The 57,789-nt window shown below is 38.7% G+C and overlaps 2 protein-coding genes across 5 annotated transcripts; both read left to right on the plus strand.

Annotated features, from left to right (window-relative positions):
* Positions 1–1,387: 1,387 nt before the first annotated feature.
* On the plus strand, positions 1,388–27,296 carry PHF6 (PHD finger protein 6). 4 transcript variants are annotated; one of them, XM_032196144.1, is made up of 11 exons: positions 1,388–1,518; positions 6,307–6,486; positions 6,712–6,813; positions 9,934–10,067; positions 10,388–10,431; positions 19,789–19,955; positions 20,134–20,277; positions 21,500–21,604; positions 22,037–22,170; positions 22,785–22,914; positions 23,207–27,296. In XM_032196144.1, the coding sequence occupies exons 2-10, from the start codon at positions 6,349–6,351 to the stop codon at positions 22,912–22,914; spliced, it is 1,098 nt and encodes a 365-aa protein (XP_032052035.1). In that variant the 5' UTR covers positions 1,388–1,518; positions 6,307–6,348; the 3' UTR covers positions 23,207–27,296. The 4 variants fall into 4 exon arrangements, with proteins under 4 accessions (XP_032052035.1, XP_032052034.1, XP_032052036.1 ...); XM_032196143.1 differs by lacking the exon at positions 1,388–1,518 and adding an exon at positions 3,009–3,161; XM_032196145.1 differs by lacking the exon at positions 1,388–1,518 and adding an exon at positions 3,009–3,161 and having other exon boundaries at positions 26,186–27,296.
* An 8,802-nt stretch (positions 27,297–36,098) lies between these two features.
* Positions 36,099–56,473, plus strand: HPRT1 (hypoxanthine phosphoribosyltransferase 1). Its single transcript, XM_032196108.1, has 9 exons — positions 36,099–36,125; positions 38,052–38,158; positions 39,589–39,772; positions 45,091–45,156; positions 46,184–46,201; positions 48,132–48,214; positions 50,359–50,405; positions 52,455–52,531; positions 53,175–56,473. Exons 1-9 carry the CDS (start codon positions 36,099–36,101, stop codon positions 53,220–53,222), a joined length of 657 nt encoding a protein of 218 aa, XP_032051999.1. The 3' UTR covers positions 53,223–56,473.
* The last annotated feature ends 1,316 nt before the right edge of the window (positions 56,474–57,789 follow it).

The following is a 57,789-nucleotide window of genomic DNA, read 5'->3' on the forward strand; positions in this document are numbered from 1 at the left end:
TAGGAGTGTAAATAATCTATGTATAATGATGTAAAATGGCAGTACCTTGAATATTTAAATGTGTGTCAGTATTTGAGTCTCCCACCACAGTGTGATGCTCATTGGGTCAACACATTCAATATGACAATCGATGCATGGGGAAAAAAAGTGCCGTTTTTGTTACTTATATTTGGGAAAATGGGTAATCTGCAATCTGATTCCTGCCTCATATTTTTCTATTTAATTATTTTAACAACTATTAGCCTTTTAAAAACCAAAACTAAAAAACTTTTGATATTTTAGCATCAGTAAAAGTGCGTTACCAGTTTGATTTATTCTTACACAAGGATATTCTCGGGGCAGATGCAACTTTTCTACTGACACCCAGCACAACAACGGTGCTTTAAGACCACCACTCTGAAAGCACAACAAATCGTACCAGAGAGGCAGTTTTGCTGCTACAACCACCTCCAAGGTGTTTTTTTTCCACATCGAAGTTATCATTACCACAAATTACGGTTGTCTGTACTGTTGTGTAAGGTGTATATGTATACAGTGAGTGTTACTCTGTGGGATGCACTTACAGCTCAGATCTTTTGCGTGATTTTTTTTCACCTCACATCAGCTCAGAGCCAAGACACGCTTTCTACAAGCACATTCCACGACTGGCTACCGTGGAAAGCCGTGAGTTTATCCGAGGTGAGCGACTGGAGGCGCCCCCCCGATGCTTTCGGCCCAGCTCCTGTAGGCAGGCACAGACCCGGGCGTTCCCTCACGGCGTCCCTGCCGCGGGCTACGACTAAAAGGCGGTGCAGAGGGCGTTATGGGGCCGTTATGGGGCCGTTATGAGGCCGTTATGGGGCCACCACCCCCTGAGGGGCAGCCCCGCACCGCGCCGCCCGCCGCCTCACGGCCCCTCCGCCTCAGCCTCCTCAGAATCCCCCCCCCAACACACACACAGGCGGCTGTGCGCATGCGCAACCACCCGCGCGCGCTGCGGCACCGCCGCTCTGCGCACGCGCCGCCGGCTTGCCGCGCGCCCGCGGCGCCCTTCCGCCTGCCAACGGCCGCGGGTGAGCTCTGCGCAGGCGCGGAGCGCCCCGCCCCGCCCCCTGCCGCCCGCCGCCTCGCTCGGCCCCGGGCCTGGCGCGGGAACGGGAGGAAGCGGGAAAGGAAGGGAGGGGGGGGGGAGGGGGGAGGAAGAAGAGGGCGCGTGCGCAGAAGGCGCGGCGGAGCCGGCGTGCTCCCGCCTGGCGCGCCAATCGGGCGCCGCCCCGCAGCGTCGCGGCGTCGCAGCCCCAGCGCGCCGCGCGTGCGTGCGTGCGTGCGTGCGTGCGTCCTCCCGCTCGTGCGTGCGTGCGTGCGTGCGTGCTTGCGCTCGGCGGCGGCGGCAGCGGCGGCGGCGGCGGCAGCGGCGTCCCCTGCCCCGAATGAAAGGGCCGGTCCCGGCCAGGCAGCGGCCCTGAGCGACCGGCGGCCGCGGGGGGCGGGCCGCGCCCAGCCGCTGCTCTCAGCCCCGCCGCCACGCCCGCAGCACGGGTGAGTGACCGAGGGGGGCTGCCCGCCCGCCTTCCTGCCCGCGCTGCCGCCGCTTTGCCGCGTTCCCCCCCCCCCCCCCCCTCTCTCGGCCCTCCTCACGCTGCCCCGCCCGGCCGGGCCCCAGCCCCAGTTGTCCGCCCGCCGCTGCCCCTTCCCGGGAACCCCATCCCCATCCCGTTGGCAGCCCCCTCCTGCCCCAGCCCCGCGCCCTCCTTCCCCGGCATCCGCCCCCCGGGCCGCGAGTCCCGTTTACCTAAAGTTTGCCCCAAATTTTGGGGGAGGAAGGTTGGGGGGCGCCCCCCTCCCCGAGGGCTGGGGCCTGCCGGGACCCCCCCCGGCCGCAGGGCAGCACCCCCGGGGCAGCGGGCCCCCCCTGGGGGGAGCAGCCCGGTGGGAGCAGCGCCCGCTCCCTGCGCAAACTTTCCCGGAGCTCGCTCGGTGCTGGCTGCCCGATTTCCCTCACCCCAGGCTGTCCCGGTGGAACTTCAGGTTCCCTGTGCTGTTAGTGTGCAGGTTTTCCAGACCTGGGCCTTTCCCCCCCTCACCCCCCCTCCAACCCCTTGGGTACCCTTTTTGGAGGAAGTTTCAGAGATGAGTTTTTAGCCCGCTGCTGGTGGTGTCCGTAGGATGCTCTGGGAACGTAACTTTTGCCTAAAGATTTCCATGGGACTCGTGACTTTTGGTTCTCAACTACAGGATGGCTCCCTCCTCCCCGGTTTCATTCCTGGCCGCAAAATAATGCCCCCAGGGATGAGCGATTGACCCTAGAAAGTAGAAAGCACGTGAAAGTTTCTTCAATAGAGAGTCTGGTATCCAGTGAGCATCTTGCAAAACCCTATGCCAGTGTTTTCTGCAGATTTTCCTGGCAGACAAAATCGCTTTATCGTGCCTGGTGATTTTTTTTAAGCCTATGTGTTTCTCTTGTAGGTTTGCCTCGGATGTCTGATATTTTTTGGCATACAAATTCAAATCCTAAATATATATATTTTTTTGTTATTTTGTAGTCATACAGGTCATGCAGCAAAACAAAGTTTATATGAGAAAGTTTAGCATCTAGATCCCGTCCTCTGGTGGAAGTACAAGCAGGGGCTTGACTTCTGAAAATGTGTGATAGCTCTTGAAGCATATTCAGGCAATAAATAGAAATTAGAACCCAGGTTACTTTCTGCTCTTTGGTATTGAGCAATGTCTCGTACACCGAGAAGCCTCCTCCTTGAACTTGCACTTTCTTTTGTGTTCCAAAACCTGTTGTCTGAACTCAGTAAAACGGTACGCGAGCTGTAAGAGTTCGTGAAACTTGCTTCCTTAAAGATTAAATAAAGATGCTATCAGGAGAAGCATCGTGTTGAATACATTAAGAAACATGAATGCAAATGAAGCAAAATTTTCAAGTGAAAAAATCAGTGAATAGGTTTCTTTTTTTTGGTGATTTTAGAGTAGGTGTAACGTCTCCTTTTTAGACCGAGTCTGTGGACAGCGTGCCTCTATGTAATAATTGATGTTCTGTGGTACTTGTCCCATTTTGGTAGAGATAATGCGTGATCTTCCCAGTCAGTGATTCCATGGTGCGTGGCTTTCTGCGAGCCAGCCTACAAAACTTTCTCTGACAAAGCTGACAACCACGATTCCTGTCAGGAGTATACGTAAGCACCATTCTAAATCTTATTCACTACTTTGTTTTTTGTTTTTTAATATAGAAAATAGAAATATTGAGGTGTTTTAAACTTGCATTATTTTTCACTTTCCTATGAAATGCACTTTGATGGTTGACAAATTAGATCCAACAAATTGGATTAGTTGTTTTGGGGTGATTTTAGCTGATGAGATGAAAACAAAATTTTGGGTGCTTGCTTTTAGAATTCTTGGTCTATAGTATAGCTGTGTAATTTTTAATCTCTATCAGTTGTTTTTTTTAATGGACAAGATAAGTGCACTTTGGCACAAAGGAAGGTAACCCCAGAAGCAGTATTTTCTGATGTTTCTGAAAAAGTCCATAAATAAGCCCATAAATTAGGGAGAGATCTACAAATAAAATATTTCTGAAATATTTCTCATACTCATTTTTTCCTGCAGTCTTTCTGAAGATCATGTTCATGTGTAGTGATCCAGAAAATACAAGTGCAAATAATGCAGTATTGTGAAGAAAACTCGTAGATACCTTTGTGAAATGCTTTCAGGTTGCTGTCATCTAATAGTGAAAAGAATGCGTGTTTCCTTTCTGGCCTATCCTGGTGCTTGTTGGTCTGCTTGTGTTTTGAATATTTTTCAAGTGTTATTCGTAATTGAGTAATTATTTCAAACCGCAATATTCGTTGATGAACAAGTAAATCTTAGTATTATTTTTAACTTCATTGTGAGCCTTAAAAATCTAATTCTGTAGAAGTACTTGAAGAAGTTTGGCTGCGTCAGGTTGTAGAAGTGCTGTAAAGATGTGTCGCCCCACGCCTGTTACTCACTGCAAGGCGTGAGGCTGGGGGCAGTTGGTTGCAGTGAGCCCTGAGAAACTTCTTTATAATCTCATTTCATGGAAAATTTCTGTTATTATAAATTAAAGATGATGAGAGCGGCTTGGAATTTTTTGAATTTGTTTTATAAATGATTTCCATTTTCTAAAATGTGAATTAGTCAAGTGGAAGGATAGCTATTATTTATAGTAGTAATTCTTACTAGAAGAGAAAGTTTCTGTTAGTCAGTAGAACCCGTACACGTGTTCAAGGAAATTTCTCATCTTCTTGCTAAGAGCTACTGCTGTCGCTGTCAATGCAGCGATAATATAATCCAAATATAAAGTGAAACAGATACAGTCGTGTGGGTCTATCAGGTTATTTATATCAAAGCAGAACTTGCATTTTAAATTACTTTAATGTATTTCTAACTCATCACTGCATGATTTATGTTGAGCTATTGAATGTGATCGGAAAACAAACATTTTTGAGATATTGTTTCATCCTTGTCTTTTGCAAGTCTTTTTCCTGCTTCCAAGTATTTTAAGATTTAAAAAAAAAAAAAACGTAAAACGTTCTGAAGTCTGTGTTTCCTTCCTTCAGAAACCATTCCTCCTTTCTGCTCAAAAAGGGATTACAGAATTGTCTTGTCTTGTTTTTTTCTTTAGAAGAATACAGTATAGTAATTCTTTTGTGTTAACACTTGAGGACTCTCTATTGCCGCTGCAGAAGGGTGTGACTAGTTTATCCAGATTGGCACATTTTTTGTGCAAATCAGCAAGATCTGAAATCTATGCATTCTTCTTATGAGTATGCGTCACCAGCTAGTAAACTGCTTTCCAATTATAAAGAAAGCAAATGAAGCTGTTGATAAAGCAAAGGGATAGATCCACCACAGCCGCTACCTTTTGATGTTTGAATTTTGTAGTAAACATTGCTTGGCAAGCACTTAAAATTCAGTCTCTGAAAATCGATGAAAATGGAAGAATGAGACTCTAAAATGATAGTCCTTTACGAATAGTACGTGCCAACAGAAACTTAATAATATTCCTCTGCTTTCAGTTGTAAAAGTAGCGAGCGCTGCCTGTGTTACGAGTGTCTGACAGCACTGCGAAGCTGGCAGGTTTGGCTATGCAAATTTCAAAAAAAGAAGTCGCACATTTTCATGCAGATAGCCATTATAGCATTGTCCAGATGTATTGCAAATCTGCTGTTCTGGCTACTTTTTCTTTTTTTTTCCCCCCCAAAAAAATACCAAACTATGTGGTGGCTTTTCTTATTAAGATGAGAGGGATGTGGACAAAAGCTGAAGAGGAAACCTTTGCTGCAGTTGTGCCCATTCTGACAGTAAGGCTCCAATCTCCAAAATAAAAGGGTGTAAACGAGTCTATTTGAAGAGGACACAGTATTTTATTTCTTGAAAGATGTAAAAGCAAATGAACTAATTAATCCTGGGCCGAGAAGCATGTACATTTGTTAGGTGTTTTCACTTTTGAACTTGCAGTGCCTGCCTCGGGGGATTGGGACCGTAATGATATATTTCAAAGTATGTTGCTGGTAGCACTGTGAGAAGTTGAAATTCAACATGAACCTCAATCTTAAGTTGCTTTTCTTAGATGATGATAACAGCTCTCATGTGGTTACTGAGAACTAGTATGATGCAGCTAATTTAACTACGGGTCTTGAAAAGGTTTCCATTGCAGCCTGTTAGTCATAGATCCTCTAAAATTTTGTCCTTAATGCTGTTTGACTAGCCGCAATGTGATCTATGTAATACCTAAAATGGTAACGCTTTATCATCTCATCAGTACCCTTTGCTAAGGGTAGGTGCTACACTACTTTGTGAGCTTTTAAACTCAAAACCAGTTCCGGGTGCTGAGCTGGACTCAGAGTTTTATTTTGGTTCTGTGTTTGTTTTGTGGCATGAATTTTATTGCATGTGCAGGTAGTAAGTATGTTTTCTACAAATTGCTTTACTGTAACAAACAAGTAAAAGAATGGGATTAAAAAGTTGTGGTTACTCTTTCCCCCAGAGTCCTTATGATTGCTGTTGTTATATTTTCCATTTATCTCATCTTCCCCTAAGGTTTTTACATGTCCAGAATTTTATATTGATGTTCAAACTTTTTTGCTTAAAGGACTAATTCTGCTTCCTGATACAGTTCTGTAAAAAGTAGCCAACTACAGCATCTGCTGGGTGTATGCTTGTTTGATTATATTGTAGTAAACTGAGAGGTAAGGCAGGAAAGATCATTTTCAAACAACCAATACTGTATTTATGAAGCTGTAAGCTAAATTGCCCTTTGCTGACGTTAACATGATGATTGCACTTTTTTTTCTGTAGCATTGATAGGAGTGAAGTGGCATTCTAAGGACATTTAAAATCATGACAAGCTCGGTTGGACAGAAAAAAGTCTCTTCAAGACAAAGGAAGTGTGGTTTTTGTAGATCTAATAAAGATAATGAATGTGGACAATTATTGATGTCAGAAAACCAGAAGGTGGCAGCACATCACAAATGTATGGTAAGTAACCCATAGGAAAAGGGAAATGAATGTAGTGAACTAGTGGAAGGTGACAACCATATATATATATATATATATATATATAAAATAAATAAAATAAAAAAATAAGCTGTGGCATTGGTAAAATGATTAATTGTTCTAATTTGAAATTATAGTGGTTTTCAAATGGGTAAATGTTCTATAGTGTATATATTTTAAAATTAACGTTTGTTTTTATAATTTTAGCTGTTTTCATCTGCACTGGTATCTTCACACACTGATAATGAGAGTCTTGGTGGATTCTCTATTGAGGATATTCAGAAAGAAATAAAGAGAGGCACTAAATTGGTAAGTCTCTGTTTTTAGACCTTGAAAACGAAAGACAGTACTTTCTTATCTTCTAGAAAGTTTATATTGAAAGTGTTCAGTAATATATTTTTTGTTTTTAAAGTGTTAACGTTTGTGTGAGCTCTGAGGTAAAGGACAGAAGATGATGATGAAGAAAAGTCAGTCTTAGTTTTAGCAAAAAATATAATTGGATATGATTACACTAATTAAAATGAAATTTAAATGTCAGTTAACCAACCCTTGAAGCATCATGGAATTATTCAAAAATAAATCAAAAATTACTATTTTTACAATCACTTTTTTCTTATTGGCATATGTAGATGGTTGTAGCAGATGTGAGTTTTTTTCTAAGCTAATATGAAAACTTTCAGGGTATGCCTGTTTTTCCTTCTAATGGGCTGCATATAAAAATAGCACTTACTAAATTTATGCTTCTAATCCAGTAATTTCTATTTATATTTTCATTCTAGATTTCAGAATAAAAACCACGCTCTAGGGATCTGGCAAGGGTAATACTGTACCTTTACCAGTATTTGGCTTTGCTACCAAATTGCGATTTTAACTACCAAAGAGGCTATGGCTTCCTTTTACATTGATTTAAAAGTGGAGCTTGTGAATATTGATATCCTATGAGGTACATGGGTATAATAGTGATTATAGCACTACCAAATTGATGAGAATTGGGCAGAAATTACTCTTTTTATTCCCCAGAATCTAAGCTAATTCATTGCTTGTTTTTCATTTTCTATTTTCAATATGATGGAGGCCTTTTCAAAATATTTTTTATCAGATTATCAACTCACTCCTCACACTTACTATTTTCAGCTTAATTATTTGCCAGTCTTACATATTTTTATAGTCTTTTGACTGAGAGTAGTCGTGTGTTTTTGTGGAACTACAATTAAATAACAGCAGTCTGATATTTCATCCATTATATCATTTATATCTTTTCCAGCACCTACAACTTGATTTGCTCTAGTTAGATGAAGCATAAAGAAGTAACTGTTCACAGATAATTCACTTCATGATTAGGAACTTTAAAAGAATATGGTAATAAATGGAAGTACAGATCACAAAGAAACTTTTTGATTCTTGGGTCTCCTAAATGTTTTCTTTAAGGTTATTTATTTTTATGTCATTGGTGATTTCTTTCTATGTGTTTCTGAGTCTCTCTATGTACTTTCATTGATGCGACATCTGAATAAGTTCTTTGAGTTCACTTTAACCAGATCCAGATTTTCTGCAAAAAGCTGAAAAACTTAGATTCTCTATTTGGAGGGAATTAACAGGATTCTTTTGTATATTAACATGGGTGTTGAAGTAACTGTGCTTTATCTCTGTCTGTAGGCATCAGTAAACTACTGCTCTGTCACCCCCCCCCCCCCCCCCCCAAAAAAACAAAAAACAAAAAACAAAAAAACAACACTTTGACTTGTATAGGAAGTTGAAAAAGCTAATTGTTTATAGCTAGCCTAAATATGCTGCCACAGTCTGCTTTCTGTTCTAGACTTTTTTTGGGGGAGAGACTCATTGAGCAAAAATAGCTCAGTGTGGTGCACTGATTTACTAATTTAGTGCAAGTAGCTTGCACTAAACTTGTCTGCAGACAGATTTTATATAGTTGCCCTCCTTCAGTAGATGCTACTGCTGACCAGGTATGCACTGAAAATTGATGCCTGTTCATTATCGAAGTGATAATGACTGATACATAGAGTGTTTCTGTGGTAATAAATTTGTCTAAGAAAAGTTTGTAGGCTCAAACCTTAATAGGCCAGTCTTACAAACCCGTTAACATTGGGGAATACAATCCGCTGATGTTTTTATTATTTCTGCTAGCCATGCATGGACGGATTTTTTTTTAAAGAGATTGTTTTGCAGCTTGTCAGACTTCATATATACCTGATATAACTTGGGAATTAATTAATGTGTTGACGGTGACTGTTTGGACAGCTAGACTTGTACCAATGCAATAAATGTTTTATTACTCCCAGGAAATACAGACCAATAAATCAATATAAACATTCCTGTGGTCTGTTTTGTTCTTACAGATACATCTTGGCATTCTTGAAAAGAAAGCTCAAATTTTGTCAATTTTCTGTTCAAAAATACTGCACTACTGACTGGAATTGATTAGATCAGTGTAACTTGAACTTGAGCTTTTTTTTTTTTTTTTTTTTTTTTTTAAAAAAAAAAAAGCTTTGATCAACCATTATTATCTATTAAAATCTAATGGGAAGGAATGGGAGGACATGCAGGATACAAGCACAAAGCTCCACTTGTCTAGGGAGAGGAGTTAAATGGGAAATTCTGACATTTTGGAGCAATATTATGTCAGTAGGAAATAATATAGAGGAAAAAAATGCAATAATATCAACTATTCTTTTCATAACATAATATGAGAAAGTTAGTGAACAATTTAGATGGCATATTCTCAACAGTAAAAAGTCTAGTGTGAGATCTAATTACTGGGAAAGAGGAGTAAAGTATCAGGATTCCATTTAAGCCTTTTTGCAATAAAAATATAGCAAAAGTTAGTATAAATAAAAGTTTTGTTGTATTTAACATTTTACTAAATTTGGTGTTTTAGAAGTAATAAAAAGAAATAACTATGTAAAAACGAGGAAAAGTTAGCTGCTGCATCAGTATTTCATAGTCTGCAAAGTTCATTACCAAAGACGTTTCCTCCTTCTACCGTTTTTCTATGCTACCTTGAGAATGTAATTCAGAATTAAACAGCTAGAATTTGTGATTTTACGTTTTCTCAAATGGTTGGTACAAACATTGGGGTTGGAGGTTTAGGTGACTGTCACTTCTATGAAACAAGTCATATTCTACAAATCATTTGTTTTCCTCTTTGAATTGGTAATGAATGTATTTTGAATACTGTACTGTTGCATAATTGTAACAATTTTCTCCTTGATTTTAAAATAAATGAAGAAAAACACCAGGGAGGAGTGGCAAGAACAGTTCATTACTTAGCAGTTAGCATAACAATATTCCTGTCCGTAACTGCTTTTGTTTTGTCACTGGGAGTGACACTGCAAGCTTCTATATTATTTTTGAACTCAGAGATATCAAGTCAACAGTAACATGAATTGTGCTTTCTTTTTTTCTTTACAGATGTGTTCTTTATGCCATTGTCCTGGAGCAACCATTGGTTGTGATGTGAAAACATGTCACAAGACATATCACTACTACTGTGCTTTGCATGATAAAGCTCAGATAAGAGAGAAACCCTCACAAGGCATTTACATGTAACTATTATTTATTTACTAAGTTTACTTTTGTATTTATGTTTTATGTTCTTTGTTCTTTTTTTTTTTTTTTAAAGAAAAAAAAAACACAATACCCTTTGAATCTAACCAAAACTGTTACAAAAAAATCTAATGATTGTGGCAATCAAAATAGTGATGTGCTAAAAAAAAAAAAATAAGGCACATTCTTCACTGCAAGTTTTATGTATCAGTGAGTCTTACAAGTGGGAGAAAAATGTACTGGCATTTAAATTTAAAAGATGAGTAAATAATCTGTGAATCGTAACTGACTTGACAGTTTTCAACTACTTTGTTTATAGGATTTTATGTCGAAAACACAAGAAAACTACGCATAACTCTGAAGGTAAAATTATTCAATATAAATTTTTCCCATTGTAGAAAGATATTTTGGTTAAATTTATTTTTTCTGGAGAATATAAATGTTTTCAGTAAAAATTAGAACTATATATTTTTGAGAAATAGTGAGTTTGGAAGCCCATCTGATTTCTGTATTTTCTCTAAAAAAAAAAAAAATAGTGAGGTAGAGAAAAACCCTAAAACTAAATTTTAGTCTGTTCTAAAGATAGCATGTTCCGTCAAAACATAGTATGGGTAGAAGTAATGCATTCTTTTCTAGGAAGAAGCTGGCTTATATTTTTAGCTAAATATTCACAGTATTTACATCTAAAATTCATGAAATTCGTCAGGTAGCAGTTGATTTTTGCCACTTCTAGCATTCCTAAGCGTACACCATTTTGTTGAACAATTAAATACAGTTTAACTCCTCAAATAAGAAGGATCCAACATTAAATAAATGTGCTTATGATCAGATCGCTTAGATACATTGCTGAATAATTTTGATTAAAAAAAAAGCTGTATGCATACATTGATGAAAAGCTAAGCATCTCTGCAGAGGAGAGTAGTGAAATGCACAAGGGGTGATATGCCACAAAAGTTGGTAAATCGTGTGGTCTGACAAAATTCCAAACTAATTTTCAGTTTTGTATTTATGCATATTTTTCCTTGTTAACTACCGTATCTTTATCTGGGTAAGCAAGCATTTGTTAGTTTACTTTTGCATTACTTTCACTTCAAATGTTGCAGGTTTAGCTAGTGAGGACTGCATTTAGCGATAATAAAATTTCATAAATTGTCTCTTTCTGCAACTACATGCTTATGGTACTGCATTACTTATGCTATGGGTAGTGTTAATGGTAAGGTTTGGGTGTTACTTCAGTGTTCAAAAGGATATTGAAGGCAGTAGGAAATCCCAAAGTAAATCTTTTGGTTTAGTCTATTTAAATATTCTAGCATGCTTTGTATAAAACATTCTGTTCTGATTTTGCTGTTAGTAGATTGAAGCAAGGAAAGCAGTATGCATGTTAATATGGCCCTATCTCTTTGAAGAATTGTAGTTTGGGAATTTGTTTTAGGATTTGTTTTGCTTGTTACCAGAAACAAAAGACATTTGAGTCCAAAGACAGAGACACTGATCTCTTAAACTGATACTTAAATGTGATATTTTATACTTACTGAGAAATGGCTTATGCTGGCATCTATTGAAGAATGCCACCATTTCTACATGGAGTCCAGTGCCAACAGATTTATTTTTTTCCTGCTTGGAACTCCTTGCAGGATCTGAACTTGTGCTTTTCTTTAAGAGTTTTCAGAAATTCTCTAATTGTACAATGTTATTCTCTAAGAGTAGGGGCTTTTAAATTTTACATGGATGCTAATCTATCTTTACATGGATGCTGATCTATTTGTATGAGAAGACATGGGAAAAATTGCTACAGTAAGATACTGTTTTCTTACATATTGATGATTGTAGCTTTTTAAGCATTAAATAAGGTTCATCCAAAGAAACTCAGACTAAGATGAAGAGGAGGAAAAACCATCAATCAGATGAGGCCAGAGAACCCAATACATACTATCTTACATAGAATTTGACTTTGCATTCCACTTATTTTTTTGCTTAAAATACCTAGTTCTGGTATGTGTTATGCTTCTAGAAATATGGGTAGCTGTACATTACATTTTTATTTTCTGGTTTTGTTTAGTATTTGTCGGAGACTGTAGCCTGGCGCTCTTTTCTGAAGAGTCAGATCTCTTTTTAGATGATACAATTTCAGGAACTTACTATACTGTACCTGTAAAATGTTACTTATGATCTGCGAATTGATAGTGCCAGAATCAAGGGCTCTTTTATGCTGGACCTCCTATAAACCACAGGAAGTAAAGATACATATTGCATCTGTCTTAAGGAAATGACTTACAGAATAGTATAGCGATGATATTGTGCTGTGTTGAAAAATGATCAGCTTTTGAAGATAGAGAAATCTACAGGATAGCTTTCAGAGTTCAAGAAGAGACTTGAGAGACTTTGTTTCTCTATAATTAATTCTCTATAATTAAGTACTGAAGTTTGTTCAGAGAAGTGGTAACTGGAAGATGCAGGATGGTGAGGTTAGTCAGAGATGAGCTTTGTGTATGCATTTTGTTGGTTTGTTTCTTGAAGGAAATGCGTCTCAAAGAGGAATTTAAATGTGAAGGAATGGTGGTTTGTGAAACCAGAGAAGACTTGCAGAGAAAAAGAAACTAGCCAAGGATACTGGATGCTAACATAGCACCTTTGTTTCATTTTCATGAATCCTTGCTTACAGCAGTGTTTTCGTAACAGAATAGTTAAAGCAAATCACTGGTTATGTCACTCAGTGTAGATGCATGGGGCACTGGAATTGTAAGTCTCTTTTAATGGAAACTTATTGCTTCTGCTCAGGAACGTTTGTGTGTTTTTCCTTGTTCAGTGTAGAATGTCTGGATTTGTGTCCTCTGCTCTATATCTAGATTTAATTGTTGCAGTCCAAGTATTTTTTTCTTATGTCACTTGGGTTAGTGGATGTCGGTAGAGTTTTTAGGAGTGTTTGGTTTGATGTCCTCTAGAACAGTATTGGCTTTGGATTTATTTTTTTTTCCTGTAGGTAGTACTGCTATCTAATAGTGGGATTTCTTCCTTCCCTTCCTTCAAAAACAGGTGCTTTTTTAGCATCCTGGCTCAAGTCTGAGATGTGGTTGATGTAAGTTTTTGTTAGAAGCTCTAGTTCTTCTCAGTAAATTAATAAAAATCTGCTAACAATTTAATACCAGTTAAGGAAAAAATGGTTGAAGGACCCATGTAGGAATTAAGTTACCAACGTAAAACTTAAATTAAAAAAGACCTCTTAAATGTTGCTTCTTGCTGTCATGAAGTTCAAGTGGAGCAAGAATTCATCAGACTAAGTATCTCCTGACTCATCAAGACAAAATTAATGAGCAATGGGAGTTCATTTCCCTTTAATTGACAGGAGTTGAACTACCTTCTGTTTTGTTGGAATAGGAAAACAGGAAACACAACAACAAAGTAATCTGCTCTTAGATTCATCATCTGTCTTTACAGATTGTTGGTTTTGTCTAATTTATTTGAATGGCCTAGCCTTCAGATGACGTAGAACAGAAAAAATGCATTTCGCCTATTTTTTTTTGTTATATTTCAGTGTAATTCATTTGTGCTTTGTTCCCATTAGCTGGTAAAAAGAACAGTAAAGTCAAGGTACTCACACTTTTTTCTTGGCTTTGGCCATGATGCTAACAAATTTGAAGTAACCTGCTCAGAGGAGCAGACCAAGTTGTGGAAGTTTCACGTCTGCATTTTTGTCTTTCTGCGTATAAATGCAACTGTTTTGACCTGAACTTCAAGTAATAGTTTAAATCTTAATCTCAGCAAGCCCTCGTAAGTATTCAGTACCTTACAAGTTACAGAAATTGGTACCAGTGCTTTCAGACTAGCACAGCTAACTATTAGCTGAGTTACTGTTCAGTTTGATACAATTGCATTTATTCTTTTTGAAGAGTAAAGTATTGTTGAACTAAGGATTTGGGCCTGGTTATTGGAATTTATTTCTATGTACTAAAAATAATCATTGAAAACAAATTTGTTATCTTTTATTCAGTTCCCTACAAGTGGGCCTGCCCTGGCCCTTATATATTTAAAACAAATTCAGCTGATCCAGAACAGTTTACAATAAACTAAGATAAGAATATTTCATTCTGTTACGTAGTAATAATAAAATGAAGAATAAAGATAACTGCCATGTGACTACTTAATGTTTAAAACAAAAGATGCTTGGGACTGTTGGGTCTGAAAATAGTGTACATAATTCCTATTGTATCTGTACCCAAAGCCTTGGAGAATTATGTTTCCACAATAGAAATAAGGACACTTCGTGTCTCGGTATCCTTTTTATCTTATTCTACGGATCAAACTTGAAATCTGTGCTTTTCTCTTTGCTCAGTAAGTGGAGTCAGGATAAGATTCCTCTATGAGACCTAATTACGGACTGCAATCTGTAACAAACAGATCACTTTTTCAAAGCACTGTTTAAGCCAGAAGTTGATAGCAAAAACGTCGAAAACCTTTTGGCATTATGACTAGTTAAGATTCTGATTCATTTTAAGGTGCTTCAGTCAGTCTGTCTTCATAGTTACGTTTTCTTTAACAGTGTTCACAGCATAAGCTTGCCTACTGTTGTATCTGCTAATGCAGTCAGGTGTGAAAGTTTCTGTAGTGTTGCAGTTCAGTCATTTCAATTTTGCTGGTGGGTGGTTCCAAATTCCTTGTAAGCTCTGCTAACTCAGCCTTCTTGTTGTCTGTATTATGGAGAAAGCTGCTCTGAGTATGGCATCAAATGTATGTATAGTGTTACAACAAGAACGGGGGCTCCAGGTAAAAGGAGAAAATCTAAAAGTAATGTGGTGAGTGATACATACCATCTGAGAAGCTGTCCTGTGATGTTTACAGTTTGTTTTTGTTTCTTATCTTGGCAAGACCGTATTCAAATAGGAACTTGGTCAGTTAACTAATATTTAAAAGGTTTATCAGACCAGTTGTCATAAGCCTTCTCATAAGCCTTCTGATTATGCAGATAAGCTGAACATATTGTCTGTCTTTAGTGTCTGCCAACAATTGTTCACCTGAGAAAGTGTTTAGATTGTGTGGTTAAGGAGTATTTAATTCATTTTCTATGTTAAATGTACTTAATTGAAGAAACAATCTCAAGTATTTCATAACATAGTTAATATTTGGTCAAAAGTATTTTTTGGACAAGAAGCATCAGTTCCTTGAGGGTATCTGGTACTTTTGAAAACAAATTATTGGCTAGACTTAAGGGATAATTTGGCTTTTTCCCCTCCACTCTTATTTCCTCCAATTTAGATACATGTAATCTAGTCTTTTTCTATTTTCAAAAAGAAAATACATAAGAATTATATTCAGTATTTTGATGCTTTATTTCACATCATTTTCTGATGTAAGCTACAGCTATTTCACAACCTGTTCACTTGAACCTGTATTTGCTTGCAAATGTTTTTAAGCAAATCTGTTTTTTATTAATACTTAAAAATGCAATTACACTTCCATTATTAACTACTAGGACAATAAGGTTTTTGGATTTTGTGACATTTCTTTTTAAAATAATTATGTTGTCGCATGAGGTTCATTCTTTTGAGCCATATTTTTAAGGACATCTTACTTTAATATGCTACTTTACTTTTTCTGATATTCTGTTTCTCTTCTAAAATTCTTTAAAGTGATTTTTGTTCTTTGTAATTTTAAGAGCTTCTCTTTTGTTCTAAGTGCACTATGAAACTTAAGCATACGCTTGTTTTCAGATTTACATACCAGCATATCTAAGACACTTTGTATTCTACATTTTGGCTACTTTTTATGTACAGCCCTACTTACAAATGTGTATTTCCCATCAGTTTTGTTTATCTTTCTTGTACAGATGTATACCTTTTGCTTCTGGCTCGGTCATTGTTTAAGATAATGTAGCAAGTAGAGTAGTATTAGCTTTTACTGAACACATCCTCCTTTTATTTGTTGTTTCACAACCATTAAATCACTTAATTCTTTGCATTAGTTTGCTTTAACATAGCTTGTGGAAAAGGGTGGTTCCTGGTGTATTTCAAGCTCAAGTAATAAAGAATAGATCAGTGATATCTTAACTTCTGTGTCAAGCTTTGTTTTAAGCAGCAACATATCTTGATCCTTTTTCCGTCTAGTCATGATCAAAAGAGAATTCATAGAATTCTCTCTGAAGCTGTCTTTGTGTTAACAGTTTATAAAATACAGAATTTTGCTCGTCTTCTTTTTGTGGTACTTTGTACTGCTCATAGATTGCTAAAATGCAAATGTGGGGCTTGTTGCTCATCTTTCTGCTCATCCAAATTTACAATATCATTTTCTTAGGTGCTTTTGAAAATGTAGAATGTTTCCTCTTAATAACACTCCCCCCCTTCTGAGATCATATTGCATATTAAGCTTGTTGTTTTTAGATGTATTGTTTAGGGACTTCTGCAGAAAGCTCATAAGATAACTCCTTTGAAGAGTCCAGATAAAGTTGTGTTGAGAATATTGTGATGGTTTTAAAAATCAATGCAGTAGCGGGATACGGGATGGGGGCAGTTGAAAGTATATTCAGGGAATCTCAGGGGATTCAGAGTATGGGTGATATCCATGATAAAACTTCATCTGGTCAGGGAGGAGTTGAACAACTTTTTGTGTTTTCCTTAGTTCAAGCTGACATGAGAAGTTGGAAACACCCAACCATCAGATGCCAGGGAAACAGGGTAAGCTGGCAGTGGGCTTGAGGGGAGGGATAGGGCACGAACCAAACTGTATATTAAACAGTAAAGACCATCCAAGGCAGGTATATTTTAAAGCTGGTTACTATTCTTTCTCCTTGAACTGTTGCACTTGTTCATAGTGCTGTTAAAATAGATAGAAACCTTAATGTTTTGAGGTATTCATCTCGCAGGTAGATGTGGTAGTGTAGGTTCTCACATTTCGGGCGTGTTAATCCATAGGCTCATGTCTCTTGTAGTGTGGAGAAATAAATCTGTAAGGAATCTTATTTACTTTAACGGAGGGGTCATGTAGTGTCTAGATTTCAGTGAGCTCTGAACTTTTTTGGAAGTACAAGATTTGAGAGCAGGAAAGGGGTTCTCCTTTGAGGAAAGCTGTGCAATCTTGATGCTTTTTTATGTTATCCCAGAAACATCTTTCAGAAATGCAAGGTTTACGTTTCAAATCTTAAATATTCTGATTATAGATGAAAAATAGCACTTAATTTGCTCTATAAGGAAGCTGTAACAAAAAATTGGCTTTGGCATGTGCTTGGTTTTTACAGTTAAGCTCCATTTCCAGTTTTGAAAGTATGACTACAGAGGGTTTGGGATATGCTTTAATGCTTAGAAAATAAAGGTGGACAAAGGTGGAAAGCAGCATGGTTGACAGGATAGGTAATGAATTGGGGGAGAAAACAGAGGATGTTGGTGAATGGACTTCGTTCTGCTTTATGAAATACAGCAGGAAAATCCATGGAATGATTTTGGAGGGAGTATTTGTCTTTCAGACTTATTTAAAGGGTCACCATTTTAATAGTCACTTTTTTCTAAGACTTTTTTTCTTTTTAGTAGAAGTACCATCTATAGTTTCTTTAAATGTAGAAGTATTTATGAAGATTGACAGATTTTTTTTAATATATTAGGGGGAAGTTCACGTATATGATGAGGGACAAGATAAAATGTAATTTTCTTTGAAAGAGCTTTTCAGGTTGTAATAAAACTTTCTATATGCAGTCTGAGAGGTATGATATCTAAATTGCATAATCTTGCTTTGGGAATTTAACAATTTATGTTAAATGAGAAATAAATTTAGATAGTAAATTATGAAAAGGAAATGTAAAATGTGTTGTTTCATTAGATAATCCCTGTCATCATGTGTTTTATTATACTCTGTTTTGAGTAGAGTAAATTGTGGTACTCCTGTCATCTCATTAGAAAAGAGTAGGATGCATACTGAAGCATAAGAAAGTTGTGGTAGATATAGTTACGTAGATTTAGTTTAGTAGTGACTTTGAATATGTGTATATAGCTGATCTGTCAATTTAAGTGAAAATAATTTGCAGATTTGTATGAATTTCTTCTCAAATTTTTGCCTCCTTACCACACATCTGTGTAGAGCTTTGGGGGGAATTAAATTTCATTCAAATATGTTGTGATATGTTTGGATTAGTTTTTTCTTCTTTATTAATAAATGTGCAAGAAGCTGAAATTATTTCAGGGATTAGCAGCAGATGTGATAGACTAAGTTTCATAACACGCTTGTATGCAAGGCCCTCAGGCCTGTAGTTCACTTTGCTGCAACTAAAAGTTTGTGGCTGTGGAATATATTCAGGGCTTTGATTTCAAACTTCTGTGTAGTTGATTCATTGTTAATCGGGAGATAGAATGAGTGATCTGATTTGTATGCAATAATGGATAAGAAAGATGAACTCTGTGAAACAACTCTTAGTCTCAAAGTAAGATGTCCTGTCTGAATTTGGGACAAAGATATAATGGTGATAAGTGCCCTAGTGGTATTTCATAATAATAACACAACGGTGAAGTGTCCCATTAATGTATAAGCATAGTTGTTCTGGATCACCTATTAGGATTTTGTTCCATTTTGGGGGCTCATATTGATGTTTATTGCTTGGAATTTCAGATTTATGTAGCAGTATGCGTGCATGTTTCATTAAACAAGTCTGCTGAAATAACTTTGCAGTTTGAGCAGGGGTAGATTTTGCATATTAAAAGAAAAAAGACTGCTCCTGTGAGCTTTTGGTGATCAGGAAAGTTGTTAGCGATCGAGTAGAGCTGGTTATTAATTATTTATATTCATAGTGGAAATAAATTCTGCTAACTTCTTGAAGTTATCTTTATTAACTGTATGCTTTTGATTAATCGAAAGAACACTGCTATAATCACAGAATATTTAAGGTTAGAAGGGACCTCTGGAGATCATCTGGTCCAACCCCCCTGCTCAAGCAGGATCGTCTAGAACATGTTGCGCAGGATCACCTCCAGGCAGTTTTTGAGTATCTCCATAGAAGGGGCTCATACTGGACTACAGTTCTGCGTAGCAATTCAGCAGCTGGCCTGGCATTTTCAAAGGAATTTGTCAGACCTCTTCAGTATACTTGTATTAAAAATATGCTTTCTCATATTCCTAATGGTCTATAAACGCTCCATCTGGGATTTTGTCAGTGTGAATGATTTTCTGTAAACTGGCTCCCTGCTTTTAGCTGTAGATTTAAAAATAGGCTGTAAATAAAATGAAATTTTAGGTTTCTTTCATGGAAGCAAAATACATTTCAATTGTTGTAAAACTTCTTAATATTATAGCCAAAATAGGTGATTTATTTTTTTTAAAGTCAAAAGACATCAATAAAGCAAGGTGAGAGGAGTTATTTAGAAAACATTGGCATAATATCAAGTGCAATTTACACTGGATGCATGCATCTTAAAAAAAAGTTTGTGGTTGAAAACATCTGTTGGGTGTATTTCAAGTGAAGGTGAATATATTTATCTGAGGCCATATTTTGCTCCTGAAAGTAGCAGTTGTAAGAAAGGTTAAACCTTCATATATTACGTTATAAAGATGCAAAGCTGTGTGATGTCTATAAAGAAGTAAATGTTTTCAGGAACTTGCATGTTTGTAATAAATGTGAAAAAGCTATTTTCTAAAACTATTTTATTTCTGAGAAATACAGAAAATACAGGTTGTTTTTTCTTGTTTTTGGTTTTGTTTTGCGTAAAATTTTTGAGAATGTTATTTGATGATGTTTTCTAACTCCTAAAGCAGATTTAGAAGAAAGTATCAATGAACATGAGTTGGAGCCTTCACCTCCCAAAGGAAAAAGGAGGGGTCGTAAGGGAAAGCCAAGAAAAACAAATTTAAAAGGGCAATCAGAAGACACTAGATCTACGTCCTCACATGGCACAGACGAAATAGAAAGCAGTTCCTATGTAAGCAGTAAATATGCTAAACTTCTTAGAAGACAGAATTGCATATTTCTTCTCTGCAAATATATTTTTTATTAAAATCTGTGTTTGTCTGAGCCTCCAGCTGGTGGCCACAGGCTTTTAAAATTGCAACCTTATTTGTAACCCAGCAGTATATTTTAGTAAAATGTTTTTCTTTCAGAGAGACAGGTCTCCCCACAGAAGCAGCCCCAGTGATACAAAACCTAAATGTGGATTCTGTCATGCAGGTGAAGAAGAAAATGAAGCTAGAGGAAAGCTTCATATATTTAATGCCAAAAAGGCTGCAGCACACTATAAGTGCATGGTGAGTAACAGTATTGTTGTTAATCAGTTTATTATGAATTTTGACTGAACTGCTGTTTTAGGTTTTAATATGGTACCCTTATATGTAGTTATGCATGAATATTGTCTTCGAGTTGATGATCTCTTTAAGTGTTGAAGTGTTGTGAAGTGAGCAATTCATTGATTTTTTTTCACTGCAGGCAATATGTGCATAAAAGTTGGCTACGTGCTAAGAGATGTAGAATGTAGCATGTAGTTCAGGGAGACTCTTTACTGTTTAAAAAAAGTTCCCTTAGCATCTAAATGCATACACGGTATTTAAAAATGAGTGAGAAAATAATTTTAACTGAAAGAATCCACTCAAAAAAATAAAATACAAGTACCTTTACAGGCATTGAGACAGAATCCTGGAAGCATCAATGAACTTCATTAATTTTCTGACCAGTGGATTCAGGTTGTGACACAGTTAGAGTGTGGGACATGGGAGTTCTAGAAAACCCTTGCCAACTGTCAGATTGAAAAGAATCTGATAATTTCAATGACCTTGTGCAAATAGTACTGTCTTTCATGTAACCAATTCTATGAATGAAGTAGTGCTCTGAACAGCAACCACAGTATTTTCTATTGTACCTTGAAAGGAATAAGTAGTCCAGACAATCTATGCAATATTAATGGTCCTGCTACAACTGGCATAACTAAGCAAAGATCTGGTGTGTGCCAGCAGCCTTGAGCATTCTTCTTTGCTGTTTTGTGTACCTGAGCTTCAGATTTAAGACTGTTTAAGTTGACTATACAAGAATGGTGATAGTAGGGATGATGCTTATGTATTCCATTGTCATACCTCAGGGTTTTTTGGGTACGTTGACATTCTGTGCCATGAATGTGCTGATTTACCTAAACGGCACAGAGAAGAAACTGGAATATTCCTGAGAAGTTCACTGGTATAATTAATAATATCGGTAATTTATTACTTTGTATTTTCAGCATTGTAGTCATTTTTTGTCTACTCCTTTTTCATTTAAAATACCTCTCTCCAAGATAGCAAACGTAATTAAAGCAGTCAGGTGGGTATCAGAAAGAACACTCATCATACTAATCTCTACGCAGCATGGTATTTCATCCTCATTTGTTGGTAGAGCACAGTCTGAGACAACTGAATACAGAACATTCCTTTCTGCGATTCCTGCACATAACTTCTTTAATGTTGGTGATCTGAAATTATTTTGTATTTGCTTGGTTTACAGTTATTCTCTTCTGGCACTGTCCAGCTAACAACAACATCAAGGGCAGAGTTTGGTGATTTTGATATCAAAACTGTTCTTCAAGAAATCAAGAGAGGAAAAAGAATGGTATGTATCTGCAGAATGTAATGAATGTGCCACTGAGTCTACTAAGGAGTATATAGGTCTGTCTGTTTGCTTTTGTGAAACAATCGTTTCCATCTACTTATGACAAAATTTAAATGTATTGGTACTTTGGGGATAGCTAGGCAGATAGGAGTCGCCTTTAAAATACCACGTGCCCAAACAAATATGTGCAATAATATGTGCTATTTTACAGCAGATTTCAGTACAAAGGATAGGAACCTGGGAGTTCATGTTTTTAATAGGTTTGTGTTAAATGGTTTCTGGTTTTACAGTATTGTTGATTAACTTTTTATTGGAAGGATGATGTGCCAGAGAAATTACTGTATTTCAAAAAGAGAGACATAAACATGAGGAACACTAAACTGAACAGAGACTGAAAGGCTGAACAGTGCCCCTCTTCTTTCTCTTTAACAGAAATGCACGCTTTGCAGCCAGCCTGGTGCTACTATTGGGTGTGAAATTAAAGCCTGCATAAAAACATACCATTACCACTGTGGAGTAGAAGACAAAGCTAAATACATTGAGAATATGTCACGAGGAATTTATAAGTAAGAACCTATGTACATCTTGAGTCTATAATGCAAGGGAAGATATTTCATAACATCTTTTCTGCCAAGCTTGACAAATCAAGTTAACAAATATTCCATTTAAAACTAATTTTTTAAGCAGTAATTGCAAAATATTTTGGTTATTCTAACTCTTCAAATTTCTGTACAACAATATGTGAGTGGAGAAAAACAATTATAACTCGCTATGTTTTCCTCTTTTGATTAATCTATATTTTCTGTTGCAAAAGCCCTGGATAATTTGTTATGATTGCTCCATATGGATAAGTTTTGTAGCTTATTTTGGTTCTTTTGGACCCCGTAACTTTTTCCTTGCTTGCTGAACTGCAGCTGTTGTTGAGCTGCCAGTGTTGTTGTGCCCACAAGAGGGCATTCTGTGAGCAGTGTATTTTCAGCAGTTTTTGAAAACTAGAATTGATCAAATCTTGTTGGTTCGTCTTTACCTCAGCCTTGTTTTCTTTGTTTAACTGCTGCTTAACTGAAAAACATGAATAAGTTACTACCAATTTTCCTGTAGCACTCTACCAAAACTAATTGAGAAGAGATTCTTTTATTCTTTCAGTAAAAAATCTTACCTGTTTCTTTTATTGTGTTAGACTCTATTGTAAAAACCATAGTGGAAATGATGAAAGAGATGAAGAGGATGAAGAAAGAGAAAGCAAAAGCCGTGGGAAATCAGGCACTGACCATAATGACATTCCTCAGCAGCAGCTCAATGGAAACTAGGTATGGAAGTTACTCCTGACAGATCTGTTACCAAGACTGAAACGCAATATACATTTAATGTAGTTTATTGCAGTGAAGTATTTAAATCTAGTGTATGCGGATAAGTAGTTTCTATTGGCATACTGTAGAAAAACGGGGAGGATGCGTTGGTTTTTAAATCTGGCTGACTTCGTAACAGTATGAGAAGGGAGGCCCTCATTTCTATCGCTAAATATAGATGTGATGTCAGAGCTGCAAAATGCTTTTCTGTATGACTTTAAATTTACCATTGTTTTCATCATTTTTTAAACAGGTTCAAGGGACAGAGTTATAGAACTGGGAATGGCTAAGACATCATAACTACTAATTCTTTTAAATTGTTTTCTAAATTCAAAAAAGGGTTAGTAATTTTTTTACTACCCAACTCTGTTAGAAATTTCATTGAACTGCCTGAAACGTTCATGTGTGTGAGCCTTCAGTAAGTGGCAGAGTTTTACATGTCAATATTAATGTAGTTTGTAGTCTGCAGTGTCTGGAAAAAAAAATGAAACACTATATAAATGATATGTAATATGTACAGTGTCAAAAGTTAAGGCAGACATTGAAATGAAGCAAGATCTATATTTCTGGACTGAATAAAAACCTTAAGATTTGGAACGTGTAAGTTGTTTAGTGGATTCATGCAAAGAAGGAAGGTCTTAGCTAGTTTAATTAACAACGTGGACAAATTCATGGTGGCAACAAGCTGGTACTTTGTGAATTTTGCATTTTCTTCATATACAAGTTATGGAGGCCATACATGGGAAAGCCGCTCTCTGTTTTTGCTTGCAAAGCACACAGTGAAAAAGGACTCAGTGTACACCGAAGCACGCTTGAACATTTCAGGTTGTTCCTGTTGTGATTGCTCATTCCGCCCAGCATTGTTTGCAGGAGATTTACTTGAGCAGCTGTTGGTTCTGAGCTGTGAGCTTTAGAACTCATGCCAAAGGGCTGTAGTTCATTCTTTCCCCCAACAACCCACTTTCAGTGTCCCTGATTTACAAAGAACACTTTACTAAGTGTGATTTAAACCTTGCTATATAAATGCTTGGACTCTGCAGCCCGATCTTTCTCTTCAGAGAGTTACAACTCTTAACTCACTATGGAATTTAGCCACCATATCTGACGTCCATACCTCAAGTGTTCTATGTTGTGTGGAACACTTCATGTTTTGTCCAGAATATGCATAGAGGTCCCATATTCTGTAAGAAGAATGAGGAAACAACTTTTTTTTTTTGCTAGATTGGTATTTATTTTTTAATCTTATGACCACTATATGAGAAACTTTGCTTATCATCCTTATTGCTTTAGTGATTTTTTTTTTTTCCTCCTCTTTCTGTCAAGTCAACAAATCACATCATGGAATTCTACTTGCTGGAGCTTTTGATGTTCCTTTAGGGAATAATCAGATCTAAGTTATACCAAACCTAACAGATCAGTCCTCTGACTGCTTTCAAAACACCTTGTAATTTCTAATGGCTACAAGTTTCTTCAATTGGTCTGTTAAAGCACATTCTCAGACTTAAATAAAACCAAAAAGCTGAATCTAGTCCACATGTTTGTCTGTTGCTATCACATCACTGTATTGTTTGTTTAGGGTTTTGACTTGTTTCGCTCTGAACTCCCAACAAAACTTCCAGATTTGAAGGAAGGAAACAAGCAAAATACACTGATTTGACTATAAACTGCTACAGTTCTGTGATTGGTATTGCAAAAACAGTTCAGTTGTAACATGAGTTTCTGTAGCATTTTTTTACTTGTATTTTTAAAAGATTTAATGTGTGTCATTGTCTTCTTATGCATTCCCTTAATGTCTTGAGGGACTCAATTACTGTATATTAGAGTTTCTAACATTTTACCTGTTAGAATTCAATCAATTCTGTTTGCTTTCCTGGAGAATAATGCAGTTTTGGAAAGAAATATTGCTGTGTACAGAAAATATTCAGTTACTGCTCTAAACATGATGCCATTGATCATTTTTATTTTGTATTTGTAACTTTCAAAATTAAAAGCGTGACTTGAATTGCAATGACAGATCGATTATTGAAATTGTCTATCAAGGTGTTTTGTTTCTTCTAGAACATGAACATTTTTCAGCCACTCAGAACAGTTTTAGAATGCGAAATAACATCCTTCAGTGTCTAAATTACTTCTAGATTTGTGCCTCAGACATGGCCCTCCCATGGAATAAAGGCACTTTGTTTGCAGCTACTGTATTTTTAACCAAGGCTGGATGACAGGTGCATGGGGTGGATCTGCCAGCATACTGACTGTACTTGAGACTAAGCGCTATATCGCGTCAGTTGCTTAGTATAAAGTATAATATTCAGTCCAGTAATCCATCTGTTGTGAAATAAATTACCCCATTCCATGCTTCTGAGAACCAGAACAGCACTTTACCTTTGGGTAGCAGAAAAGTAAGTGGCTGGTTACCTGTTACCTCCTTGTGCTGAGATGGCCTGACTAAACTGTCGTTAATTCAGAATTCATGGAAACAATGTCAAAAGCAAAAATCTCTTTTCTTATGAGCCTCAAATTTGTCATAACTTGACTTCAATTTATGTATGCTGGGTAAAAGTGCCTTACAATGTAAAAATTGTATTTATATGTTCCCAAGTAGCATTACCTGCTGGGGAGTAATTCTGTCGTGGTGTTAATATTTAGAAGAAATGTACCTCAGCAGTGTATTTACTGTACATCTCTTATGTCCTTAATTGTAGTTTTAAAAAGCATGACAATGTATGATAGTATACAACATTTACATATTTTTTTTAAAGACAAAATACTGCCATTACTGTCTTTTTATGTGTATTTTAGCTTGGAATTTCAGACAGTCTGTCTGAGGGGGGTTTTTGTTTGTTTGTTTGTTTTGGTAAAGCAATGTAATCTTTGCAAGCATATATTGGAAGATTATTCTGGAGCATCTACTGCCTTCCCAGAAACGTTAGAAGTAATACAAGTGCTCTGTAGGTGGGATAGGTATGTTTAAATTAGCTAGGTAAATTAATGCAGTCTATTTTTTACTGAGATGATTTTTTTTTTTTGGATAGGCACCTTCTGTTTTCATCTCACAATCAGAGAACTCTTAATTTAACAAAACTTGTCTTATGAAACTGGTGTCACTATTTTATTATTTTTTTTTGGCCTTTGGGTATTTCTTTTGCTCACAAGTGTAATGTCTGCTGTTTAAAGTCTCCTGGAACCCTCTGGGATGGAGGTTTCTCCCCAACTCACTGTATCTCTGTATTAACAGATCTGCGATCGTGCTATACCAAGAAAGGACTGTACCAAGGAAGGACAGGCATCAGAAGGGTATTGTTCAAATTACTTGAGGATACAGCTGGTGTAATGCCAGAGTCCCAAGGCATGATCAAACACCATAGCAGTAAGCTGTGCTATCACTCCATTTCAAGGAAGGGCAAAAGGCCGGTTCAATACCAACATCTGTGTAGCTAAGTAGGATGAAATAGATTAGGTGACCAAAATATCTGCTTATTCAGCAGGTGTTGATCCACAGGAGGTTCTATGATAAAGCTCCAGTAGGAGTTGTACCAGCGTAATTCCTGGAGGGCAGCAATAAGTCCACCATCTACACTCCACAAAGTCTGATCTTTAGGTACAAAGAGCTGTGCTGATCTAGAATGATGTGGTTAGACTGAATCTGGCTCTAAATTTCTGTTATTAGTGTACAATAAATGTATTATTAAGTAAGAGGCCTTGCTTCTTACTGCTGCCTAAATGAAGAGTAACTTTACAGTGAAGCAGAGTGAGAGATGAAGGGGTGATAATGTATTTGAAATATCAGACTTATCTGGCAGGTGATAATCAGTTCATTCCAAAAACGTTAATGTGCTGAATCAGATTGACAAGAAAATGAATCCTAATTAGTTGAAATTAATCTGAAGAGAACTGAAAGTACATCATAGCAAATAGTAACTCTTCTTCCACATCACAAGGAACAGATTCCACTGTATTAGTGATGGAGGTTTATATATAAAAAAAAGAAAAAACAGAACAGCTCTTAATTTATATACTTATTGAAGCAGATTCTATATATGCATATGTATGCACATTCATTAATCAGCAGTACATCTCAACCCTTAAAAGATCCTGGAGAACTGTTGCTTGTCAAAAAGCACTCAGGTTAGGCTAACATTTGCAGCTTTTGCTCTAGCATACATTTACATTAGGTGTAAAGACAAGGAATGTGTAAAAGAGGGTAAATGCATTCCTATCTACAATGTTATGTATATTTTGTTCCTGTTATATTGGCTTTACTTCCAAAGTTGTAGTTTGCAGTATTAGTTTCTTTTTATTGGTATCCTTGCATATATATATATTCAATAAATGAGTTATGAATTTCATATTTGCATATCTGTCCTTTTTCTGAAAGTAGAACTTTAAAACTGACACTTGAATGCATAAAAGCAGTGTTCCCTATTGATGTTAAAGTACCACGAAAGTTTTACCAGAAGACAGGTGAGTGCATACTTACAGTGTGCTACTTACTTGGTGGTAACTGCGTACTTGTGCGTTGTTCCTAACTTTGTGTAATGGGTAAGTTGCTTTGTATTTACCACTTGCTAATAATGAGAAGTGGCTGGCTCACTAAAGGTTGCCGTTCTCACCTTTTAAGGACTTCTTGAAGGCTGTGTCATAATAATTTAGAGTAAGATAGATACCGAGAGCGCAGAGTGTAATATAGTTAGGTTGCAGAAGAGCGGATAGACGCAGGATGCATGTTAGAACCATGTAAATGTGGTGTAAAAGATCAGCAAAACGAAGAATTGCTTGGAAGATGCTTGGTTTTGTTCCAAATAAAAAGCTGCTGAGAGCGAGAGAGTGAGTGAGAGTAATATTCAGTATTTTTCAAGTGTCGAGAAATGTAATGGGGAAAACTTTAAAATAAATGTTTTTTGTTTGTTTTAAAAGGAGCTGTGTGCTTTTATGTTGACATGTTGATTTAATTACTGCGCTAGGTATTTACTGTGTCCTGGGAAACGGTATCCCCAGTCAACACAGACTTATTTGTTGGGAAAAAAATTGTCATAGATCATCTTCAAATAAGAGTTGACAAATAATCAGATATTGTTGATGGAGTATAATTATTAATACTGTGATTACATATCCATCTTTGCAAGGGTTTCCTGAAAAGGTGAGTTTTAAGTTTTCTATTGTCAAATTTGATGTTTGGAGTAGTTCACTACATGGTGTTTGATGCCATGTAAATAGTTACCAGATAGATGTTTATTTTATGTGCTGTATGTTTTTGTTTGTCATTCAGTCAGCTGGAATCATTGAAAGAGGTTCACGATATTGTTGAGGAACCTTCTCTGTTTTGTGGACGTCTTCATTCACTGGTCACTGAAATCTTGGAATAATGGCAGAGGAATCCATAGACACAGGACCAAACACCTTTCATTGTCCTCATATAGCGTGATGTTAGGGCAGAGTAGTGAGTACTTCAGTGGCTCCTGTGTCCCCGCTTTAATGAACTCTACTTAATCTACCATATGTAAGAGACTTGCAGCACAGGCAAAACAAGAGAAGTTACCTTTGTGCCTAGATCATCTACCACATATGGTAAATGACTTTCAAGCCTTAGAGACAAAAGAAGGATGCTGTAAAGTCTAAAGTCTCAGCTTGTGTCTCTGTTTCCACCTTTCTGTTCTGGGCCAGTAATTTAAACTGGAAAACTAATGGAACAGAGAAACTGTTTGTGAGCCTATAAAAGGAAGATCAAATTGTGTCAGACTAATGTTGCTCCTTCTACACCCAGATAAACTTTTTGAGCAGAGGAGAAGCAGTGAACAGAGCTTTACTTTCATGACTTTTCATAAGAAAACATGGGAATGTGGTCCGAGACCAATTTAAAAATAGAGGTTTTGAAAACTTGTTTGGAAAACAAAACGTGCTTGGAAAACCCTATTCAGAGCTGTGAATCATTCACAGACAGACTGCGAGGTTATACTGAATGGCATTCTCTATGCTTCTGCTCTGACTAGGTATTATTTGCTATTTCCATTAGTGACTTGAATGGGATATGCTGGTTAAAATGTAGGGAAGACCTATAACGTGAGCTAACTACTGGATTGTAAAATACAATTACAATTCAAAATGAACTTGATAAGTTCAAAAGAGTTAACGTCAGATTCAGTAAATCCAAAAATTGATTTTACGTATGTAAATTTTTGCACTTCCAAAGTAATAATCAGCTGAACAAAGAGAATGGGAGAGGACAGGCTACTAGAGTAGCAGTGGTACAGAAGAGTACTCTTAGGGTTGTAGCCACTCATCAGCTGAATATGATTCAACGATATGCTGGGAAAAAAAAAACACAAACATTGTTGTGGAATGTATGAACAGGAATGTAGTCTGTAAGATGCATGTCTTGGTCCTTCTTCCTTAGTTAATAGTAGAACACCTTTCTGGGAAAACGGTATCCAGCTGTTGTAGGCACTGCACTCCATGGAAAATGTGAAGAAAGTGGAAATAATCCAGAGAAAAGCACTAAGAGGGATGACAGGATTAAAAATGAGCCTTGTTTTAAGGTGATGAGAGAAAAGTGTTTTTCAAATCTGTAAGAGAGCCACAGAGAAGAAAGAAACAGTTCTTACCATTGCAGGTAGGACAAGAAAAATAGGTTTAAGTTGCTGCAGGAAGCCTTTAGCGTAGACATCAGAGTGCGTAATTGTCCTTGGCAGTAGGAAGAATTAAGCTGTAGCATGCACTTCCTGGAGAGATCCTGGAATCTCTGGAATTAGATTTTAAAGGGAATATTTGTAGGCATCTTTTGGGGCTGGTGCAGTTGTAGGTTGGAGGTGCTGGGGATAAGGCTAATGGAAATCCCTACCAGCTTTTTTTTTTCCTCTCCTCCACTCTAAAGCCTTCTGCAAGGAGTCAGAACCACTTTTTTGAAGTAAAACTCTGTACTGGCAGAGGTCCTGTGCTTGACCTTAAGGCTCAGAGCCATGCATTTCCTTTTTCATCTTTTCACTTAAAATAGCACTTGTGGTAGTAATAACATGCTCTTGTGGAGTGGCACAGGTCTGCGTGGTTATGAACTTTCCGTCACCACCCAGCAAATGGCATTATCCACTCTTCTGTTTCAGATTTTCGGGACTACTTCATTACTCCCAAATTCCTGATTGAATATGACCAAAAACTTCAACACATGTTTTTAGTGCACGAAGTGTACTTCATACAAATGTGTGGGATTATTGCACACAACTTACTGATTTTTCTTCACTGTGTGCACATGTGCTCTGTGATGATACAGAGTTTGGGGTGACTGAACTGTTACCCAGTCTTTACAGAATTAGGGCAGCAATCTTAAACCTTCATCTGAACTTTTGCTAGAGATGATCTTCTGTTTTGTTTAGACAGAGTTCTCTGCGTGCTTGCGTTGGTTCTAAAACGACAGTCTGGACGAGAAGAAACCAACCAGGGCTGGTGCTGCCCTGCCTTTTATTCCCTGGATACTTTACTTGGCACATCACTTGGCACACATGCAATACCCTTTTTTCACCCCGGTACCCAAAGAAAATACGTGCTCCTGCGCAGACTGCAGCCAAGTTCCTGCCTGCCAGTGGAGGGTGTTACAGAGGCTTGGGGCAGAGGGAGGAAACTCACTCCTGAAGCATATACTAAAAATAGGTCAATGCATTGCAAACAGCTTCACTGTGAGAGCTTCCTTCTGGCATGCAGCCATGCAGCTGCCCTATAGTTTTGAGCCTAGATACCTCCAAAACAAAACAAAAAGTCGCTAAAGTTAAATGCAGCCAGCAGTGCTCATAGTCTTGATAATCCCTACAGTGTATCAATTTTAGTTTCTTCCAGAGTGCAGGTAGCTTACTCAATTTAACTTCAAATGTCTGAGTTACACCATTGGCAATCCCTGAAGTCTGCCAAGTTCAAGGCAGGGAGGAGGCCTTTAATCTAAAGTTGAAATACTCGGGTGATATGTCCAAAAAGTTTTCCTGTGGCTTTCCTGTGGAGTAGGAACTGCAGTAGCTAGGTTGCATAAAGTTTTTAAACTCTCCAAATTGCTGCTAACTAAACATCCTTAAATCCTGACATGAGAGTATGAAATGAGAAAGTCAGTTCCTTAATTTAGACTAGCTTGAAAAGAATGAACTTTTTACACAAGACTCCCTGGACAGTTGGGCTGAATAATAGAAGTGATTCATTCAGGTCTTGATGCCTACAAGTTTCTTGGGTTTTGCCATATTTTCCAGTGATTTGTGACATCATTTTGCCCTAAAATAAATCACATCATGTCCTGCCATATGTTTTGACTATGAAAATGGAGGTTTCAGTTTGAATACCAAACTTCATTGTTACTTCTTTCAAAGGCTGTTGATAAAGGAAAACGTGAAGCTTTTATCTAAATGATCATGATTTCTCATTTGCATCAAGAATATTTTCCAAAATAGTAGTTAAATCCCTCCGATGATTTTCAGCTATGTCACATAAATCACTGAAAACACAGTAATTTTGCACAGGTGTTTTTTCTCCCTTTTTTTATTGTCTAATACTCAGCTTATATTTGAGTCTTCTGTATCCAATTATCTGATTTGTGTGGCAATTAAACAGAAGATCAGCATCATTGTACTTCACATTCTTTTTAAACTCATCAGTAGTATGACCACACTAGTTGGTCTGTAAGTTTGTAATTTAAGATGTGCCTGGAAGGGGTTCAAAGAGACAGGAGCTGTAGTGTGTCTCACTTCCCTTTGGAAAGCCTTTCTGATACTGTCAAGCAATATTTACATCAAAAGGGAACTGAATTCTGGTAAACTTTTCCAGACTCCAAGTAAACCAAACAACCTGAGATTTAGATAAACCTTGGTGGATTTAAAAACTTGATGGTATCACTGTGTAAGACTTGTGTTAGCCCATCAGATATTACAGACGTACATTTTGAGGAAAGGCTTTCAGTTAATAGATAAAATTAAGAGCAGAGTTTTGGCAAAACTGCCATCCCTGCTCAGTACTTCATGGCATCTTAGATTTCTGCAGTTAGAGGTACAGGTGCTCTGTTTGCAATTAACTTGTGCTGTTAATTAAAACGTACTGTTTGCTAAATATGATTAGTGTCTGGAGCCAGGTAGCTTGAAAAAGCTTCAAGATTATTTCTTTTTACCAGGACCATCAAGTTTTTAGCCCTCTCTTTAGAGGAAGGTTCAGAGGAGGTCCTATTTTCTCTGTCCCAGAAGAAAGGCTATTTCTCCCCTTAGAATGGGGCTTGGCAGTCCTTTTCAGAGCACTTCCCATCCACTTCCCATCCTTGTCTCATAGGGATTTTTAAGGACAGATTTCTGAAAGTATTTTCCACCAGGTAAAGTGGGATCCTGGATGGGTGATAGATAATACATAGGAATTCTGACTCCCTACTGCCAGGTTGTTTATCTTGAGATCATAAAAATGGACTTATTTCCCTTTTTAAGTGTAAACTGAGTTCTTAAGGCACCTTTTCCACTGAAGTATCTGACTTTGCCCTTACTGCCCATTTCAGTCTTGCACATTTAACCCAAATTCAGATCCAGGGTCTGGTGTTATTCCTAGAACAGCTCTTACTGTTTGAGGATCTGAATGACTATTTTGCCAGCTTGTGCCATACAACTCGAGAGGACCTGCAAAGGGGAGGGGAGTCCTGATGGGCAGTTCCCTCCCAGCCTGGTGTGCGCTTCGTGTCTCCGCTTTCCTTATAATCTGCCCAGAAAAGATTTCTGAGATACTTGAACAGCTGCCACAGTCTGCATGGGAGGCAGCAGCCTTGGCATGTGAGCTCTGCCACCTGATGCCCGGTCTGTGCTGAGACGGTGCCAGCTGGATCTGCAAGCCTCAGCAAATACAGCCTCCGTCAGCGAGTTCTCTGATCAGATTGCTGCCTTGGAGCCTTTTGCTGGTCTTCCTCAGTTCTCCCCTGTTGCTCAGATAGCCGTACCACCTCCTCTCATCATCTTTTGAGTTTGTCCTCACGTTACAGCCAGGTAAGCCCATTTACCCATGCTGATATCAACAGGTTACAGATTTTTTAAAAAACAATCCTGTCCGGCTCACAGCTAGGGAGCCTCTAGTGACACAGCTGAGTCCTCTGCAGCCATTTAGAAACATTTCTGGAGGGATGCAGGTACGTCTTGCACTCAGGTGCCTAATGAAAGCAGATTAACCTGTTCATTCCTTCAAAAGCAACTAAGCAAAGTGGGGAATCCCATGTCTCTGCCCCACTTCTGTGTTCCTGACGGCAAGACCTCCTGCCAGCACCAACCACCTGTGTTTGGTGTCAGCCAGCCTTCCGTTCTGACTGAAGTTGAAGGTACAGTACAAACTGTTGGCTAAACGAAGCTGCTTGACTTTAGCAAGCGTGGTTCCCACGTATAGCCCTTCTCCCAGAAGGCCATTTACACCTGTGTGATCCTCAGAGTTTGCTGCACAAGCACATTGTAATGTGGACATTTGTCCACCCCGTGCTCCCCGAGATCCCTGTAACATCTAATTCCAGTTAAACTGGCAGAGTAATGTGGCTGCCATCGGTCATAGTAATTTGACAGAGTGTCACATAGAAGCTGTTGGGTTCCACAGATTTCTGGAAAAGACTATTGATACAAGGGCTAATGAATGAAGGGAACAGGAATTTGCCTTGTTACTGGCACAAAGAAAAAGCACCTCTCAGGAATGCTCACTGCATAGCGAAGGAAACAATCTGGGTTTCCTAACAGATCTTGTCCCTGCCCTTTGTCCTGCTTTGCTTTTGCGAGGCAAATGTCATTTTGGTACACCTGGCTTCCTCTCCCATTTGAACCATAAGGCCAGAAAAATAACGTTGCACAGTTTCAATTACAAGTAAAAGTGGAGAGATTTCTCTGTGGCCGTGATGAAGACAGAACACTTGCACACTAAATTCATATTTTGATAAACACTATGTAACATCTAGTAAAATATTCCTTTCTGATTTTTCACTTGATTAAAAATGTCGGTGCTTATCTCAGGATCACAGTTTGATATTCCTTGAGTTCTCCATTTTTGCTCATTTTGTCTGCACAAACAAATCTCAGTTGTTAATTTGCTGAAAAATCATTGTGCTCTTTGCTTTTTTAGGAGGCTTGTCTTGTGAAAAAAAAAATGCGCAGATAAATTCTGCTGATTCCTTCTGAGTCACCCAGCAGCAATGGCAAAGCTAGGAGAAAAAATGGGGTCACAGAGGGATTGATGAATGGACAGTGGGTGACCTGAAGATCTAACTCAAAGGACGCTACTTCAAGTGCAAGTGTCTCCATATGCTAAATGCTGAGTTGTTGTCTCCAGGTACCCCACTGTTGGGGTATCATGGTTACCAAGCAAGGTTTTAGTAAGTCTTTTAAAAAAGTTACATACAGCCAACATTCATGCAGGCCATGATTTGCCAGGCCTGAGCTCTGAGGTATTCCTGGACGGTTAGAGAGGATAAAATAATTTAGAAATCAGGAAACCACTCAGAGACAAACCATTATTTATTAAATTATTTTGCCTTCTAAAAGCTGTGCGTTCCAGAGAAATCACAACATTGGCTCTCCAACCTTTTTGCATCATCTAGCTAGAAAATGTGCAGCTTCCAGATACCGCCAGATCACCTCCCTTGACCCTGCCCTGGAAACATCAGTGGCTCCCATACCAGTAAGAACAAAACTGGTCATCCACTAAATCCATTGCTGATCTCAGCTAACAAACTTCCTGTAATATCAGCAAATATTTCTGCTTTTGTAAATCTGTTCTTCCTTCCATAATGGGGTGCCAGCAGGAATGCTTAGGATCCAGAAATGCACTGGTTGGCAGGAAGAACAAAGAAATTGCTCACCCAGAAGGGCAAAAAAGGACTAATGCTTTCGTCCGGTTGGGAGAAGTTGCACAGAACTTATGCCAACAACTTTTGCACGCAATCAGAAAGATGCCACTGGATGTTACTTTTAATAGCAGACGTTAATATCAGTCATTAACTAGAAACGTCTTCAGTAACTAGAATAAAAGCAGATCCTGAAACACTCCTGTGGTTGAACAGTCTCTTGACAGATACTGCCCGCTGTCCAGTAATGTCAGGCGCTCTCTGAACTTGACAGGGCAGCTGCTGTTTTTCCCAGCCTTCTGGAAATAGGCCAGCTGTGACATGTTTCTGATATTAGCTGGGTGTATTTCATTCTGCTGCCGTAGGCAGTTTGATAAAGGCTCCTTCCTCCTGCTCCAGAGCTAACCCACCCAAACTGGAGCCGAGCACCTCGCTGCAACGAAACTGCACTCGCTAGGGTTCCTGCCTGTTTGCTTCATTAAGATCTGCTTAAATTGTTTCATACAAAGGAACACTCAAACTGATTTCTGAGCCCAAAGTAGCAATGCTAGGTGTACATCAGGAGTTGTTTGACATGAAGAAACATTGCCATGGCACTGTATGAATAAAGTTATTTTTAAGAATCATTATCTTCCTTGATACCAAGTCTTTATGCAGCTGAAAAAAAAAACTTGGTCTCCACCCTTACAGAAAGCCTTCAGCTGATATGTTGCTTAAGCTAGAATATAAGAAACCATGAATTTCTGTGTGCACTGCTGCATTGCCCTTCATTCCAGACCTACAGAAAAAAATGACACTTTTGTTACTATTTTTTTCCTTCCCATATGAGATCAGTGGAGCTATCCAGGCATTTCCATTCTTACAATTTTACTTCAAGATCAAATTTTCTCCAGGCAGTTAAAGGCAGCAGCACCTGGAGACCTCGCTCAGCCTCCCCCTCCATCCCACGGAGCTGCGTTCAGTGAGGAACCTCCCCTACCCGCCCCGAGGCGACGGGCTGCAGGGGACCCCTTCCCACACGTGTCCCCGTCCCTTTTCTCGGTGCAAACACCGCCACCACCGCCCAAACCCTAAACCCAGGGTCTGTGGGTTCCCAGCTCCCGTAGGCCGGCAGCAGGAGGGGGCCGTGCCCGCCGGCCGGGGGGCTCCTCACAGGGACCGGGCCCCGGGGCGGAGCGGGCGGCGGCGCCGCGGCCATGTTGAGGGCGGGGAGCGCGGAAGGCGGCGCCGGGGCCGCTGCGGGGCGCGGCGCCTCCCCGCTCCCCGCCGCTCCTCGCCGCCCGCAGCCGCACCGGCCCTGGCCCCGGCCCCGGCTCCGGCCCCGGCCCCGGCGGGCCGCGCCATGGCGACCCCCAGCCCCTGCATCGTGGTGAGTGCGGGCCCGGCGCTGCCTCCTCGGCCTCCCGCTGGGCCCCGGCGTGCGGGAACGGGGAGGGGGGAGGCGGCTGCGGGGAGCCGGCGGGGGCCGCCCGTCCCCGTGGGGCGCCCCGCGTGGAGTCACCTTGAGGAGCTCGGAGCTCCCGCTGCCCTGCACGGCCCTGCCCGGCCCCCAGCGCCCCTCCTCGGCTGTCGGCTCGGTCTCGCCTCCTGCCCGGTGTCCTGCCACAGGGCGAGGTGTTGGCAGTGCCGGGGCGCTGCTTGGGCGGCTCGCAGTTGGGAGAGCCGGGGGTGCCGCCTCAGAAAGCGCCCAGAAATAACTTCCACCAGAAATAACTTCCACCAGGCACCGACCCGGCGTGGCACAACTTCCTATTCCTGTTGCTCCTCAGAGCGCGCTCAGGAGATCATGCTCCGTGTACTAAAACCCGAACTGGGATGCCTTTTGGAGGAAGAACCCGCTGAGGGTGTATTTTTCATCATCACTGTGCTTTGCTAAGAATCCTTTTTTTTTATTATTTTTTTTTAAACCCAGCCCCGGGTGCTGTGAGCGACAGCGGTAGCGTGACACACATGTGGCGCCTCACGGCCCACGGCCATGCCTGCCGTCAGGCTGTGCCTTTACTTTCTCGCTAAAAATCCATCTGTAAAACCCACCGAGCAGCCCGCTCCGTACCAAACGTAGCCTGCAAGGCTTAGCAGACGTGCTAGATGTAATTATGGGGCTGAACCATAGGAAATTTCCGTAGCTGCTGAGAGGGACCCAGCTCCTGACACGCAGCAGATCACGGGCTCGGTGCCTGGCCTGCTGCGAGCACGGGCTGTGCAGGGGCTGCTGTGGCTGGGAGGGCAGGCCTGGCTCCCGGCCGAAATCCTCATTACTGCTTGCGCAACCAAAAAACATGTAAACAGCTGGCTGATCACAGGCAAGGTAAGTGCTTCCTTGGGCACTGAAATGGAAGAGTGACCTGCACGGGCAGTGGAGCTGAGGTGGATGCTTACCATGCCTGCCCCGCTGCGCTGCCAGCAGCAGGCTTCGGTGTTCCCTACAAACTTCTTTTTACACTGAGCAGCCTTCAGCTGCGTAACCAACAAGTGAAGCGATTCAAAATATATTGTCATTTTCAAGTGGCAGTGGGGCTAAATTTCAGGGAGTTTTTCTTGGTGCTTTTGTGACAATATGCCCCGAACCGCAGCAGTGGTTGTATAATTACGTACATAGGCAAACCCCTTGTCCTAATTAATACACTCCTGCTAATGTTGCAAGCTGTTTCATGTGGAGAATCTGCCCGTGCGGAACAGGTTGCTGAAGCAGGGCTTTAATTTCTGATTCTGAAGATCTTGAACCTCCACTGTTTCCAGATCATGGTCAGAGAAGGCTTGTTTCATAGGCACATAACTTGTCCCATTAACGTAGCTGTCTTGTCTTGAATTGACAGCTGGCTCGTGTGTTTTGTTGTGATTCGGTGTTGTGGAGATTTGGAAGATGTCCCTGTTACAAGGTCTGCTTGCTTAGTTGCAAAGGCAGGTTTTGCATTACACTGCTGAAATCAGAGATGCTGAAAAGCTGAAAGCTGCTTGATTCTTGTTTATTTATTTATTTTTAAATGAAATAAGATTATTTGAGGTGTAGTAATTTAATTTTCCCCGCTCTCCAATGGGGGGAAATGTTGTTAGGGCTTGAAATCATTTCCCCTCCACATCGTACTGAGCGACAGCTCATGTAGCATTTCAGACAACTCTTGTGAACTGTGGGTTCTGCAAGCTTCCACTTTGTGCTCTGTTCAGAAGGAAAATAAGGTGATCCCAACGAGTGTAATGGATTTGGTAGTTTATTGAGTAAAGCAAAGGATTGGCAGTTTCTCACTACAGGCTTTCTATAAGACTTTGTAGAAATCTCACCTTATTTCCTTTTCAGATTGGCGATGATGAACAAGGTTACGACCTGGACTTGTTCTGCATACCTAAACATTATGCAGATGATTTGGAAAAAGTCTATATTCCTCATGGGCTCATCATGGACAGGTTTGTTTGACTTCAGACAGCACACTGCTCCAGCTGATTCCATGACACTGGAAAAAACAATCTTCCAGTGATAGTTTTGCTGCCTGGTGACTGTCTAAACAGATTACATTTAATTAGAGACTAAGAAATACACATGTTAATTAACTGTTTCTTGTTTGGCTTCAAAGAGTTTGTACATTTGCAGTTACGCTATTGTTTGGAAATTTGTCAGTTCTCAAAGAAATTTGTGGTACGTAGCAGTCTGTGACTTTCTTTACAGTGTTTCTTTGATGTTTTACTTAAAGTAATTAGAACACACTATTTGTGCTAGTTCAATCTAAAAACAGTTATAGTCTCTCAAATATCTTTAGGATGTTAATAAAAGTAGATTATTAATCACATTATGATAAGACTTTTTCATGTTCATGTGGTAGATAACTAACACCCGATTTTCCCCTACTGTCTGCGAAAGACATTAGCCTTTGCCAATACCAATCTGTCACTTGTGGTTGCTGAAATGTGTGATTTTCTCTGGAAGTTTTATCTCGTGATGAGAAATGGGTACATGAACTTATAAGGTGTTTTTGTTTTACTTTGTGTTTGATACTTGCCTAATTCCTTTTAACAGAATGAGCAAATTCAGTGGAGGAGTTGCTGGAGACACAGAACCAATGAAAAGTGGTTCTGAGTAGATTTTGTGAATAGGAATGCTTCTAGATTTTGCATGGTGCTGTTTGATCAGATTATTACAGTATTTATAATAAAATGTTTTTTAACTTTACACTGAAAGACCCTATATAGGAAAAAATTGGACAAAGTACAGGTCATTAAGTAGCTGATGTAAAGTTTAAGATGGCAGGCGTTCTCTGAGAAACCTGCTGTCAGCTGCTACACTGTAAATACATACCATGCTTTCTGAAATAAATTGCAAGATAAATTTAGAAACAATGATCACTGAAAAACTGTTCAGTGTTCTCTTGCTCTGCTTTATTGGCATTATATTTTGCAGTCAGGACAAATTTATTCAGCAAAACATAAAGCTATAGTTGATAATTTGAGAGTTTTCTTGCTGTCTTTTTGGTTGTGCTGATTTATTTTGCTCTTTGCATGGAAGCTGAACCTATCTTTAGAAGAAGAAAACACCCTTATGTCTCTTATCTGACGGTAAAACAATTCAGGGTGTTCAGATTTGCTTTGGCTGAGTATGATGTATGAAAACAAAGAAGTTTGGCAGTGTTACTGTTAGATTAACCTTGGAAAGCAAAACTTTGTTGACCAATAGTGGGTTAAAGTGACTGAAGTGGTAGGCAAATATTTCCGAGCAAAATATGTTTCTGAGTTCGCATGTGTTTGCTGTTGTTGTTTGCAATACAAAATACTGCTGCCATAGTAAGCAAATTAAATGTGTTACAACAGCTAACTCTCTCTCTTTTTTTTTTTTTTTTGTATAGGACAGAGAGACTGGCACGAGAAATTATGAAGGGCATGGGAGGACATCACATTGTAGCTCTCTGTGTACTCAAGGGTGGCTATAAATTTTTTGCTGATTTATTAGACTACATCAAAGCACTGAACAGAAACAGTGACAAATCAATCCCCATGACTGTAGACTTCATTAGGTTGAAGAGTTACTGTGTAAGTATCTCTGCAATACCGTGCAATTTTTCTGTAAATTTGACTAACTTCAAATTAACAACAGGGATGATTGAGTATTGTCACTAAATATTGCAAAAGTTTTGCCTAAGTACTGCCCAAATTGTGCTAATTTTATGCAAATAGTTAAGACAATTAAGAGGAAAACAGCGGTCACAAGCTAACTTGTTCTTTGTCTGTCTTATTTGATCTGGTTTCTTTCAGACTTTATCTCCTCAGCCCAGTAAAATCCAGAGCAAAGAGACCCTTTCCATGTCCTTTACTTCTTAAACAATTTCCTCTCTGCCCCCTGTCCCTCCTCTAAAACCGTGGTTCTAGAATAATACAGAGGATAGTCCTACAAATCTTATTACAAAAACTTAATTCTAGGAATTTTCATTTGGCTTAGACATCACTCACCAGATAGGAAGACTTGAAAACTGCGAGCATGGTTATAGTTGGGTTCCCTACCTCATCTTTTGTTTGGCTCAACTGAACAGTGTATGAAATGAATTGCATTTGGTCTTGAGGAAATACTAGATTCAGAAAAACAGATTTATGGTTAGCGGCCACTGAATATGGTGCTACCTTTTAAAGCCTAGGTCTAGGTTGCCTTGGCTTTATGCTTTTGGAAAAGAATTTATTTTCATTTTGAACACAAGTATTTAACTTTACAGGGAAATGGAGCATGAGGTTGTGTGTAAGATTTTTATAAGGGAAGCATTAGATTACATTGTGCAGGTCAAAGGAGGAAGCAGATGTATGTTAGTACTGTATGCTTCCCGACTCAGCAACAGCCTAGTCTCGTGTTTTCAAGACAGTATTTATGGGTAATTTAGATTTCTTCCATAAGATCACCTGTAGTGTGGAAATAATTAAGTTTTTTGATTTCAATTTATGGTGTCAAAATAAATTGCTTCTTAAGGTCATGCTGTTAGTTCTGTGTCTCAATGACCATGTTTTCCAGTCAGTAGTATAAGCTACTTGTCGTGGTTGTGGAGGAGTGCCTGCTGCAGTAGAAAAAAATAGATTACTAAGTTGGAAACTCAACTGCACTGTTCATCTAATTAAACCAGAGATAGGGTTACTTGCAGATTTAGGTTGGATTGTAGAAGAGCTTCAAAAATGTGCTGCTGCTGCTGAGTGATCTGTAAAAACTTCACCTCATTGAGTGGTAAAGCTCAGACCAGTCAGAGTTTGGCCAGGCCTGTTTGCAGAAGAGCTGTGCCAGCTCCCGAGGTGTGTGTGCAGTGATGTCCTGGGGCTACCTGGAAACCACCGTCATGTCTGCAGAGCGTGCTGCAGTGACTCAGCTGCACTCTTTTAAGAGAAGGCAAGGCCAGGCAGAAAGGGACATGCCAGCCTTTCGTTACATCTTGCAAGGGGAGAGCTGCTTGACACACTTTCTTTCTGCTCCCCACAAAAGAGTCAGGCTCCCTCTACCAGTCCATTCAACCACAAAGCCACTACGTGCCCACATACGCTGTCTGTAAAAGCCACAACAGAAAGGTGAATGCCTCTATTAGAGGATAGTATTTGACAGAATAGGAAATAACTCCCACCTTTTTTGGCGAGGAAATTTGTATTTTCTGCTTTCTTCAAGGAACACATCCAATAACTTTGTTGATTTATTTAAAATATAAAGGACTACACCCTTTTGCTCTCTCCACCTTCCAAGTAATTAGGAAGAAACTATGGGATAAGTGTTGTGAAACACCTGGAAAAAATACTACATTGCAAAGCAAGGCTTATTGTACAGCGTGTTTTCATTGTTCATCTTTATGCATTAGGCATGTATTGGTTCTGCTGCTTTTATTTTTTACACCGCCCCCCCAAACTGTAGTGCTTTTATATTAATAGGAAACTGAACAGCAAAATAATTATGGAAGTTTTAATTCTCTTTTTGCAGTAAGAAGGAGTAAACAAAGAGAAAAGCGGAGAAATGTACACAGAAAGGAGTGTAAGCAGAATGTGTTCCATGAGGTGTTGGCTTCAGGGTTTTGGTTTTGTCAGCCAATTCTGTAAAGGAATGTTTTCTTGTTCTATATGACCGAGGAGCTCCAGTTACTTGATGGCCCCGCTAGCAGATTATTACGAGCATTTCATTTCTGTCAACTCTCTTAGGTAGTTATTAATATCCAGACTTACGTTCTTTAGATTGCATAACTTGATAGACTGGGTAAGACTTTCCTAACACAAACATGCGTGTAATTGATTCACTTAGTTTTCCATTATTAATGGTGCTGGAATGTTAAATCTGCTCTGTAGTTTTCATTCGTGCTTTACTAAATGGAGGAGTCAGCATTCTTAGTGATGGGAAAACCATCACAAACCATAATGGACAGTTGAAAGTAGAGCTAGCTCTCTTGTGATTGTTTTTGGATGCAATTACTAGATCACGCTGCCTGCCTTTACACACTGGGTGAAAGATGTTAAAAATACCATCGTTGCATAAACAAAGCAGCTGAACTCGTATAATGGTTCTAAAATTGATGCGATTGATGTTCTATTCCTATTTGAAATTGATCATTTAGTATTTTCAAGCTTATGGGTTGGGTTATTTGTTTCATAATGCAAAGTTCATACTATGATTGCACCCAAAAATAATTCTCTAAGAATACTGAGATGATGAAGCTGTGATTAAATGTTGCTTATAATTCCTGCTTTTGGAGTCCTTACAAATGAGTTTTAATGATCTGGCAAGCCGTTAAGAAATTGAAAGATAGTGTTTGTGAACAGAACCAGATCTCTGTATTCTTGACAAATAGTTTGTTTTTCTTGTCCTAGAAGAATGGCTTTTCACCAGTTTCCTGCATGTAAAGTTAGAGTTAAGCAAAAGTTGCTTATGTAGTCACAAAGGGCAGCCAAAAGACAATGGACGTGTTGCATTGTCACTCAGGAAAATAGGGCTTTTCGGAGGAGTACTGCAGCTTTAAGGCAAAATCTAGTTAGGCTGGTTGAGACAGTATTCTGAAAGATCTCCTGTTAACTGAGCCTTATAGCAAATACCATGAGGAACTTAAAATGCCTTGTCAGGGGTTACGATCTTGCAGCGCGTTATTATTTTCCAGCAATGACAATGAGGCAGTGAAAACAGATCTAAACAGTAAATCTCTAATGTGTTAAATCACAAAGCATTAAAGTCTTACCAGTACTGAAATCAGAAATAATGCTCCTGAAGATAATTAAAGTGTTGCTTAATTATTAAACAAAGTTCTTTCCAACGGAAATCTGGTTAAAACCAGTGTTGGAAATTCGTTAACCATTTTTGATCCTTTAATTGCTCAGAAACTCAGTACCTGCATAGGAATGTAGGTTTATATGCCAGTGAAGGTTTATGTTTTGTGTTAAAAAATGTAGCAATTTGTAGGGTGCTTGGTGGGAAGGAGAAGGGCAGATTTTGTTGGTTAGATTGTTTTTCTCTGCTGATCAGTATACTTGAGTATGCATAACCCACAAGGTTCTGTAGTGATCTGTAGTTCTGTGTTGTTATTGTTTGATTATAGCGTGTTGCTTTGTAGCCAGAGAGATCACCAGGAAACTGATCTGCATGCATGTACTGAGAGGACTGGTCTATCATCTGCGCGTGTTGTTTTAATGGAACAAATATCTGTAACATCTTTCTCCATCTTCCTTCTGTAAGAAATGGTGCTTTTTACATCCTTCCATGGAAAAAGGATGAAATTCTTCTTAGTGTAGGAATAGGTAAGAGAGAATCCTGCAACATGAACAAGGAAAAGCTTAAAGCTGTCATTTAAGATAATTTTAAGATATGATGAAACAGGAAATGCCCCTCAGCATTATAAACATGGTGCTTAACTGAATCCCATTTTCGTGATTAATCTAACCAGTATCTCTGGCATTCAGTAGCAGTCTGCTATTTACTGGGTCAAGCAGCAGACATTTTGGACATCCTATTTTTGTACTTTTTCAACACAGTGGTATTGGTTCTGTTCACTATAGTTTTCCTTAAAACATGGGGTAAAACTGTAAAGGCGCTTTTTCTGCTTTGTGCTTGCCTTTTTTTTTTAGTGTTTTGTCATGGGAATCTAAAATAGAAAGTATCTGTTAGTCTCGTTATCTGCTTTTACATACCTAGAGCTGTCAGCACTTCTTTATCCTAGAGCATTGACGTCACTGTCCAAGGGATTTTAATACATTTTCTCTTTACTGTAATCCCAGTGTGCTCAGTGTGTGTTTCTCTCTAAACCATTTACCCCTTTTTTGTGTGATAACACTTCTACTTTTTGTCTACAACTTGTACAGTATGAATATGTGTGTCAGAGAAAACAGGAAGCTGTATGTGGCTGTCTGTTCCCCTGTGGTCTCCTCTCTATTGTATCTGCCATTTTGGGGCGTGGGGAAGGAACTGCTCTTTTGCTGCTTGTCTGCATGGTCATGCAGTAAGGTTGGGCTTCAGACTGAAGCGGCAAAATAATAAAGGTTTTCTAAAGGGAAGATATGAAGTAAAGAGCTGTGAGAATGAAGTTTGAAAAGTGGTATGACCCTTCAAATAAATGATTAACTTGTAGGATAATGACATCATCTGTAAGTAGCACAGTAATGAGTATAGCACAATTAATAAGAACTATGAGACAATGTCAAGGTTTAAAGTCAGCTGAATGACTTTAAATAAACTGCAGAGATCTGGAGGTACCCCAGGAGTTGTTTTTAACTTTCTTGTATAACAAACAGTTCACTGATGCTTACATCAAAGCCTAGTTTTACTAAAGCAAAATGCTGTACTTTAGTGATAGGATTGTGTAGCTGTGTCGCTGTTTAATTACCACAATGAGTAATTTATCACTATTTGTAAAATAGGCAAACCCAAGCTTTTCTGGCTATTCTTATAGCTTATATTTCTTGTTCTTAATCTGTGCCTTGTTTGCTGGCTATTTCATTGTTGTTATGATTGCTTATTTTTATTCAGAGTAAGGCTTTCTAAGGCATCAAAGTTTAAAATGTAAATTACCAGCTATATAGCAGCATACAGCTTGGAAACTTTTTTTTTCTTGTTTTCCATACCTTTAATGAATATGTAGGAAATAATATTTTTTTATATACACGTGTGTATATGTAATGGTCACAGATGAGAAGTGGTGACTGTATTTATGTAAATATTTTTTCAAACAATCTTTTATCTGAAATACCATCTTTCAGTTTGATTACTTATAATTTCTTAGTTAATAGATGTTGCTGGTGCAATGTTTCTGAAAGCCTTGGTATTTGTGGGTTATGTACTTTGCAGTTTTGATATTTATTAGAAGAAAAATTACTTTAATTCTGGTGATACTAATGCTTACCCTGCTCTTTCTTACTAGAATGATCAGTCAACTGGAGATATAAAAGTCATTGGTGGGGATGACCTTTCAACCTTGACTGGAAAGGTATGGCACATTTTTAAAAGTATGGCACTTACTAAAAAAAGTATTTTTAAAGGTATGGCAGAGTTTAAAGCAACCCCTTCCCCCCAAAAAAAAACAATCCTAAAAAAACCAAACAAAATAATAATAATAATAATAATAAACTCCACCAAAGAACCAAATAATTAGAGTTTTAGAAAGAAAAAAAAAAAAAGAAAACTAATGTTTCATTTAAAATATTCACCATTGTAGAGTGGTGGGGTACATAAGCCCCACCAGAGCCATCTTTATGAAGCATTATGAAGCATATTTTATGAAGCATTATGATTTTCATAACATATGTGTGTATATTCACTGTCTTCAGTATAAGGAAGTGTTAGATTTGTTTTTCTACATTGCCTAAGAATAGTCTTGTCTTGGTTGTTGTTAACAAAGTACCTTTAAAAGAGAGTAGCGTTACTTATTCACTGTGTTGGTGTTTCATTGCAATAGTGAACGGAGTTGGTACTGTCTAGACATGTAACTTGCAGGTTAGGGAATAAGGGTCCTGTTACAGGCAATGAAGAGATGGAAATGCAGAGAATGTAAATTGGGAATCTGCTTTTCTTCAGTGGCTGTGTAGAGATCATTGAGCTAGATATCTGTGGGTGAAACATGGATGCCTCTTGTTCTGTCAGAACACATGGCTTTCCCCTTCTGATTACACTTAAACAGTCTCTGTCCCATTTCAGTGTAAGTGATGTAGGTGTGACAAAACAGTACCTAACTTTATAGCATGACATTCTCTGCATTATAAGAATTTAAAGGCCACTTTGTACTCAGCATGAGATGTTGAGGCAAGTCTCATTGTCAACTAATTGTCATTAGAGCATCAGAAATGTTAACTAAATAGTATTCACTGTTACATGTCCTAACATACATAAATCATGGTACAAATATTTAACTGCATTGAAAAATAAATTATTAAGTTATAGAAGACAATATATGTAAGAAATGCTGTATTCTTTAAATGCTAATTGATTCTTCTTTTTTTTTTTTTTCTTTCCACCAGAATGTTTTAATTGTAGAAGTAAGTATTATGTTTCACTTTGAAGTTCTAACGTGTGACTGGCAAAAGACCTCAAACAGAAGTTGGTTTTAAGTCAGAAATCCTACAGTTCCTAGTTTCAAGGTTTTTAGTTTCTGACTCTAGGCCTGAATTATGCAAGTGGTCTCTGAATTTGAAATGACCTGTGTTTTGAATTCTCGCATAGCATTCAACTATACCAAATTTAACAAGGAAAATATCTGTGTAAAATTGCTTGCTCTTTGCATTTGATTTCAGTTTTCTGTGATTCTGTCAATTCTTAAATGTCTTTTTTAAAAAAAAATAATCTTATTAAGAAGTAGCCTGAGCAAAGTGGTACTAAGTGTGTTATTGTTCTGAATTTATAACAGCAAACTAGGAAATTAAACTGGAGGGGTAGAAAGGAGTTCCTAGGAGGAATATCCTAAAATACATGGGAAAACAGAGCTAAGGCAAACATCTCTGTGTACAGTTTCTTTAGAGACATGGAGAATGTTGATTCCTAATTTGCATTTTGATAATGCTTAATTCCCATTTCTCTATCTTGTCATGGTTCTTTGATACGAGGTACAATACACTTCAATCTGATTTCCTAGTAGGTACTGTTGCTTAAATCTTGCTTCCATACCTCTTTGATGAACGATGTTGCTTACATTCAGTAAGTATGACTTTTACAAAGGATGATCTAGAATAAGATCGCTAACTTGAGGATGGCAAAGCAGAAGTACTAAACAGGAAAAATGATTGTATAGAAGTAATAATGTCTTCAGACTCCAAATAGTGGAAATGGCTTTGTTCATAAGCTATGGCAACTGATTCAGCCACCAAATGAAAGGATGTTTCCTTCTGTCATTAAATGTGTTTTTTTATGTACGTCTTTTTTTAATTTGAGAAGGTTATATTATTCCACAGGAAACACTTTTGAACTAAACTGTTTTAGTTCAGTTCTAAAACTCCTACCAAACTAGTATGTATACAGCAGTCATCTGTGTGACCGGTGGCGTCCTTTGAAGTGTATTTGCTTCAGATAGGCAGATGCATTTAATTATGTATCTGCTCCATTTCAGATGAATGTGTGTCTTCAAAGTCCCAGGCAGCTAAGTAGGTTAGTTTCTCATCTGTTCAGTGAATCATCTCTCCAGTGCCTTATATTGTGCCTTATATATAATTATACATTGTCAAATATGAACCCTTTGACCAATCACCATTTTAACTGTCAAACAGTGGGGGAAAACAAACAAACAAACAAACAAAACCAAAAACCATTATTATAGGCACCAAAGCACTTAGGTTTTCCATACAGAATCCCTTTGATGTATAAAAACAAACAAACAAAAAAGAAGAAAAGAATCCCATCCCTTTCTGTGCAGGGGATGGGATTAAAATGGTGTGTCAAACATCATTTTAGTGTATATAAATAGAAACTTTAGAACTGCACCCAGATATTGCCAGTGCAGCTTCTTTGTCTTTGGATCTTTTTGGGTCTGTAATATAAGTTGCACTTCTTTTTCCTGTAATTGCATTGATGGATTGTTCTGAATATTTTCCCTTCTTATTTTCTTTCTGTTGTATACATCTCTCTCTGAGTTCAACTGCAAGACTAATGTTACATTTATAATACTGGAATTAAACAATGTTTGTCAAATAGCTACAAGGAACACAAGCCATAAACGCTTCAGAGGAAGCCTAGAAGGTCATAGTTCAGTAACTGCTTTCAAAGTAGTAGTTATCCACAGTTTTGACTGTTGTGATCACTTTATTGAGCATAATTGCTTAAGCACAATATAGCGTTATGTATCACCTGTATTTGATTATGAACATTATTTTGTCATACTTTTGTGCTATTACGGATGAGCAATTTCTGCAGTAAAAACTTGAAAATGCTACTCTGAAATTTTGAATATTCTTACTTACATGACACTTTTATTTTCAGGATATAATTGATACTGGTAAAACAATGAAAACGTTGCTGTCTCTACTCAAGCAGTACAATCCAAAGATGGTGAAAGTAGCCAGGTAAACTTCTAAGTGTGATTATTTGTGCTGTATTTCAACTTCAGAATGACACACAGTGAAATAAAAAGATAATATAGAATATATTCCCATAGAAGAGAAACAGGAAGGAACATTTCTACAGGAGTCATATATGATGGAGTTCAGTATTTGTTTAAACTCAACTTCTGCTTGTTGTGGGAGCATACGTTCATTAAGGCTAACAGAAATGCTCTTCTTTCCAGTCCTATTGCTTGAAAAATATCAGTGCATCAGAAAGGGATAGCTTGTGCCTGTTCAGTACATGTGTTGCCTTATATTCTAGTAATATTTGTGGGGTTTTACCACTGATCTTTAACTTAGATTTAAAAGTATATAGAAGAATTTAAATATTTTGGGCATAAAAAAAAACCAACAACCTCTCAAGGTGGCAGGGGTATTTTCAACACAAATTTAGTTCATGAATATAAACTTTTACTAGAGATTGGGATTAAAAAAAAAGTCAGTGGTTGACATCTATGGACATACAGTATCTGAACATGTTTCTGTTTGCAACTTCATGTTTTTTTCAGTGGTGTATCTGTGCGATGGAGACCTTTGGTCTGCCAGCTTTAATTGTAGAATTAAATTAGTTTGTACTAAACATTACTGTTTATATAGAGTATATAGTGTAGCTGAGCCTCAGAGGTCATTCTGTAAGTCACCCAGCCATATGTTCTTTTAGGCTTTTCTACTTAGTTGCATCTTTAATCAGTTAGTTATGAAACATTTTCTAATTAAATAACTTACAATTAGTAAGAAATGTTGAGGGTAATATTAACCAATATCAACATTCCTCCTACTTCTTTTTAAATTGCATCTTTTACGCTCCTATGCTGTGATTGTGTATTTTACAATAAAAGCATAATGATTGCTGGGGATTAGAGATAAACCAGAGGTGCGTGTAAAATCTAATCAGTTGTGTTGCCATAACAATGTCAAGGCAGTTGTTAGATGTACTAGAGCAGCTCTTCTTGATGATAATGTGGGGATGACCTGCTGAAGGTGAGGTTTTTGTTTTTTTTTTTTTCTCCGTGGCCTGCTTAAACGTACCAGATTTTAAATATTTGTCACTGAATAGTACCTTAACGCTACAGTGTACATCACAAGTAGAATACAGCATGAACAAAGCCTAGCTTCGGATTGTTTAAACCTGTTGCAGTTTGGGTCTGCCAAAGACCTGAGCAAGTAAACGTGATCATGCTGGATAGCTTTAAGTGTCATGCTCTTAGATAGTTCACTTGCCTTTCTTTTCTTAATTTTGTTTTCTTTCTCTCTGACAATTAAGCAGTTGTAGCAGGGAGATGTGAATTAATGCTAATGTGATTTCGGGTTGGTTTGATCAAGTCTTATGCCAATACTCAAATTAAGACTCTCAACTAGAAGTTTCAGAAACTGAATGTCTAAAGACAGAGAAATGTCAGGATGACGGGGTCATCTTCTAAAAGTGCGCAACTGAATAATGAGTGAGTCAAATTAAACTAGCAAGGTATTTCATTCTGCTACAGTACCCCCAACTCTGTATGTCTGTGCTTTTTACACCTCTGACTATTAATTCTGTGAAAGTGGAGCTGGTTTATATCAGCTTATGATCATCAAAACCAATTACATTTTCTGTATGGGGGTAATTAGTACTACCAGTGGAAAAACAGCTGAGGACATGTTGCACAAGTGCAACTGAGGTTACATTTAACCAGCTGAACTTTTGCTTCATAACACTAACGCTTTTGAAAAGACCTCAGCTGGTCTGGCTAGATCCCAAGTTGTCACCTCTTTACCTGTGAGCTAAACCGATTGCACCTGAGGTTTCTAAAAACACATAAAACCTAATTAAGTCACTTCTGGCAATGAAAATCCTTCCAGTAAAGTATCTCACAGCCTCTTTCCTGCAAACATTTTGTTTATCCCTTAGGCTGTAAACCATTCATGATTCTAGGAAGTTTTGAGTTTGTCTATATGATCAGCTGCACCTGCAAATGAATAATATGTTTAAAATGTATATAGTTATGCTGTCAATTATGCACATGTAGTCTCACTGAAGTGGAATTCAGCTAATCTTCGTAACTGTTTCATATAATTGAACCTGGTGTTTTTCCATGTTTCAGTTTTACATTGTTTTTATTTGACAGTTTGTTGGTAAAAAGAACTCCTCGAAGCGTGGGATATCGGCCAGACTGTAAGTGACTTTTTGACACCCATTATCAGTTTTTAAAAATATGTTGTATATATGTTGATGTATTGTGTACTCTTTGGTCAAAGTCCAAGGGTGTTCCAAGTAAGTTTTCATGAATGTTTTTTGATTTATTTTGCTCTTATTTGGGAAGTTTAAATATTTGGAATGTATTTTGACAGAGTTAATACAGATTTGGTCTAGTCCTTTTTCTCTTAACTTTTTGTGGCATTTTATTATACAAAAAGGAAACTTTGATATTTTGTTCCAAGTTAATCCCTCTTCATATGGAAATTCTCCTAGCTTGCATGTTAATCAAATGGTTTGGTCAGCAGAATCTGCTGGATTCATCTTTGACACTTTGGGGAGTGTTCCAGGTGCCTAAACATAGCCACCCAGTGCCACTCGGATGTCCCCAGAAATGTAATGGGACCACACAGGGTAACAGATCTGATCAAAGTTTACAGTGGTAAGATATTCAAAATAGCACAAACCCAATCTTGTTTAAGCATCTGGATTACTCCTGTCATGTCTTCTTGTCTGTCCCAAGACCGTAAAGGAAGGAATAGCATCCAAAGCACACGGGGGTGTCAGTGATAGCCCCTCTTGGCTTGGAAAGGGCTACGTGTGCTATCCCTGTGCCAGAGGTTGATTTCCTGTTCATGTGGACTGTGTGCTTTCACAATGGAAGTGAATTGAGTTTAACAGAATTGCATCCTCTTCCCCCTCCTTTCCAAGTTTGCACAGTATTCTTAAATTGAAATTTCTCAGTGCCTTGAAAGCTTAATTCAGGTGTTTTCCTCACTCCAGGATGCCTCTTTCCTGAGATCTTATTATGGGTTTAGCTGGGTTAACAGTCTGCCTTTCTGAGCATCTTGCAGCAGATGACTTGTTTTGCCATCTGTCCAGAGACGACCTGTTCAGTGCAGAACCCGTGAGCTCTGAAAGCAAGAGACAACGCAGCAGTAGTGCTTGGGCCTGCCTTCTATCCTTGTATCATGAGGCCAAGTAGACTCTAAACATTGCCTTATTTTTTCCAGAAGCGTACACAGTCTTTCACTGGAATTGTGTGATTTATCTCCGTTTTTTTCGTTACTGAGCCTCGCTGTAACCAGGGAGAGAGAAACAGCACAGCTCGGGAGTCTTTCATTTTTAGCATGAGAGGAGAAAGCCTTCTGGAAACGTCCCTAGGTTGTCTTACAGTGTGTGTGGATGGCTTGGACTGATACTTCTTGACTATCCAAGGACTGTCCTGCTAGAGCCATGTCCACTTGGACAATCTATGGAACAGCTGATGCGTTTTTTTTAGGCAGCTTCTATGGGAAAAAAACTGAAACAAAACACAACAACAAAAAACCGCCGGTTTCTGAAAAGTGCAAGTGACACCATAAATAAGAGAGCGCCTTTTACCTTGTGGTCTTCACTATTCTCTATACCAAGGGCTTGGCACTTACAGCGTGCTGCTCTGCAGAGCTGTCCCGCAGTCAGAGTATGTCCTGGTACACCAGGTTGTTGTCCACGAGCAGCCAGAGGGGAGTGAGTTTTGTTTGGGCACTGCCTCAGAGACAAAGGACCGGTTCCCCTGCAGTAACTCCGGTTCCTCCCGGTGTTGATGTGTTCCATGCTTACTCTCCCAGCTCTTCACAAAGAGCCCTGTTGGACTGGCACATCTGTAGTTTTGAGGGAGCTCAGAGCTGAACCTACCTGCTCGTTATCCCAGAGGTGACCTTACTTATAGCTATGCCCAAGGTGAGGGCGCACTCACACAGGTGCCGCCTTTTGAATGATACTGTGAGGGTGACAACTAAAACAAAATAAAATGCTACTGCTTGGGAACCAGTAAGTAAATCTATTTCATTTTGTTTTAGTTGAATTAAATCAACAAATAAAGTTAGAACATTAACTAGATGGAATATTTATCTCGGGATACTTGAATGGAAGAAATGAAATGTTATGCTTATATGTCTATAAAATTCTAGATTCTCTCTGTAAAAAGATCTAGTGAACTCTAGGATGTTCTTTTCTAACACACTGATGACTTACGTTCTTTTTCAGTTGTTGGATTTGAAGTGCCAGACAAATTTGTTGTGGGATACGCCCTAGATTACAATGAATACTTCAGAGATTTGAATGTAAGTAACTTTTCCCGTATGTTTTTGTCCATTTAAAACTAGGGAGGAGGAAGGAAGGGAAGTCTCCTTGCATCACTCTTTCTTCTCTGTGTTAATCACAGCTCATGTGCAAGCCTGTTCCGTTAGTGATGCAACGACGAGAGCAAAGGCTAGACCAGCACAACAGTGTTTCGGAGCTCATATGAAACTAACTTTTGTTTTGCTTCATGCAGAATGGAGGCTACGCATCTCCTGTCAGCTTTGAAATAATGTGGCAGTTTGTATGAAGTTTCTTATCTTACCAGATACATCTGCAAGAAATAAGTGCATTTCCTTAGTTACATCAAAATTAGAGAGGAGAGACCTTGGATGTTGAGATGTTTGCATTTTATGCTAGGTCATTATTAATTTTTCATCTGGGTCTCACTAACCTTATAACAGACATTGGGTAGGAGAGAGAGGAAGTCCAGTGTTGAGATCTGTAGACAAAAAAAAAAAAAAAAGAAGCTGAAGTTTTTCTGCATAAACAATATCACAATGCTCTTCGGTACTGAAATGTGTATAGCATGCTTTTATTTTTTTCAGAAGTGCATTATTGAATACATCTGTAAACATCATCCTACATGACTTTCTAACAGGAGCTTTTTATTTTGTTTTGTTTCAGCATATCTGTGTGATCAGTGAGACGGGGAAGCAGAAATACAAAGCATGAAAGCATAGTTCAAGTGCTCTGATAGCAGAGCTTTGAAATGTTTTGTTTACTGAGTCCTATCTTTCACAGGCTTCAACTCTGGTACACCAGCTAAAATTGTAGAATTATCCACCCCCCTTGTCATATGCTTACTATAACTTATTGCATGTACAATATACAAATCTTGTCTTGTTCATTTATATTTTAGAAATGTAAACAATTAGTGCAATTCTGCACTCCTTATTTTGATTTGCACTATGACTCTACCGACTATTGCTGCCCCTGGTTGGGTTGTGCTGTTTGTGAGCTCCGGAGTCTAACTCTTGCAGTGGTAAATTGCTTAAACCTCATCAACCCAGAACTGAAATAGTTCAAGTACTGTAAATGTAAAACACTTTATGATAGGGAAGTCTATTAGTAATATTTTTAAAATCTGTAATTTAAGTTTTATATTTTCATGCACAAATGTGATTGTGATTAATGGATAGTTGCACCTTTGGGTGTTATAAAACATGAGGAGCAGCCAGTTACAGTATCTGTAATCTCCAAGGAGCTGATTCAAGTCTCCTGGAGTTGCCTTATCACTGTAAAAGTCCGGGTAAAAAAAATCTTTTTTTAAATTTTTTTATTTTTTGAGCTAAAAGGAGATGGAATGACAAAGCAGAATGTTTAAAATCTAGTTTAAGTTGAGCTGTTCATTTCTTTTGGATTTTTTTCTTTAAAAATACCCATCAGACAGTGAAATTGCCTTTTAAATTTAAACAATTATAATATATTTTTGAAAAAGTATTGTAATGTTTACTTTATAAGATCTACAAAACAAAGTACTTTAAATAAAGGCTGTCTCTTTAAAATAAGCCCCATACATCTATGCCACTCATTCTGTATAGTAAAGTGCTCTTGAAATTTTCTTAGTAATATTTTTCATAAGTGTTTCTGACAGTGAAGGCAGACTCTACATTTGTTATCTTTGTAGAGCCTTTAGTCAGTATTGTGCCATCTACAAGAGATGATAAAGGCCTGAGGGAAAGCTATCGAAATACTTGCATATTCTATAAGCAAACTGGATTTCAGAGAAAATGCACTAAGTAGTGTCTCGTGTTCTGTTCTGGCAAAAATGAAGAGTGAAGAATATGATCATTTAAATAATATACAGGGGTGGGAGGGAACACAACCATTTTGTAAGTAATCTTTTGGGTTTGTTTTATTAACATCTTGTTCATGCTGAGTTTAATTCTAAACACGGCAGCCCACCTTGCACATTTTCCTTCTGCCATGGTGTTCCATCCCTTAGCTTACACAGTACCTGTACTTCTGCACGTAGGTTCTTCCACTGCGTGCTAGGATTCAATGCTGGTCAGTGCTTAATACATAACGACAGCCTGTTTTTTTTGACAGCCTGTTTTTAAGATGTTTTCTGGTTTTGAAGTTTGGGTTGTGCTTTTGTACTTTTCCAAGTACTGCACATCATTCTCTCTCCAAGGTGTATTCAGTTACAACTGTAGTAGTTTGCAGCAGACCTGAAATATGAATAATTTACATAATGTAATTGAGACCAAATGACCGTGATGTGTTGGAGATGTAAATTTGTATTTGTAACTCAAAGTTCTCATTAACAAATATGATAACACTGGTTGTGATTATACTATACTTCTGCAATGATCCAGGTTAAGGTTAATGTTCCAAAGAGCTTTTCTGAAAGCACTACAAAGACTGTATTTCTCAATGTTTGTGTGTATGCTTATCAACCTGCGCTGTACCTGGGAATCCCTTCTGGAAAATATATGGTGCATGTCTAAGAAGAGGAAGCACAAAAGCAACACAGAAAAATATAAATCCACTTAAGAATTCTTACATCCATTAAGTTTTCATTAGGTGGGGTTGAACTTAAGGTCTAATTATAAAAAAGTACTGTTTTCTCCTGCCTTCTTAATAGTTCCTACTTCACAGTGGATTTCAAAATTGATTGATGCCATCTAGACATTACACCAGAGAGGTGGCATAAATGTACCTATTCACATGTGAAACGGTAAGAATCGATGATGTTCAGTATCTTTTAAGACTAAACCCTTACGTGAGTTTGTCCTATAAGTTTTCCTATCTTGGTTAAGACCAATTCAAATGCTGTGATTTGGGAAAAGCAGGAGAGGTTGAGTTAGTCATAACAAGGGGTTTATCTTCCAAAACATAACTGGACGAGGGAAACTACCAGCCTTTTGGGGTAAGGGTTCAAACTGCATGAACTTGCAGATGGCGTAGTCACAGCTTTAATGCTGGCAAGATATTCCAGTGGGACCTCCTGAGCCACACTAACCACAGGAGTGAGACTGCAGGATACAGGATTGTCTTCTAACAACATTGGCTGTGTCTGATAGAAAAGTTAGATACTCCAGAAAAAAAAAAAAATACTGTCACCCCAGAGGGTTTCCTTATTCAACAGCTTTTATTATTGCCTATGAAGATTATTCGGAAAAGAAATATCCCCCTCTCCTGCCCTTGCTAGAATAGTCCTAACCTGTTGCAGCCTTTTACAGAAAATGTCTGTGTACTACATGAAGATGAATTTTCACATGAAAAAAAAGTTGAAAATTCAATCGTTACTTCTTATTCAGTAATTTTGGTTAAAAGACTGGGGTTTTGGTCATACCTTTGCAAGTTAAATGCAAGCTTTTTGCAGCCCAGACGTATATTGTTAAAACATTATGAAAGCATGGAGAAAATCTTGTATTTGAATATTTATGTGGCATTTGAAGCTCATTATAGTTCCACATTTTATGAATCACAAATGTACACTGGAAAAGTAATTTTGATTATTTATAGGCTTTAATATACTGTTTTACCCTGTGGCATCTGGAATTTCTGCATGTTTTGATTCTAGTCCGTCACAGACCATTAACGCTGACTGACGCGGCACCAAAGTGTGTAGCTTTGGTCAGAGCATTCATCCTCCTTGCTGTACATTTGCACAGATCCAAATCTAAGGGACTCGAGGCAGAGCTTGGAGATGTGGGAAAAAGGTTTTTATGCAAACTGTGCTGACAGTTCGCTTTTGGGCGGGTTGTTTTGGGTTAAAGAGAAATCCCATTGTGGAAAATGTAGACAAATGAGGATCTTTACATTGCCTTGTAAACGTATGTCGTGGCTGATGGTGTGTTGGTGGTGTCCCGTTGTCTATTACGCTCTGGAAATCCTGTCAAGCATGCCTTGATCCAGCAGTGAAGACCTGGCACTACATACGGGGAGCTGGTTACATTAAAGGACTGCTTTTGCTGTGTCCGACTGCTTTTAATTCCCATTCAGGTTGCACCTTGCAAGATCAGATCTCACCTGTATACAAGTACCTTATAGCAGATGAGATGTCATGGTATGTTTTTTTTTCTTCTTGTAGCATTTGAGCGCTTGAAATTTTTAATTTTCGCAAGCAGCTTTAGTTCAGTAACTATTCTGATGGGGAAACAGTAGCTTAACTCTGTAACGTGCCAGTCCCCAGCAGGTTATCTGTGCAGACACAAAGTGAAGAGGCCAGGGCAAAAAAAGCACGAAGGTTCAGCATGGCCTTGGCAGTGAGTTCAGCCTCTAGAAAGGGTCCACAGTAGCAACTGCCAGGTGATAAAAGCTGGTGCAAGGTCTGGGGAGGGGAAGGGGGTATATTTGAATGGCTGCAAGTGCTACTTCTGAAAACACTTCCCTCCCATCTGTTCTGCTCTTAAAACACCAACTGGTGGATGGAAACAGAAGGTGAAAATGATTACAGAGCCGCTAGGAGAGGCAGGCCTGTTATGGTGAGTAAAACGAGGCAGGTATTTATCTAACATGATTATTGGGGGTGTCTTGTTTCTAGAAACTTAATTTAGAGCTTAGTTCTCCCACAATATTTTGCTATGCATGGCAGCAAAGAAAGCCTATTGCACTGGTTCCACCCCTGCCTCACCTGAGGCTGCTGATGCTGGTGTGGCTCTGGGTTTGCTCCCTGAGCCCTGGGACCCAGCAGGGAAAGTGGCCGCGAGCCCTGGTGTGGTGTCTGCATGAGCACCAGGTGTCGGCTGGACTCCCCTGCGGTGCCGAGGGCTAACACCCTTCTCCCTGGGAATGGGGTTCCTGGGTACTGGTGCAGCTGGGTGCTGGCACTGCCTCGCCTGCTCTGCCATCGGGGTGGCCGCCAGGTCCGGGAAGGGTCCGAGCAGTGATGCCGATGCTGCTTGTTCCTTTGGCTGCTGCCTACCGGAGGAGCTGGGATGTGATAAAACCAATCTTACGGTGAGGGGGAGGTGGGGCAGGGTGTCTGTGTGTACGTGTACAGCTCCTTTCCCTTAAATGCCTTGCCCATTTTCTCTTCCATTCACAAACTGCGACACACCAAGCAGAGGAGATAAACTGCAGCAGAAATACACGTTTCAGTGTAAGCTCGTTATGCTTGCAATTAGAAAACCAGATTGTGCTTTCTAGTAAAGGAATAACCACCAAAAAAAAACCACTTTGCTTGTGGCAGCTGTGTCTGTCTGCCATACAACCTAGTCTCCTCCTTGCCATCACTTATTTCCTAGCAGTTGGGCACACTCAGATAAATTTTTTCAGTATGAGGAAACTG

The sequence above is a fragment of the Aythya fuligula genome, chromosome 13 (genome assembly GCF_009819795.1).
Source record: "Aythya fuligula isolate bAytFul2 chromosome 13, bAytFul2.pri, whole genome shotgun sequence".
NCBI lineage: Eukaryota > Metazoa > Chordata > Aves > Anseriformes > Anatidae > Aythya > Aythya fuligula.

Coding starts and splice junctions, on each gene's coding strand:
- PHF6 (XM_032196144.1), top strand. CDS start 6,349: ATGACAAGCTCGGTTGGACAGAAAAAAGTCTCTTCAAGACAAAGGAAG. Junction 10,068..10,387: donor CCCTCACAAGGCATTTACAT/GTAACTATTATT, acceptor CTTTGTTTATAG/GATTTTATGTCGAAAACACA. Junction 19,956..20,133: donor AAATAGAAAGCAGTTCCTAT/GTAAGCAGTAAA, acceptor TTTTTCTTTCAG/AGAGACAGGTCTCCCCACAG.
- HPRT1 (XM_032196108.1), top strand. CDS start 36,099: ATGGCGACCCCCAGCCCCTGCATCGTG. Junction 38,159..39,588: donor CATGGGCTCATCATGGACAG/GTTTGTTTGACT, acceptor TTTTTTGTATAG/GACAGAGAGACTGGCACGAG. Junction 39,773..45,090: donor TTAGGTTGAAGAGTTACTGT/GTAAGTATCTCT, acceptor CTTTCTTACTAG/AATGATCAGTCAACTGGAGA.